This window comes from Anomaloglossus baeobatrachus, chromosome 9 (genome assembly GCF_048569485.1).
Source record: "Anomaloglossus baeobatrachus isolate aAnoBae1 chromosome 9, aAnoBae1.hap1, whole genome shotgun sequence".
Lineage (NCBI taxonomy): Eukaryota > Metazoa > Chordata > Amphibia > Anura > Aromobatidae > Anomaloglossus > Anomaloglossus baeobatrachus.
The window spans coordinates 225,859,996-225,932,084 of NC_134361.1; the positions used below are offsets into that span (position 1 = coordinate 225,859,996).

The 72,089-nt window shown below is 52.9% G+C and overlaps 1 protein-coding gene across 1 annotated transcript; it reads right to left on the reverse strand.

Moving 5' to 3' along the window:
• Positions 1–238: 238 nt before the first annotated feature.
• On the reverse strand, positions 239–40,168 carry DBH (dopamine beta-hydroxylase). The gene is made up of 12 exons (XM_075323005.1): positions 39,811–40,168; positions 39,229–39,375; positions 38,203–38,460; positions 28,637–28,813; positions 28,462–28,564; positions 21,419–21,585; positions 14,197–14,340; positions 13,885–13,923; positions 9,479–9,538; positions 6,965–7,092; positions 6,329–6,488; positions 239–808 (listed from the first exon to the last, which is right to left on the reverse strand). Exons 1-12 carry the CDS (start codon positions 40,144–40,146, stop codon positions 677–679), a joined length of 1,851 nt encoding a protein of 616 aa, XP_075179120.1. The 5' UTR covers positions 40,147–40,168; the 3' UTR covers positions 239–676.
• Between the last annotated feature and the right edge of the window lie 31,921 nt (positions 40,169–72,089).

The window sequence follows — 72,089 nt, forward strand, 5'->3', positions numbered from 1 at the left end:
GGGGGTAACAGATTAGATTCGTTCAGGAGAATAGTAAAGCACAGGACTCTGGTGTCTCCACCTTCAGGGGTAATCCAGAGGTCAGGACCGCCCACTGTCCTCAAGTGTAATGAAGCCAGGGGTTAACATAATTTGCTACTTCTACGAAATCTTTTTCCAAAAATCTGCTTTCCTCTTCTTGCTCTAATATATATCAGTAGTAATATGAATCTCACACATACACAATTTCTTTTCCCCAGAATTTTATTTTTGCAGATGGTATTACTTGCAGTACCACTGTTCACCACATCTGCCAACAAGTAGTTTTCCATAGGTATTAATGCAACAGCGCCCCCCACCTTTAATTTAGTGTGGACCTAGTTTGCTCCAAATACTAATATTTTAAATACAATAACTTAGGACTGAAGGGACATAAAGAAATGGGAAAAATCTTGCTATAATCATCAAGAAAAGACGTACAACGTAATAAACATTATAAACTTGAGGCTATAGCTCCTTTAAATACCAAAAAAACAGTGTTGTGAATAAAAGAGCTCATCTGTCCAAAAATATTTAATTTTTTATGTGAAAATACTTTTATTTGCCGGCGACTTAATACATGGCACGATCGGGATTGTTAACGGCGAAAGCCCAAGGAAAAGGGATAAATTGGGTTTTCCTCCAAAATTTGCAGCATTTAATGTCTCCAATTCTTTATAGTCACAATGGCGGGTCCGGCAGGCGCGGCGTCCTCTTGGGGTGGGCAGGTTGTGATTTTGGGTGCCAGGTCTTGTTTGATCACTGGTAACGGCTGCGTCTCCCATTCGCCCTAAAAAAAGCGTAAGAGCAGTCAGTACCGGATTTGGCCCTTTGCAATGGGGTGGCGCGTACCTCTATAGGAATTGTCCTGGATGATGGACCCCCCTATAGGAATTGTCCTGGGGTCCTGGATGATGTACCACCAGCCCCCCCTCCCTATAGGAATTCTCCTTGGTTCCTGGATGATGGACCCCCCCCCCAACCCCCCTATAGGGACTGTTGTGGGGTCCTGGATGATGGACCACCCAACCCCCCCTATAGGAATTATCCTAGGTGATGGAACCCCCCTATAAGAATTGTCCTGGGTTTGTGGATGATGGACCCCCCAACCCCCCCTCTCCCTATAGGAGTTTTCCCTTCCGCCCATGACAGCTCCACCTCTCTCTCAGGTGGTGCTGTCGTGGGCTTCTGAAAATCCCATTACCGGTAAGTAATTAAGAATTTTCCTGGGGTCCTGGATGATGGACCCCCCAACCCCCCCCTCTCCCTAAAGGAGTTTTCCCTTCCGCCCATGACAGCTCCACCTCTCTCTCAGGTGGTGCTGTCGTGGGCTTCTGAAAATCCCATTACCGGTAAGTAATTAAGAATTTTCCTGGGGTCCTGGATGAAGGACCCCCCCTAACCTCACCCCTTCCTATAGGAATTGCCCTGGGGTTCTGGATGATGCACCCCTTAACTTCCCGTTTATGAATGTTTCTGGGGTCCTGGATGATGGACCCCCCAACCCCCCCTCTCTATAGGAATTGTCCTGGGGTTCTGGATGATGGACCCCTCAACCTCCCCTATAGGAATTTTCCTGGGGTCCTGTATGATGGACCCCCAAACACTCCCTCCCTTTAGGAATTTTCTTGAGGTCCTGGATGATGGACCCCCCCCTAACCTCACCCCTTCCTATAGGAATAGTCCTGGGGTTCTGGATGATGTACCCCCCAGCCCTCCCCTCTCAATAGGAATTGTCTTGGGTTTCTGGATGATGGACCCCCAAATCCTCCTATAGGAATTTTCCTGGGGTCCTGGATGTTCGACCCCCCAACCCCCCTTCTCCCTATAGGAACTGTCCTGGGGTTCTGAATGATGGAACCCCCCCCCCACCCCCACAACCTCCCCTATAGGAATTTTCCTGGGGTCCTGGATGATGGACCCCCCCCAACCCCCCCCTCCCTATAGGAATTGTCCTGGGGTCCTGGATGATGGACCCCCCAACCCCCCCTCCTGTATAGAAATTTTGCTGGGGTCCTGGATGATGGACCCCCCTAATCTCACCCCTTCCTATAGGAATAGTCCTTGGGTTCTGGATGATGGCCCCCCAGCCCTCCCCTCTCTATAGGAATTGTTCTGGGTTCCTGGATGATGGACCGCCAAACCCCCCTATAGGAATTTTCCTGGGGTCCTGGATGATGGACCCCCCCTAATTTCCCCCCTCCCTATAGGAATTGTCCTAGATGATGGAACCCCCCAACCCTCCCCCCTATAGGAATTTTCCTGGGTTCCTGGATGTTCGACCCCTCAACCCCCCTTCTCCCTATAGGAACTGTCCTGGGGTTATGAATAATGGAAACCCCCCCCCCAACCTCCCCTATAGGAATTTTCCTGGGGTCCTCGATGATGGACCCCCTAACCCCCCTCTCTCTCTATAGGAATTATCCTGGGGTCCTCGATGATGGACCCCCCTAACCCCCTCTTCCTATAGGAATTTTCCTGGGGTCCTCGATGATGGACCCCCTAACCCCCCTCTCCCTATAGGAATTTTCCTGGGGTCCTCGATGATGGACCCCCCCTAACCCCCTCTTCCTATAGGAATTTTCCTGGGGTCCTCGATGATGGACCCCCTAACCCCCCTCTCCCTATAGGAATTTTCCTGGGGTCCTCGATGATGGACCCCCTAACCCCCCTCTCCCTATAGGAATTTTCCTGGGGTCCTCGATGATGGACCCCCTAACCCCCCTCTCCCTATAGGAATTTTCCTGGGGTCCTCGATGATGGACCCCCTAACCCCCTCTTCCTATAGGAATTTTCCTGGGGTCCTCGATGATGGACCCCCCCTAACCCCCTCTTCCAATAGGAATTTTCCTGGGGTCCTCGATGATGGACCCCCTAACCCCCCTCTCCCTATAGGAATTTTCCTGGGGTCCTCGATGATGGACCCCCTAACCCCCTCTTCCTATAGGAATTTTCCTGGGGTCCTCGATGATGGACCCCCCCTAACCCCCTCTTCCTATAGGAATTTTCCTGGGGTCCTCGATGATGGACCCCCTAACCCCCCCTCTCCCTATAGGAATTTTCCTGGGGTCCTCGATGATGGACCCCCCTAACCCCCTCTTCCTATAGGAATTTTCCTGGGGTTCTGGATAATGGACCCCCTAACCCCCCTGGAAATCGAGGTCATCCCCCCAGTAGAATCCCAGCAGGTCCCCGCAGCTCTCTCGATAGCCCTGCTCCCTGCTCCCTGCGCCCTGCTCCCTGCGCCCTGCTCCCTGCGCCCTGCTCCCTGCTCCCTGCGCCCTGCTCCCTGCTCCCTGCGCCCTGCTCCCTGCGTCCTGCTCCCTGCTCCCTGCGTCCTGCGCCCTGCTCCCTGCTCCCTGCTCCCTGCGCCCTGCTCCCTGCGCCCTGCTCCCTGCGCCCTGCGTCCTGCGCCCTGCTCCCTGCTCCCTGCGCCCTGCTCCCTGCTCCCTGCGTCCTGCTCCCTGCTCCCTGCTCCCTGCGTCCTGCTCCCTGCTCCCTGCGCCCTGCTCCCTGCGCCCTGCTCCCTGCGCCCTGCTCCCTGCTCCCTGCGCCCTGCTCCCTGCTCCCTGCGTCCTGCTCCCTGCTCCCTGCGTCCTGCTCCCTGCGTCCTGCTCCCTGCTCCCTGCTCCCTGCTCCCTGCGCCCTGCTCCCTGCTCCCTGCGCCCTGCTCCCTGCGCCCTGCGCCCTGCGCCCTGCGCCCTGCGCCCTGCGCCCTGCGCCCTGCTCCCTGCGCCCTGCTCCCTGCTCCCTGCTCCCTGCGCCCTGCTCCCTGCTCCTTTCTTCTTCAGGAATCTGTCAGTCACTTTCCTACAAACCCTTCCCGCAGAGAAAGAGACGACACAGAAAATACCTTTTATTGTCTATTCTACGGCAAGGAAAAAAAAAAATATATATATATATATATATATATATAATAGCGGTGCGAGATTCCGCCTCCTCCTCCTCTGAGTGGCGGGGGCGGCGGGGCGGGGGCGGGGGGTGCACGTGTTTATTCCGTCTCTCCAGCACCGTGGGTGAGCCGCGCATTAGTAGTGTTTATCCCAAAAAGATTACTTGTTCCTTCCCCGTGGGAAAACAAAGCCGTATTCACAGGCGAAGGGAGAGAAGTGCAGCACAGCACCGCGCCGCACAGCACCGCGCCGCACAGATCAGGGAATTACAGGTTTCTGTGTCTCACACTCTATAAATCGGGGGCGCGTATCCCCTCTACACCTCGCATTTGTATTCTCCAGCGTTCTTTAGGAGAGGCGTGGGACGGAGGTTACATTATCCTGAGGTTCAGAGCAGAGAGAGCTGCGAGTCTGTGCTCCGCGCCACGCTGCGAGTCTGTGCTCCGCGCCACGCTGCGAGTCTGTGCTCCGCGCCACGCTGCGAGTCTGTGCTCTGCGCCACGCTGCGAGTCTGTGCTCCGCGCCACGCTGCGAGTCTGTGCTCCGCGCCACGCTGCGAGTCTGTGCTCCGCGCCACGCTGCGAGTCTGTGCTCCGCGCCACGCTGCGAGTCTGTGCTCCGCGCCACGCTGCGAGTCTGTGCTCCACGCTGCGAGTCTGTGCTCCGCGCCACGCTGCGAGTCTGTGCTCCGCGCCACGCTGCGAGTCTGTGCTCCGCGCGGCCAGCGGCAGCTACACCACTCATGTATATACACCGGGAACCCAAGGGTGGAACCATACAGGGGGCAATGCACATGGGGGGCCGTGACCGCTGCAGCCGGGGGCTTCAGGTGACCCTGATAACCCGGAGCACACCTCTGATGTCTATAGATGCAAGCCATCTGAATATTCAGGTACATTGGCATCCGATTACCACCCTGCTGGGCTCTGCTTATCCACACTGCCACAAGTGTGCCTCCACAACTCTGCTACACTGCTGGGCTCTGCTTATTCACACTACCACAAGTGTGCCTTCTGACCGCCAAATGTCTGCTACACTGCTGGGCTCTGCTTATCTACACTACCACAAGTGTGCTTTCTGACCTCCCCTGCTCTGCTACACTGCTGATCCACACTACTCCTACACTGCTGGGCTCTGCTGATCCACACTACCAAACGTATGCCTTCTCACCTCCCAGCCCTGCTACACTGCTGATCTACACTACCACAAGTGTGCTTTCTGACCTTCTCTACTCTTTTACACTGCTGGACTCTGCTGATCTACACTACCACAAGTGAGTATTCTGACCTCCCCTGCTCTACACTACCCCAAGTTTGTCTCCTGACCTTCCCCAGCCCTGATACATTGCTGGGCTCTGCTGATCTACCTTACCACAAGTGTGTCTCCTGACCTCCACTGCTCTGCTACACTGCTGGGCTCTGCTGATCTACCGTACCACAAGTGTGTCTTCTGACCTCCACTGCTCTGCTACACTGCTGGGCTCTGCTGATCTACCCTACCACAAGTGTGTCTCCTGACCTCCACTGCTCTGCTACACTGCTGGGCTCTGCTGATCTACACTACCACAAGTGTGTCTCCTGCTGACCTCCACTGCTCTGCTACACTGCTGGGCTCTGCTGATCTACCCTACCACAAGTGTGTCTCCTGACCTCCACTGCTCTGCTACACTGCTGGGCTCTGCTGATCTACCCTACCACAAGTGTGTCTTCTGACCTCCACTGCTCTGCTACACTGCTGGGCTCTGCTGATCTACACTACCACAAGTGTGTCTCCTGACCTTCCCCAGCCCTGATACATTGCTGGGCTCTGCTGATCTACCTTACCACAAGTGTGTCTTCTGACCTCCACTGCTCTGCTACACTGCTGGGCTCTGCTGATCTACCCTACCACAAGTGTGTCTCCAGACCTCCACTGCTCTGCTACACTGCTGGGCTCTGCTGATCTACCCTACCACAAGTGTGTCTTCTGACCTCCACTGCTCTGCTACACTGCTGGGCTCTGCTGATCTACACTACCACAAGTGTGTCTCCAGACCTTCCCCAGCCCTGATACATTGCTGGGCTCTGCTGATCTACCTTACCACAAGTGTGTCTTCTGACCTCCACTGCTCTGCTACACTGCTGGGCTCTGCATATCCACACTGCCTATATATATATATTTAGGCATATGTAAGGACTATATAGGGCACGTGGGGCTTGGCATCCTGCGCTTCACATGACTATACGTGTAACGTTACAGTTGCTTGATGTTGTTGTATTGTTCTTTATGCGGCAGATGGACCCTTGTGGCCCCTTCAGCTCCAGGGACCAAGTGCGACGGCTACACTTGGCCCTGAATGACCCCTGATATCAGTGTGGACCCCCCTCCTCTATTCTTCACTGTTGATCTAGTGCAGCCTTCGGATCTGCGATACTCACCGGGAACTTCACAGCTGAGGATTTGTTACAATGCATGGAGATGGGGGAATAACGATACAAGGAATCCAGGACTTCGCTGGTGAAGGAATTCCACGGGACCTCGTTGAACTGCTCGGTGACGGCTGACCGCGGACATGTGCAGACCTCCTCACCGCCGAATCTACGGGAACAACAGCTGTGAATGGGGGGGTCCCGGGCACATGGGATACAATGGGGCAGTGTTCTGTACATGACATGTGACACATAAAAGTGCACGTAGTGGCGCTATTAACATGAAGGGGCCACTGTAGCAGGTCACTTTTTGCAATGTACATATGCACTCATGTTAAACTGAAGCAGACGTTATATTTAATGCTATATTCTCGCCTTCGGGGGGCGCTGAATGACACAGCGGATAATGGTTAGGGTTAGACAGAAGATCCAGGCGCCTGGGGTAAAAACTGGCTTAATCTGCCCCTAAAAGATCAGCACAATCCTCATCAGCTGCTCGGGATCAGCATCAGATCCTCGGGGGCGGGGAGGGAACACCTGGTAGCCAATCAAATCACAGAGGAGATAACAGTATCTCCTCTGTGATTTGATTGGCTACCAGGTGTTCTATCCCCGCCCCCGAGGATCTCTCTCGCTCTTCCTCACCTGTTCACAAGATTAAAGTACTTCCTCAGATACCCGGGATCCACGTGGCTCTTGCACAGTTCCAGGTCCGTGCGGGGGTAATAATGTACGTAGTTCACACACATCTCATCTGTAATGCTGAACCCGCCCTAAGAAAAACCGCACAAGACTAAAAAGTGAGACATCTGTACCTCTATTTAGTTTTATTAATGTGCACAGTTGTGACACTATATGGTAGTATTATGCAGGCACTATATAGAAATTGCTCATAGTATTATGCAAATACTATATAGCGCTATTACTAGATGGGTACTATAAGCTGGTTTAATTTTTTCACATCCTGGCACTATTATGTAAGTACTATATGGCAGTAACAATAATTAGTAATTCTAAATAGTGTCACAATCGGGCACATAAATAAACACTACATGGTACTATTATCTTTTTATAGTATGGCACTATATTTTAAATACTATATGGCAGTATTATGTGTGCACTTAATGGTAATGTTCACAGTGTGGCACTACTAAGTACTATACAGCAGCATTATGTGGGCACATATAGTTTCAGCGTATAGGACTATTTTGTAAGTTCTGTCCATCAGTATTTATATGTGGACATTATATAGTACGGTTATGTTTTCACAGTTTGGCACTATTAGGTACTATATAGTAGTTTTACTATATGAGTACCATATGACACTTTTATTTTCTCAGTCTGACACTATTATGCATGTGCTATATGGCGGTATTAATACATGGTAGTATTAAAGTAGTTTTATATATGTGCACAATTGTGAGACTATATGGTACTATTATGCGGACACAATATGGTACTGTTATCTTTAGTGTACTGTAGTTCTATATAGGCACTATATAGTACTGTAATCTCTATTGTATGGCTGTAAGATGCAAGTATTATATGGTAGTATTAATATGTGTGCACTATATGGTACTATTATGCAGACACAATATGGTACTGTTATCTCTAGTGTACTGTAGTTCTATATAGGCACTATATAGTACTGTAATCTCTATTGTATGGCTGTAAGATGTAAGTATTATATGGTAGTATTAATATGTGTGCACTATATGGTACTATTATGCGGACACAATATGGTACTGTTATCTTTAGTGTACTGTAGTACTACATAGTACTGTAATCTCTATTGTATGGCTGTAAGCTGCACGTACTATATGGTAGTATTAATATATGTGCACTATATGGTACTATTATGCAGACACAATATGGTACTGTTATCTCTAGTGTACTGTAGTACTATATAGGCACTGTACTGTAATCTCTATTGTATGGCTGTAAGAAGCAAGTATTATATGGTAGTATTAATATGTGTGCACTATATGGTACTATTATGCAGACACAATATGGTACTGTTATCTTTAGTGTACTGTAGTACTACATAGTACTGTAATCTCTATTGTATGGCTGTAAGCTGCACGTACTATATGGTAGTATTAATATATGTGCACTATATGGTACTATTATGCAGACACAATATGGTACTGTTATCTCTAGTGTACTGTAGTACTATATAGGCACTGTACTGTAATCTCTATTGTATGGCTGTAAGAAGCAAGTATTATATGGTAGTATTAATATGTGTGCACTATATGGTACTATTATGCGGACACAATATGGTACTGTTATCTTTAGTGTACTGTAGTACTACATAGTACTGTAATCTCTTTTGTATGGCAGTAAGCTGCACGTACTATATGGTAGTATTAATATATGTGCACTATATGGTACTATTATGCGGACACAATATGGTACTGTTATCTCTAGTGTACTGTAGTACTATATAGGCACTATATAGTACTGTAATCTCTATTGTATGGCAGTAAGATGCAAGTATTATATGGTAGTATTAATATGTGTGCACTATATGGTAGTGTTCATAGTATAGAACTATTATGTAGTTTACTATATGGCTTGCTCATCACTAATTGTTATATGGTGCTACTATATTTTCACAGTATGGCTCTAATATGTAATGTAGATATTATATATCCGCATTAATATATGGTTCTTTTTTCCACAGTGTGCACTATTACGTAAGTACCATAGAGCAGTATTAATATGTTATAGAATATTTGTATATGTGCTATATTGTGATATCAATATAACTATATGGGTAGTAAATGGTATATTTTTAGGGGTTGTTATTTTTGGTCAGTGCTGTATAGCAGTATTAATATGTGGACACTATATGGCAGTGTTATGTTTTCACGGTATGGCACTAATGTCTACAAACCATATATTAGCATTATTGGCATGAGCATTACATTGTGATCTTTCTGGTATATGTGCTATAAGACAGTATTATATAGGCACTATATGGTACGGTATTATTTAACAGTTTGGCACCATTACGTAGTTACTATATGGCAAAATTAATAAGAGTGTCTACATAATACTGCCATATAGTGCACAATCTAACAGCATTATTTCTTCACAGATCTTCCCGAGCACCCGAGGGGAATTAGAAGACGCCGACGTGACGCAAACTCTCACCACTGTGACTCTGCTTCTGTCTTCTGTGTTGTAGGAGCATTTTGTAACCAGCAAATCCCCCTGTGAGGCCGAAGATACGACACGATCAGTTACGGCGGCCTCTATTGGAAAGAATACAATACTAAACCTACCTAAGACACACATATCCACTATACAGCGCCCCTCCGGTGCACAGGTTGTATGTGGTATTGCAGCTTAATGAAATTGAATTGCAATACCGCATGTAACCTGTGGGCAGGGGTGGCGCTGTTCTGTTTTTTTGTATTTTGTCATCCATGTAACCTCTGATTTAAAGCCACATTACAATTAATAGTAGCCATGACGGTGCTGCCGGAGGTTTGCTGCTGTCGTGACCTTACTTTTACAGCACCCTCCGGCCGGTGCACGTAGAGACGTCGGAGCGCGCCGCCCGCATAAGTGCTATTGACTTCTGCAGAAGCCGGGAACCATCTGATTAATAGATTAATGAAAAAATAAATAAATAACTTCCCCCGATCCTGCGCCATCGGGCGGCTTTAATTAGGAGATGAAAGCGTCAGGTGGAAGGTTAATGAGAAGAAACATCACAAGGAATTAAGCCTGACGACGAGCGAAGCTTAGCGATAAGACGAGTTATTGACTGGGGGCGCCGCAGCTTTAAGAAAAATGGCTCCGAAAAGAATTGATATAAAAGGGGCCCGGTTTATCGAAAATGATAAATCTGATGGAAACCCAAGGTTCTGGCTGGGCTTTGGTTTAGTGCTATGGTTATATGGTTAGGTTTAGGACTAGGTTTAGGGCTAGAATTAAGTTTAGAGCTAGGGTTAGATTTAGGAATATGGCTCGGGTATGGTTTAGAGATTTAGGTTAAGTTTAAGGCTAGAGTTAGGTTTAGGCCATGGTTTGGTTTAGGGGTAGGACTAGGTTTAGGGCTAGAATTAGGTTTAGAGCTAGCGTTTAAAGATGGTTTAGAGATACGGATAGAGTTCAGTTTAGGGCTAGGGTTTGGTTTAAGACTAAAGTTAGGTTTAGGCCATGGTTTGGTTTAGGGGTAGGACTAGGTTTAGGGCTAGAAGTAGGTTTAGAGCTATGGATAAGTTTAGGAAAATGGCTAGGGTATGGTTTAGAGATACCGTTAGTTAGGTCTAGGGATCAGTTTAGCGGTAGGGTGACATTTAGGGCTACGGTTGGGCTTAGGAATATGGCTAGGCTATGGTTTAGAGATATGGTTAGAGTTAGGTTTAGGGATAAGTTTAGATTTAAGTTTAGGGCTAGGGTCTGGTTTAAGACTAAAGTAAGGTTTAGAGCTAGCGTTAGGTTTAGGTTATGGTTTGGTTTAGGACTAGGTTTAGGGCTACGGTTAGGGATAGAAGTAGGTTTAGGGCTACGGTTAGGTTTAGGAATATGGTTAGGGTATGGTTTAGAGATACCGTTAGTTAAATTTAGGGATAAGTTTAGCGGTAGGATGATATTTAGGGCTACGGTTGGGCTTAGGAATATGGCTAGAGTGTGGTTTAGAGATACGGTTAGAGTTAGGTTTAGGGATAGGTTTAGAGTTAGGGCTACGGTTAGGTTTAGGAATACAGCTATGGTTTGGCTAAGAGATACAGTTAGATTTAGCGATAAGTTTAGAGCTAGGATTAGGTTTAGGGCTACAGTTGGGTTTAGGACTATGGCTAGGGTATGATTTAGCGATATGGTTAGAGTTAGGTTTAGGGATAAGTTTAGAGCTAGAGTTAGGGTTAGGGATACAGTTAGGTTTAGGAATATGACTAGGGTATGGTTTACAGATACAGCTAGTTAAGGCCCCGTTACACGTAACGACATTGCTAACGAGATATCGTTGGGGTCACGGAATTCGTGACGCACATCCGGCGTTGTTAGCGACGTTTTTGCGTGTGACACGTCCGAGCGACCGCTAACGATCCGAAAAACGGCAAAAATCATTGATCGTTGACACGTCGTTCCTTTCCCAAATATCGTTGCTGGTTCAGGACACAGTTGTTGGTCGTTCCTGAGGCAGCACACATCGCTACGTGTGACATCCCAGGAATGACGAACAACACCGTACCTGCCGTCCTCCGGCAACGAGGTGGGCGTGACTTCCATGCGGCTGCTCTCCGCTTCTATTGGACGGCTGCCGTGTGACGTCGCTGTGACGCTGCACGAACCGCCCCCTTAGAAAAGAGGCTCTTCGCCGCTCACAGCGACGTCCTTAGGAAGGTAAATTGGTGTGACGTGTACCGGCGATATTGTGCGCCACAGGCAGCGATTTGCCCGTGACGCACAACGGGGGCGATCGCTAGCGATGTCGCTGCGTGTAAAGCGGCCTTTAGTCTTATGGATACGTTTAAAGCTAGAGTTAGGTTTAGGGCTACGGTTAGGTTTAGGAGTATGGCTAGGGTATGGTTTAAAGATAGTTAGTTAGGTCTAGGGATACGTTTAGAGCTAGGGTGACGTTTAGGGCTTCAGTTGGGTTTAGGAATATGGCTAGGGTATGATTTAGAGATATGGTTAGAGTTAGGTTTAGGGATAAGTTTAGAGTTAAATTTAGGGCTAGGGTTTGGTTTAGGACTAAAGTTAGGTTTAGAGCTACGGTTAGGTTTAGGAACATGGTTAGGGTATGGTTTAGAGATACCGTTAGTTAGGTTTAAGGATAAGTTTAGACCTAGGATGATGTTTAGGGCTACAGTTAGGTTTAGGAATGGTTTAGAGATACGGATAGAGTTATTTTTAGGGATAGGTTTAGAGTTAAGGCTACAGTTAGGTTTAGGAATACAGATATGGTTTCGAGATACAGTTAGGTTTAGAGATACGTTTAGTGCTAGGATTAGGTTTAGGGCTACGGTTGGGTTTAGGACTATGGCTAGGGTATGATTTAGAGATATGGTTAGAGTTAGGTTTAGGGATACGTTTAGACCTAGAGTTTGGTTTCGGGATACAGTTAGGTTTAGTAATATGACTAAGGTTTGATTTACAGATACAGCTAGAGTTAGGCTTATGGATAGGTTTAAAGCTAGAGTTAGGTTTAGGGCTACGGTTTGGTTTAGAGATACGGTAAGTTATGTTTAGGGATAAGTTTAGAGCTAGAGTGACGTTTAGGGCTTCAGTTGGGTTTAGGAATATGGCTAAGGTATGACTTAGAGATACGGTTAGGTTTAGGTATAGGTTTAGAGCTAGAGTTAAGTTTAGGGCTAGGGTTTGGTTTAAGACTAAAGTTAGGTTTAGGTTATGGTTTGGTTTAGGGGTAGGACTAGGTTTAGGGCTATGGTTAGGGCTAGAAGTAGGTTTAGGTCTACGGTTAGGTTTAGGAAAATGGCTAGGGTATGGTTTAGAGATACCGTTAATTAGGTTTAGGGATACGTTTAGAGCTAGGGTGACGTTTAGGGCTTCAGTTAGGTTTAGGAATATGGCTAGGGTATGGTTTAGAGACATGGTTAGAGTTAGGTTTAGGGATAGGTTTAGAGTTAGGGCTACGGTTGGGTTTAGGAATATGGCTAGGGTATGGTTTAGAGATATGGCTAGAGTTAGGTTTAGAGTTAGGGCTACGGTTGGGTTTAGGAATATGGCTATGGTAGGATTTAGAGATACGGCTAGAGTTAGGTTTAGGGATAAGTTTAGAGCTAGAGTTGAGTTTAGGGCTAGGGTTTGGTTTAAGACTAAAGTTAGGTTTAGAGCTAGCGTTAGGTTTAGGTTTTGGTTTGGTTTAGGGCTACGGTTAGAGATACTGTTAGGTTTAGGGATATGTTTAGAGCTAGGGTGACGTTTAGGGTTTCGGTTAGGTTTAGGAATGGTTTAGAGATACGGTTAGAGTTAGATTTAGGGATAGGTTTAGAGTTAGGGCTATGGTTAGGTTTAGGAATACAGCTATGGTTTAGAGATATAGTTAGTTAGGTTTACGGATAAATTTAGAACTAGGAATAGGTTTAGGGCTACAGTTGGGTTTAGTGTTAGGGTTAGGTTTAGGCCATGGGTTTGGTTTAGGGGTAACACTAGGTTCAGAGCTCGGGTTGGGTTTAGGAATATGGCTAGGGTATGGTTTAGAGATACGGTTAGCGTTAGGGATAAGTTTAGCGCTACTGTTAGGGTTAGACTTAGGTTTAGCTTGAGCTTTAGACCTAAGTCTAAACCTAAGTTAATAAAAAAAAAAATTAATAAAGTTTAACTTTTTATTTTTAACATTTTGGGCAGATTTCAGGAACACGGCAGAAAAAAAAAAACAACTAAAGAACCAAAGGGCAAACGATGAGACGTCTAAATATACCGCATCTGTGCTCAGGGGCGCAATGCTGAACTGGTGACAGGGACTGGGGCAGAATGCGATCCTCGCCCCGGGTGCCAGTGACCCGCGCTACCTCACTGACCCCATCCATATTCATGTCTTCTGCACACTCTGAACGGACACTGCAAGGGTTAATTTTACTTACTGGTAACACTTTGACGGGCTTCTTCAGCATCCTGATCTCCTGTGGGTCGAAATAAAAAAAAAATATTGAAAAGTCTGAAAAGTGGGTTATGTGTATACTCCGGACACTATATACACTACATCTCCAACCATGCAACACAGGTGCTGAGCCAGCAGGGGGCGACAGGGAGAAGTAGGGATGTGGAAACTATTGCTGGAGATGTTGCCCGGTATTTTTGGATCTTCCTTGGCTGGTAAGAACATGGACCTGGCCCTTTGGTAAAGACCACCTACTATTTGGACCCCCCCCTCCCCAATTCCAGAAGCCCCTTACCTGAAAGTGTGGGCTGAAGTGTTTATCTTCATTCACGATGGCCACTTCCTTCCCGTCCCGCACCAGCATGGTGGTCACGGCCCGCCCGGTTAAGTGAGTGTGAAGCTGAGAGGCAAAGATGGTGACGCCGCCGGAGGGAAGGGCCTGCGGCACAGAGAACATGGATACAGTATATACAGGGGGCATCTTATGTGGCAGGGGGCCACCAGGGCCCACGTGTGACTGCTCGCTCTGGCCCCCTATATCCGTGCCCCCCCTCCCCATCATGTCACATCGTTCCAAACACCTGAGTGTATTCCAAAAAATAAAAAAAAAGTGAGTTTTTTGTGCACTCCTCAATAATTTATACATCAGGTTTCATGTAAATGTCTCTTCTGCATGAGAGGGCGATGGCGGAGACGGAAAGTAAGATTCAGCCGGGCATGACCCGCCGAGCTAGAGGTCAGCGGATGCCCCAGACCCGCCCACCGGACTATGCAGATAGTCACCCCTGCACTGCTATGTGCCTCCCTAACATTGCTCATTACCAACTCCCTCATACTTATTACCTAAAGGATTGGACATATTGAAATCCAGCATGCCCAATCCTCCTTCCCCTCCGACACCAGTACATTAGAGAATCAGCCGACCCATCAAACACCCGAGGCCCCCGTTAGGCCGGGCGGATATAGGACTAGTCCACATTGGACGGTTTCTTTATATTATATCGGATCAGGGTGTCCTGTCGCTGGTCGGGACCTCCAGTGATCAGCTGCAATCTGGCTCTTCAGCGCCCACCGCAGGGGAACTGAAGCATTACACATGGAAACAACTGGGCTCAAAATCAATAAACCAGGAGCCCTGGTGTCTATAAGGCCCAATTATGGGATTATCTGATTCCAGCCTCTGGTATAGTATTATGGGTGCCACATGTGTGTGCAGTATGGGGGCGTGCATAGTGTGTGTGCAGCATGGGGGCGTGCATAGTGTGTGTGCAGCATGGGGGTGTGCATAGTGTGTGTGCAGCATGGGGGTGTGCATAGTGTGTGTGCAGTATGGGGGCGTGCATAGTGTGTGTGCAGCATGGGGGTGTGCATAGTGTGTGTGCAGCATGGGGGTGTGCATAGTGTGTGTGCAGTATGGGGGTGTGCATAGTGTGTGTGCAGCATGGGGGTGTGCATAGTGTGTGTGCAGTATGGGGGCGTGCATAGTGTGTGTGCAGCATGGGGGTGTGCATAGTGTGTGTAAAGCATGGGGGTGTGCATAGTGTGTGTACAGCATGGGGGTGTGCATAGTGTGTGTGCAGCATGGGGGTGTGCATAGTGTGTGTACAGCATGAGGGTGTGCATAGTGTGTGTGCAGCATGGGGGTGTGCATAGTGTGTGTACAGCATGGGGGTGTGCATAGTGTGTGTACAGCATGGGGGTGTGCACAGTGTGTGTACCATGGGGGTGTGCATAGTGTGTGTGCAGCATGGGGGTGTGCATAGTGTGTGTGCAGTATGGGGGCGTGCATAGTGTGTGTGCAGCATGGGGGTGTGCATAGTGTGTGTAAAGCATGGGGGTGTGCATAGTGTGTGTGCAGTATGGGGGCGTGCATAGTGTGTGTGCAGCATGGGGGTGTGCATAGTGTGTGTACAGCATGGGGGTGTGCATAGTGTGTGTGCAGCATGGGGGTGTGCATAGTGTGTGTACCATGGGGGTGTGCATAGTGTGTGTGCAGCATGGAGGTGTGCATAGTGTGTGCAGCATGGGGGTGTGCAAATTGTGTGTACAGCATGGGGGTGTGCATAGTGTGTGTGCAGCATGGGGGTGTGCATAGTGTGTGTACCATGGGGGTGTGCATAGTGTGTGTGCAGCATGGGGGTGTGCATAGTGTGTGCAGCATGGGGGTGTGCAAATTGTGTGTACAGCATGGGGGTGTGCATAGTGTGTGTGCAGCATGGGGGTGTGCATAGTGTGTGTGCAGCATGGGGGTGTGCATAGTGTGTGTGCAGCATGGGGGTGTGCATAGTGTGTGTGCAGTATGGGGGCGTGCAGTATGGGGGCGTGCATAGTGTGTGCAGCATGGGGGTGTGCATAGTGTGTGTGTACAGCATGGGGGTGTGCATAGTGTGTGTGTACCATGGGGGTGTACATAGTGTGTGTGTGCAGCATGGGGGTGTGCATAGTGTGTGTGCAGCATGGGGGTGTGCATAGTGTGTGTACCATGGGGGTGTGCATAGTGTGTGTGCAGCATAGGGGTGTGCATAGTGTGTGTGCAGCATGGGGGTGTGCATAGTGTGTTTACAGCATGGGGGTGTGCATAGTGTGTGTAACATGGGGGTGTGCATAGTGTGTGTGCAGCATGGAAGTGTGCATAGTGTGTGTGCAGCATGGGGGTGTGCATAGTGTGTGTGTACCATGGGGGTGTGCATAGTGTGTGTACAGCATGGGGGTGCATAGTGTGTGTGCAGCATGGGGGGTGCATAGTGTGTGTGCAGCATGGGGGCGTGCATAGTGTGTGCAGCATGGGGGTGTGCATATTGTGTGTACAGCATGGGGGTGTGCATAGTGTGTGTGCAGCATGGGGGTGTGCATAGTGTGTGCAGCATGGGGGTGTGCATAGTGTGTGTGTAGCATGGGGGTGTGCATAGTGTGTGTGCAGCATGGGGGTGTGCATAGTGTGTGCAGCATGGGGGTGTGCATAGTGTGTGTGTAGCATGGGGGTGTGCATAGTGTGTGTGTACCATGGGGGTGTGCATAGTGTGTGTACAGCATGGGGGTGTGCATAGTGTGTGTGCAGCATGGGGGGTGCATAGTGTGTGTGCAGCATGGGGGTGTGCATAGTGTGTGCAGCATGGGGGTGTGCATATTGTGTGTACAGCATGGGGGTGTGCATAGTGTGTGCAGCATGGGGGTGTGCATAGTGTGTGTGCAGAATGGGGGTGTGCATAGTGTGTGTACAGCATGGGGGTGTGCATAGTGTGTGTGCAGCATGAGGGTGTGTATAGTGTGTGTGTAGCATGGGGGTGTGCGTAGTGTGTGTGCAGCATGAGGGTGTGTATAGTGTGTGTGTGTGTGTAGCATGGGGATGTGTATAGTGTGTGCAGCATGGGGTGTGCATAGTGTGTGTGCAGCATGAGGGTGTGTATAGTGTGTGTGCAGCATGGGGGTGTGTATAGTGTGTGTGCAGCACGGGGGTGTGTATAGTGTGTGTGTAGCACGGGGGTGTGCATAGTGTGTGTGTAGCACGGGGGTGTGCATAGTGTGTGTGTAGCACGGGGGTGTGCATAGTGTGTGTGTAGCACGGGGGTGTGCATAGTGTGTGTGTAGCATGGGGGTGTGCATAGTGTGTGCAGCACGGGGGTGTGCATAGTGTGTGCAGCACGGGGGTGTGTATAGTGTGTGTGTAGCATGGGGGTGTGCATAGTGTGTGTGTAGCACGGGGGTGTGCATAGTGTGTGTGTAGCATGGGGGTGTGCATAGTGTGTGCAGCACGGGGGTGTGCATAGTGTGTGCAGCATGGGGGTGTGTATAGTGTGTGTGCAGCACGGGGGTGTTCATAGTGTGTGTGCAGCACGGGGGTGTGCATAGTGTGTGTGTAGCATGGGGGTGTGCATAATGTGTGCAGCATGGGGGTGTGTATAGTGTGTGTGCAGCACGGGGGTGTGCATAGTGTGTGTACAGCATGGGGGTGTGCATAGTGTGTGTACAGCATGGGGGTGTGCATAGTGTGTGCAGCACGGGGGTGTGCATAGTGTGTGCAGCATGGGGGTGTGTATAGTGTGTGTGTAGCATGGGGGTGTGTATAGTGTGTGTGTAGCACGGGGGTGTGCATAGTGTGTGTGTAGCATGGGGGTGTGCATAGTGTGTGCAGCACGGGGGTGTGCATAGTGTGTGCAGCATGGGGGTGTGTATAGTGTGTGTGCAGCACGGGGGTGTTCATAGTGTGTGTGCAGCACGGGGGTGTGCATAGTGTGTGTGTAGCATGGGGGTGTGCATAATGTGTGCAGCATGGGGGTGTGTATAGTGTGTGTGCAGCACGGGGGTGTGCATAGTGTGTGTACAGCATGGGGGTGTGCATAGTGTGTGTACAGCATGGGGGTGTGCATAGTGTGTGTGCAGCATGAGGGTGTGTATAGTGTGTGTGTAGCATGGGGGTGTGCATAGTGTGTGTGTAGCATGGGGGTGTGCATAGTGTGTGTACAGCATGGGGGTGTGCATAGTGTGTGTGTGTAGCATGGGGGTGTGCATAGTGTGTGTGTAGCATGGGGGTGTGCATAGTGTGTGTGTAGCATGGGGGTGTGCATAGTGTGTGTGCAGTATGGGGGTGTGCATAGTGTGTGTGTAGCAAGGGGGTGTGCATAGTGTGTGTGCAGCATGGGGGTGTGCATAGTGTGTGTGCAGCATGGGGTGTGCATAGTGTGTGTGCAGCATGGGGGTGTGCATAGTGTGTGTGCAGCATGGGGGTGTGCATAGTGTGTGTGCAGCATGGAGTATTAGTGTGGCATGAGGTGTATCTACAGCGTGGAGAGTGTGTGTATAGCCTGGAGTATGTGTACAGCATGAGGGTTGTGTACATTATGGGGAGTGTGTATAGCATGGGGGGTGTATGTGCAGCATAAGGTGGGTGCAGCATGGGGTTTGTGTACATCATAGATTGTGTGTACAGCATAGGATGAGTGCAGTATGAGGCAGGGTGCAGTATGAGGGGGATTCAGTATGAAGGAGGGTGCAGTATGTGGCATGTGCAGTATGTGGGGGTGCAGTATGTGGTGGGTGCAGTATGTGGGGGTGCAGTATGTGGGGGTGCAGTATGTGGGGGGTGCAGTATAGGGGGGGTGCAGTATGGGGGGGTGCAGTATGAAGCATGTACAGTATGAGGTGGGTGCAGTATGGGGGGTGCAGTATGGGGGGGTGCAGTATGTGGGGGTGCAGTATGTGGGGGTGCAGTATGTGGGGGTGCAGTATGTGGGGGGTGCAGTATAGGGGGGGGTGCAGTATGGGGGGGTGCAGTATGGGGGGGTGCAGTATGAAGCATGTACAGTATGAGGTGGGTTCAGTATGGGGGGGTGCAGTATGTGGGGGTGCGGTATAGGGGGGGTGCAGTATGTGGGGGTGCAGTATGAAGCATGTACAGTATGAGGTGGGTGCAGTATGTGGGGGTGCAGTATGTGGGGGGTGCAGTATAGGGGGGGTGCAGTATGTGGGGGTGCAGTATGGGGGTGGTGCAGTATGGGGGGAGTGCAGTATGTGGGGGTGCAGTATAGGGGGGGTGCAGTATGTGGGGGTGCAGTATGGGGGGGGTGCAGTATGTGGGGGTGCAGTATGGGGGGGGTGCAGTATGAAGCATGTACAGTATGAGGTGGGTGCAGAATGAGACAGGTGCAGTATAAGGCAAGTTCACACTTCCCCGACTGTCATGGCGGCTTTAGGTTCTGTTCCAATTCTAACTCTCTGCCTGAGAACTTCTCTGCTGTCTGTGATCAGCGCAGGCAGACTCGGGCATCGACCTGCAGAGTGGCGATTTATAGGCAGGCTAGAAAGAGTTAATCTCTGCTATTCTGCTTGTTAGTCTCCTTTGATCACATGTTGTGGAGGAGCCAATCACCTCTGCTTCTCTCCTATTTATGCTGGCTGGATCCTTCCACCTATGCCAGCTATAGTTTATCTTCGATGGTCTGGTGAGGTGTTGTAATTTAGACTGTCTGGTGGTTGTAGTACTTGTTGCTGAGTGTGGCTGTGGAGTTAACCCTTGTTGCCTTTTTGTTGCTGCCTTCCTGCTCTTGCTTTACTCCTGAGTCTCTCATTGTCTATTCCTGTGTGATTGCAGTGTGGCTTTATCTGTTTTCCATCACACTCCTGCCCCTTCCTTCCCTGGTGGGAGGGGGTATCAGAGAAGTACTGTTCAGGAGTATAGCCAGTAACGTGACTCCGGCATCTCCACCATCAGGAGTAACCCTGAGGTTCGGGATAGACTAGGGCCAGCATAGGAGCCCCTGTACCGCGCGCTCTCATGACAGGTGCATGATGGGATGGGGTGGGGGGGTGAGGCTTCCCCAGATAACTATTTATTCTTACAAGAAATGTTTTTGTTCCTATGAAAGGAAAATGAAAATCTATCAAAGAACAAAGAACAGACGCCCGAAACCGAGGATCAAAGCGTCATCACCGCGCGGCACCGACACCAGGCGCGATCAGCCACAGCAGCTCCGACACCGCGGCCACATCAATATACAGCTCGTTATGAAGAGCGGCGGAAATGGGGGACAGCGGTGACCCTGTATATAGAGGATAGGGGGAGTAGTGCTGTGTATATAGAAGATAGGGGGAGTAGTGCTGTGTATATAGAGGATAGGAGGAGTAGTGCTGTGTATATAGAGGATAGGGGGAGTAGTGCTGTGTATATAGAGGATAGGGGGAGTAGTGCTGTGTATATAGAGGATAGGAGGAGTAGTGCTGTGTATATAGAGGATAGGGGGAGTAGTGCTGTGTATATAGAGGATAGGGGGAGTAGTGCTGTGTATATAGAGGATAGGGGGAGTAGTGATGTGTATATAGAGGATAGGGGGAGCAGTGCTGTGTATATAGAGGATAGGGGGAGTAGTGATGTGTATATAGAGGATAGGGGGAGTAGTGCTGTGTATATAGAAGATAGGGGGAGTAGTGCTGTGTATATAGAGGATAGGAGGAGTAGTGATGTGTATATAGAGGATAGGGGGAGTAGTGCTGTGTATATAGAGGATAGGGGGAGTAGTGCTGTGTATATAGAGGATAGGGGGAGTAGTGATGTGTATATAGAGGATAGGGGGAGCAGTGCTGTGTATATAGAGGATAGGGGGAGTAGTGATGTGTATATAGAGGATAGGGGGAGTAGTGCTGTGTATATAGAGGATAGGGGGAGTAGTGCTGTGTATATAGAGGATAGGGGGAGTAGTGATGTGTATATAGAGGATAGGGGGAGCAGTGCTGTGTATATAGAGGATAGGGGGAGTAGTGATGTGTATATAGAGGATAGGGGGAGTAGTGCTGTATATATAGAGGATAGGGGGAGTAGTGCTGTGTATATAGAGGATAGGGGGAGTAGTGATGTGTATATAGAGGATAGGGGGAGCAGTGCTGTGTATATAGAGGATAGGGGGAGTAGTGATGTGTATATAGAGGATAGGGGGAGTAGTGCTGTGTATATAGAGGATAGGGGGAGTAGTGCTGTGTATATAGAGGATAGGGGGAGTAGTGCTGTGTATATAGAGGACACTCACCAGGTCTGTGCATTTTTCTGTACAGTATCCAGTCAGGGTGAATTCCCTCTGTTGGGGTGGGACGGCCATTATTGGGGTGTACACCAGGCCGAGCTCCATGATCCCTGCATCGTATCTCCTCAGCGATGGGGTGTAATGGAGACGGATCCCCGAGGAGTCCCGGAGACCTAGAAGAAACCGAAAACAGTACTGACTGGTGCCCAATCACCAGTGTTATATCCTGAACCCCAAATCTCAGTTTTATTACCCCGAATCCCAAGTGTCAGCATCATTATCTGCCGCGATGACTATGGGGTAACAAGGAAACGGGGCTCCTGATCTGTCCCTCAAACAAGGAGGGCCTGTGCTGTCCCTAATCTCAGGGATACTCCTGATGGTGGAGAGGCCTGAGTCTTCTCCTTGGCCCTGCTCCTGACCAGTCCTGATGTGAAACCCCCTCCCCCCAGGGAGGGACGGGACCTGAGTGTAATGAAACCCACAGATAAAGACAGAGAAGGGAAAACCAAAACTCTTATCACACAGTATACATAGGATAACACAATAAGAGATTCAGGAGGAAAACAAGAGCAGGAAGGAAGCTACAAAACAACAGGAGTAAACATGTAGTTGTGTAAACCACACTAAGCAAAAAGCAAAACTTTCAGCAAAAAGTCTGGGACACCACACCTTACAGACCAACATAGATAAACTATAGCTGGCATGGGTAGAAGGATTCCACCAGCATAAATAGGAGGGGAGCAGATGTGATTGGCCTCCCCACAACATGTGACCAAAGGAGCAAGCAGAGATTAACCCTTGCTAGTCTGCCTATTAATCAGCACACGGCAGGTAGAAACCTGAGTCTGCCTGTGCTGATCCCAGACACCAGAGAAGCCATCGGGTGGAGTGTCAGAATCTGCAGTCTGAACAGAGCTCCACGTCACCATGACAGACGGCGAAGTTTGTGCAAAACTCCGTGTGGCACTGTCAGTATTGTTTTCCTGTGTCCATTAGTGTCGTTCTCCTGTACCCTCACTTTGCTGCGGTGCCCGGGCAGTGTCGTTCTCCTGTACCCTCACTTTGCTGCGGTGCCCGGGCAGTGTCGTTCTCCTGTGCCCTCACTTTGCTGCGGTGCCCGGGCAGTGTCATTCTCCTGTGCCCTCACTTTGCTGCGGTGCCAGGGCAGTGTCATTCTCCTGTGCCCTCACTTTGCTGCGGTGCCCGGGCAGTGTCGTTCTCCTGTGCCCTCACTTTGCTGCGGTGCCCGGGCAGTGTCGTTCTCCTGTACCCTCACTTTGCTGCGGTGCCCGGGCAGTGTCGTTCTCCTGTGCCCTCACTTTGCTGCGGTGCCCGGGCAGTGTCGTTCTCCTGTGCCCTCACTTTGCTGCGGTGCCAGGGCAGTGTCGTTCTCCTGTACCCTCACTTTGCTGCGGTGCCCGGGCAGTGTCGTTCTCCTGTACCCTCACTTTGCTGCAGTGCCCGGGCAGTGTCGTTCTCCTGTACCCTCAATTTGCTGCGGTGCCCGGGCAGTGTCGTTCTCCTGTACCCTCACTTTGCTGCGGTGCCCGGGCAGTGTCGTTCTCTTGTGCCCTCACTTTGCTGCGGTTCCCAGGCAGTGTCGTTCACCTGTACCCTCACTTTGCTGCGGTGCCCGGGCAGTGTCGTTCTCTTGTGCCCTCACTTTGCTGCGGTGCCCGGGCAGTGTCGTTCTCCTGTGCCCTCACTTTGCTGCGGTGCCCGGGCAGTGTCGTTCTCCTGTACCCTCACTTTGCTGCGGTGCCCGGGCAGTGTCGTTCTCCTGTACCCTCACTTTGCTGCGGTGCCCGGGCAGTGTCGTTCTCTTGTGCCCTCACTTTGCTGCGGTGCCCGGGCAGTGTCGTTCTATTGTGCCCTCAATTTGCTGCGGTGCCCGGGCAGTGTCATTCTCCTGTGCCCTCACTTTGCTGCGGTGCCCGGGCAGTGTCGTTCTCCTGTGCCCTCACTTTGCTGCGGTGCCAGGGCAGTGTCGTTCTCCTGTACCCTCACTTTGCTGCGGTGCCAGGGCAGTGTCGTTCTCCTGTACCCTCACTTTGCTGCGGTGCCCGGGCAGTGTCATTCTCCTGTGCCCTCACTTTGCTGCGGTGCCAGGGCAGTGTCATTCTCCTGTGCCCTCACTTTGCTGCGGTGCCCGGGCAGTGTCGTTCTCCTGTGCCCTCACTTTGCTGCGGTGCCCGGGCAGTGTCGTTCTCCTGTGCCCTCACTTTGCTGCGGTGCCAGGGCAGTGTCGTTCTCCTGTACCCTCACTTTGCTGCGGTGCCCGGGCAGTGTCGTTCTCCTGTACCCTCAATTTGCTGCGGTGCCCGGGCAGTGTCGTTCTCTTGTGCCCTCACTTTGCTGCGGTTCCCAGGCAGTGTCGTTCACCTGTACCCTCACTTTGCTGCGGTGCCCGGGCAGTGTCGTTCTCTTGTGCCCTCACTTTGCTGCGGTGCCCGGGCAGTGTCGTTCTCCTGTGCCCTCACTTTGCTGCGGTGCCCGGGCAGTGTCGTTCTATTGTGCCCTCAATTTGCTGCGGTGCCCGGGCAGTGTCATTCTCCTGTGCCCTCACTTTGCTGCGGTGCCCGGGCAGTGTCGTTCTCCTGTGCCCTCACTTTGCTGCGGTGCCAGGGCAGTGTCGTTCTCCTGTACCCTCACTTTGCTGCGGTGCCCGGGCAGTGTCATTCTCCTGTACCCTCACTTTGCTGCAGTGCCCGGGCAGTGTCGTTCTCTTGTGCCCTCACTTTGCTGCGGTGCCCGGGCAGTGTCGTTCTCTTGTGCCCTCACTTTGCTGCGGTGCCCGGGCAGTGTCGTTCTCCTGTGCCCTCACTTTGCTGCGGTGCCCGGGCAGTGTCGTTCTCTTGTGCCCTCACTTTGCTGCGGTGCGCGGGCAGTGTCGTTCTCCTGTGCCCTCACTTTGCTGCGGTGCCCGTGCAGTGTCGTTGTCCTGTGCCCTCACTTTGCTGCGGTGCCCGGGCAGTGTCGTTCTCCTGTGCCCTCACTTTGCTGCGGTGCCCGGGCAGTGTCGTTGTCCTGTGCCCTCACTTTGCTGCGGTGCCCGGGCAGTGTCGTTCTCTTCTGCCCTCACTTTGCTGCGGTGCCCGGGCAGTGTCGTCCTGTGCCCTCACTTTGCTGCAGTGCCCGGGCAGTGTCGTTCTCTTGTGCCCTCACTTTGCTGCGGTGCCCGGGCAGTGTCATTGTCCTGTGCCCTCACTTTGCTGCGGTGCCCGGGCAGTGTCGTTCTCTTGTGCCCTCACTTTGCTGCGGTGCCCGGGCAGTGTCGTTCTCTTGTGCCCTCACTTTGCTGCGGTGCCCGGGCAGTGTCGTTCTCTTGTGCCCTCACTTTGCTGCGGTGCCGCCATCGCCAGGAGCAGCGCGCGTCCTCCACTGCTGGCCCCGTGCAGCGCGGGCAGGACCGGGCACACAGCGTCCCACACGGCACACACTGTCCTGACTCCATGACGATTGCCAGATATTGGCGCCGGCACCAGAAGCCGCCACGTAATGATGGTGGTGTGATGCTCTGCAGGCTGTGTGTGACTGGCAGGTTAGAGGTGCGATGCTCTGCAGGCTGTATGTGACTGGCAGGTTAGAGGTACGATGCTCTGCTGGGTGTGTGTGACTGGCAGGTTAGAGGTGCGATGCTCTGCAGGCTGTATGTGACTGGCAGGATGGAGGTGCGATGCTCTGCAGGCTGTGTGTGACCGGCAGGTAAGAGGTGCGATGCTCTGCAGGCTGTGTGTGACCGGCAGGTAAGAGGTGCGATGCTCTGCAGGCTGTGTGTGACCGGCAGGTAAGAGGTGTGATGCTCTGCAGGCTGTGTGTCACCGGCAGGTTAGAGATGCGATGCTCTGCAAGCTGTGTGTGACCGGCAGGTTAGAGATGCGATGCTCTGCAGTCTGTATATGACTGGCAGGATGGAGGTGTGATGCTCTGCTGGGTGTGTGTGACTGGCAGGTTAGAGGTGAGATGCTCTGCAGGCTGTATGTGACTGGCAGGATGGAGGTGCGATGCTCTGCAGGCTGTATGTGACCGGCAGGTAAGAGGTGCGATGCTCTGCAGGCTGTGTGTGACCGGCAGGTAAGAGGTGCGATGCTCTGCAGGCTGTGTGTGACCGGCAGGTAAGAGGTGCGATGCTCTGCAGGCTGTGTGTGACCGGCAGGTTAGAGGTGCGATGCTCTGCAGTCTGTATGTGACCGGCAGGTTAGAGATGCGATGCTCTGCAAGCTGTGTGTGACCGGCAGGTTAGAGGTGCGATGCTCTGCAGTCTGTATGTGACCGGCAGGTTAGAGGTGCGATGCTCTGCAGACTGTATGTGACTGGCAGGATGGAGGTGCGATGCTCTGCAGGCTGTATGTGACCGGCAGGTAAGAGGTGCGATGCTCTGCAGGCTGTATGTGACTGGCAGGATGGAGGTGCGATGCTCTGCAGGCTGTATGTGACCGGCAGGTAAGAGGTGCGATGCTCTGCAGGCTGTATGTGACTGGCAGGATGGAGGTGCGATGCTCTGCAGGCTGTGTGTGACTGGCAGGTTAGAGGTGCGATGCTCTGCTGGGTGTGTGTGACTGGCAGGTTAGAGGTGCGATGCTCTGCAGGCTGTCTGTGACTGGCAGGTTAGAGGTGCAATGCTCTGCAGGCTGTGTGTGACTGGCAGGTTAGAGGTGCGATGCTCTGCTGGGTGTGTGTGACTGGCAGGTTAGAGGTGCGATGCTCTGCTGGGTGTGTGTGACTGGCAGGTTAGAGGTGCGATGCTCTGCTGGGTGTGTGTGACTGGCAGGTTAGAGGTGCGATGCTCTGCAGGCTGTGTGTGACTGGCAGGTTAGAGGTGCGATGCTCTGCTGGGTGTGTGTGACTGGCAGGTTAGAGGTGCGATGCTCTGCAGGCTGTCTGTGACTGGCAGGTTAGAGGTGCAATGCTCTGCAGGCTGTGTGTGACTGGCAGGTTAGAGGTGCAATGCTCTGCAGGCTGTGTGTGACTGGCAGGTTAGAGGTGCGATGCTCTGCAGGAGGCTGTGTGGTGCGATGCTCTGCAGGCTGTGTGTGACCGGCAGGTTAGTGGTGTGATGCTCTGCAGGTTAGAGGTGCGATGCTCTGCAGGCTGTGAGGTGCGATGCTCTGCAGGCTGTGAGGTGCGATGCTCTGCAGGCTGTGTGTGACCGGCAGGTTAGTGGTGTGATGCTCTGCAGGATGGAGGTGCGATGCTCTGCAGGGTGTGAGGTGCGATGCTCTGCAGGCTGTGTGAGACCGGCAGGTTAGTGGTGTGATGCTCTGCAGGATGGAGGTGCGATGCTCTGCAGGTTAGTGGTGTGATGCTCTGCAGGCTGTGAGGTGCGATGCTCTGCAGGCTGTGTGTGACCGACAGGTTAGAGGTGCGATGCTCTGCAGTCTGTATGTGACCGACAGGTTAGAGGTGCGATGCTCTGCAGGCTGTATGTGACTGGCAGGATGGAGGTGTGATGCTCTGCAGGCTGTGTGTGACTGGCAGGTTAGAGGTGCGATGCTCTGCAGGCTGTATGTGACTGGCAGGTTAGAGGTACGATGCTCTGCTGGGTGTGTGTGACTGGCAGGTTAGAGGTGCGATGCTCTGCAGGCTGTATGTGACTGGCAGGATGGAGGTGCGATGCTCTGCAGGCTGTGTGTGACCGGCAGGTAAGAGGTGTGATGCTCTGCAGGCTGTGTGTGACCGGCAGGTAAGAGGTGTGATGCTCTGCAGGCTGTGTGTCACCGGCAGGTTAGAGATGCGATGCTCTGCAAGCTGTGTGTGACCGGCAGGTTAGAGATGCGATGCTCTGCAGTCTGTATATGACTGGCAGGATGGAGGTGTGATGCTCTGCTGGGTGTGTGTGACTGGCAGGATGGAGGTGCGATGCTCTGCAGGCTGTATGTGACCGGCAGGTAAGAGGTGCGATGCTCTGCAGGCTGTGTGTGACCGGCAGGTAAGAGGTGCGATGCTCTGCAGGCTGTGTGTGACCGGCAGGTAAGAGGTGCGATGCTCTGCAGGCTGTGTGTGACCGGCAGGTTAGAGGTGCGATGCTCTGCAGTCTGTATGTGACCGGCAGGTTAGAGATGCGATGCTCTGCAAGCTGTGTGTGACCGGCAGGTTAGAGGTGCGATGCTCTGCAGTCTGTATGTGACCGGCAGGTTAGAGGTGCGATGCTCTGCAGACTGTATGTGACTGGCAGGATGGAGGTGCGATGCTCTGCAGGCTGTATGTGACCGGCAGGTAAGAGGTGCGATGCTCTGCAGGCTGTATGTGACTGGCAGGATGGAGGTGCGATGCTCTGCAGGCTGTGTGTGACTGGCAGGTTAGAGGTGCGATGCTCTGCTGGGTGTGTGTGACTGGCAGGTTAGAGGTGCGATGCTCTGCAGGCTGTCTGTGACTGGCAGGTTAGAGGTGCAATGCTCTGCAGGCTGTGTGTGACTGGCAGGTTAGAGGTGCGATGCTCTGCTGGGTGTGTGTGACTGGCAGGTTAGAGGTGCGATGCTCTGCTGGGTGTGTGTGACTGGCAGGTTAGAGGTGCGATGCTCTGCAGGCTGTGTGTGACTGGCAGGTTAGAGGTGCGATGCTCTGCTGGGTGTGTGTGACTGGCAGGTTAGAGGTGCGATGCTCTGCAGGCTGTCTGTGACTGGCAGGTTAGAGGTGCAATGCTCTGCAGGCTGTGTGTGACTGGCAGGTTAGAGGTGCAATGCTCTGCAGGCTGTGTGTGACTGGCAGGTTAGAGGTGCGATGCTCTGCAGGAGGCTGTGTGGTGCGATGCTCTGCAGGCTGTGTGTGACCGGCAGGTTAGTGGTGTGATGCTCTGCAGGTTAGAGGTGCGATGCTCTGCAGGCTGTGAGGTGCGATGCTCTGCAGGCTGTGAGGTGCGATGCTCTGCAGGCTGTGTGAGACCGGCAGGTTAGTGGTGTGATGCTCTGCAGGATGGAGGTGCGATGCTCTGCAGGTTAGTGGTGTGATGCTCTGCAGGCTGTGAGGTGCGATGCTCTGCAGGCTGTGAGGTGCGATGCTCTGCAGGCTGTGAGGTGCGATGCTCTGCAGGCTGTGTTGGTTCTTACCTTTCAGTTCCAGTGGATTGTGATAATGAACTTCTAGTCGAAGGAATCGGGAAGATCCGTCTCCTCCGAAGGCCAAACCGACGTCCTCCGGATAGTAGAACGCCTGCGGAGAGGAGGGCGCCATTATACCTGGGGGTCCTGAAGCCCACCCCGTGCCTCGCGGCTCTGCACCCACCTTGGCTCCCATCGCCCAGGCGGCCAGGACGTGGCGGCAGTAGTCCAGCCTCTGCGGCTTCATCTTGGAGTCGCAGGGTCCGCTGTAGTGGGGGAAGGTATCATAGTCCTCCGAGCACTGGAAGACCTCGATGTGATGGACCACCGCCTCGTGCCCCCGCGTGATGACCGGCTCATACTGCAGACCGAAAGAGCAGACGAGATACCTCCTGTATTATCCTCCAGAGCTGCACTCACTATTCTGCTGGTGCAGTCACTGTGTACATACATTACATTACTGATCCCGAGTTATCTCCAGAGCTGCGCTCACTATTCTGCTGGTCCAGTCACTGTGTACATACATTACATTACTGATCCTGAGTTATCTCCAGAGCTGCACTCACTATTTATCCCATCTATTTACACTAGTTTTGGCATGTGTGATGTGGGGGGTCTTCTTTTGCCGGTGGGTTTGGGGAATCCTGCCCCGCAGGTTGTTAATTCTGCTCCTTGATGGGGGGGCGCAGTTACTTTTGCATTCTTATTTGCGCTCTCCTTGCTCTGAAGTGTCAGTCACCTCGCAGGGTGCAATTTTCCAATCTGGAGATGCCTCCGGAGTGTCTCGTCATTATGGGGGGCTCTTCTTCTCCCCCCCCCCCCCCGATCTTTTCCTCGCCTCTTCGGGCGTTCTGCTGTGCGGCGCGCACTGACAGGACTCACGATTCTGCCATCTTCCATCCGGCGTGTATAATTACCAGAGTAATTACCATCCAGTGTCACCCGGGAGAGGAGCGAGGAGAGGAGCGAGGAGAGGAGCGAGGAGAGGAGCGAGGAGAGGAGCGAGGAGAGGAGCGAGGAGAGGAGCGGCTCCGGCTGCAGCTTCTGTCACATTTATCCTGTGGCAAAACCTAATTTTATATCACATTTGGAGGATTTTTCTCGAGAAGCCGCAACGATTAGACACGGTGACGAAACGTAATCTTCATTTCCAAGACACCGAAAAAATGCAAGCCCCAATCACAAGAGCGGGGAGCGAGACTATCCCCCCAACCTCCTGCCATGTTACATAAGAGGGGCCGCAGCCTCAGGACGATATCATTGAAAATCGAGTTCTGACTTTACTGGCAGCAGATTGACATTGAGCTCTCGGCCTGGAACTTCCACCATGTCCTACTGGTTTCTGTTAGACATCCACAGCTTTGTGTGACAGGTGACTTCTCAACGAGAGGAGTTGGGTTAACCCATACATACTTGATAACTCTCTCGAGAAGATTCAGGAAAAAGGGGAGACATACCAGACGGGTGGAGAGGAAAGGAAGACCTACCCGACGGGTGGAAAAGAAGGGAAGACCTACCCAACAGGTGGAAAGGAAGGGAAGACCTACCTGACAGGTGGAAAGGAAGGGGAAACCTCTCAGACAGGTGGAGAGGAAGGGGAGACCTATCCGACGGGTGGAGAGGAAGGGGAGACCTCCCAGAATGGTGGAGAGGAAGGGAAGACCTCCCAGATGGGTGGAGAGAAAGGAGAGACCTCCCAGATGGGTGGAGAGGAAGGGGAGACCTCCCAGAATGGTGAAGAGGAAGGGGAGACCTCCCAGATGGGTGGAGAGAAAGGAGAGACCTCCCAGATGAGTGGAGAGGAAGGGGAGACCTCCCAGAATGGTGAAGAGGAAGAGAAGACCTCCCAGATGGGTGGAGAGAAAGGAGAGACCTCCCAGAAGGGTGGAGAGGAAGGGGAAACCTACCCGACGGGTGGAGAGGAACGGGAGACCTACCAGATGAGTGGAGAGGAAGGGGAGACCTCTCAGAATGGTGGAGAGGAAGGCAAGACCTCCAAGACTGGTGGAGAGGAAGAGGAGACCTACCAGACAGGTGGAGAGGAAGGGGAGACCTCACAGACAGGTGGAGAGGAAGGGGAGACCTACCCGACAGGTGGAGAGGAAGAAGAGACCTCCCAGACGGGTGGGGAGCAAGGGAAGACCTCCCAGATGGGTGGAGAGGAAGAGGAGACATCCCAGATGAGTGGAGAGGAAAGGGACAACTACCAGATGGGTGGAGAGGAAGGGGAGACCTCCCAGACGGGTGGAGAGGAAGGGGAGACCTCCCAGATGGGTGGAGAGGAAGGGTAGACCTCCCAGATGGGTGAAGAGGAAGGGAAGACTTACCCGATAGGTGGAGAGGAAGGGGAGACCTCCCAGACGGGTGGAGAGGAAAGGAAGACCTTCCAGATGGGTGGAGAGGAAGGGGAGACCTTCCAGATGGGTGGAGAGGAAGAGGAGACATCCCAGATGAGTGGAGAGGAAGGGGACAACTACCAGATGGGTGGAGAGGAAGGGGAGACCTCCCAGACGGGTGGAGAGGAAGGGGAGACCTCCCAGATGGGTGGAGAGGAAGGGAAGACCTCCCAGATGGGTGAAGAGGAAGGGAAGACTTACCCGATAGGTGGAGAGGAAGGGGAGACCTCCCAGACGGGTGGAGAGGAAAGGAAGACCTTCCAGATGGGTGGAGAGGAAGGGGAGACCTTCCAGATGGGTGGAGAGGAAGGGGAGACCTACCCGACGGGTGGAGAGGATGGGGACAACTACCAAATGGGTGGAGAGGAAGGGGAGACCTCCCAGATGGGTGGAGAGGAAGGGGAGACCTCCCAGATGGGTGGAGAGGAAGAAGACACCTACCAGACAGGTGGAGAGGAAGGGGAGACCTCACAGACAGGTGGAGAGGAAGGGGAGACCTCACAGACAGGTGGAGAGGAAGGGGAGACCTACCCGACAAATGGAGAGGAAGAGGAGACCTCCCAGACGGGTGGGGAGCAAGGGAAGACCTACCCGATGGGTGGAGAGGAAGAGGAGACATCCCAGACGAGTGGAGAGGAAGGGGACAACTACCAGATGGGTGGAGAGGAAGGGGAGACCTTCCAGACGGGTGGAGAGGAAGGGGAGACCTCCCAGATGGGTGGAGAGGAAGGGAAGACCTCCCAGATGGGTGGAGAGGAAGGGGAGACCTTCCAGATGGGTGGAGAGGAAGGGGAGACCTTCCAGATGGGTGGAGAGGAAGGGGAGACCTACCCAACGGGTGGAGAGGATGGGGACATCTACCAAATGGGTGGAGAGGAAGGGGAGACCTCCCAGATGGGTGGAGAGGAAGGGGAGACTTCCCAGATGGGTGGAGAGGAGGGGGAAGCCTCCCAGAATGGTGGAGAGGAAAGGAAGACCTCCCAGACGGGTGGAGATGTAGGGGAGACCTCCCAGATGGGTGGAGAGGAAGGGAAAACCTACCCGACGGGTGGAGAGGAAGGGGAGACCTCCCAGATGGGTGAAGTGAAAGAGGAGACCTACTAGACCGATGGAGAGGAAGGGAGACCTCCCAGACGAGTGGAGAGGAAGGGGAGACCTCCCAGAGTGGTGGAGAGGAAGGGAAGACTTCCCAGACGGGTGGAGATGTAGGGGAGATCTTCCAGACAGATGGAGAGGAAGGGAAGACCTACCCGACGGGTGTAGAGGAAGGGGAGACCTCCCAGATGGGTGAAGTGGAAGAGGAGACCTACTAGACAGATGGAGAGGAAGGGAGACCTCCAAGACAGGTGGAGAGGAAGGGGAGACCTATCCAACGAGTGGAGAGGAAGGGAAGACTTCCCAGATGGGTGGAGAGGAGGGGGAAGCCTCCCAGAATGGTGGAGAGGAAAGGAAGACCTCCCAGACGGGTGGAGATGTAGGGGAGACCTCCCAGATGGGTGGAGAGGAAGGGAAAACCTACCCGACGGGTGGAGAGGAAGGGGCGACGTCCCAGACGGGTGAAGAGGAAGAGGAGATCTACCAGAGAGGTGGAGAGGAAGGGGAGACCTCCCAGACGAGTGGAGAGGAAGGGGAGACCTCCCAGAGTGGTGGAGAGGAAGGGAAGACTTCCCAGACGGGTGGAGATGTAGGGGAGATCTTCCAGACAGATGGAGAGGAAGGGAAGACCTACCCGACGGGTGTAGAGGAAGGGGAGACCTCCCAGATGGGTGAAGAGGAAGAGGAGACCTACTAGACAGATGGAGAGGAAGGGAGACCTCCAAGACAGGTGGAGAGGAAGGGGAAACCTATCCAACGAGTGGAGAGGAAGGGGAGACTTCCCAGATGGGTGGAGAGGAGGGGGAAGCCTCCCAGAATGGTGGAGAGGAAAGGAAGACCTACCCGACGGGTGGAAAAGAAGGGAAGACCTACCAAACAGGTGGAAAGGAAGGGAAGACCTACCTGACAGGTGGAAAGGAAGGGGAAACCTCTCAGACAGGTGGAGAGGAAGGGGAGACCTACCCGACGGGTGGAGAGGAAGGGGAGACCTCCCAGAATGGTGGAGAGGAAGGGAAGACCTCCCAGATGGGTGGAGAGAAAGGAGAGACCTCCCAGATGGGTGGAAAGGAAGGGGAGACCTACCAGATGAGTGAAGAGGAAGGGGAGACCTCCCAGAATGGTTGAGGGGAAGGGAAGACCTCCCAGACTGGTGGAGATGTAGGGGAGACCTTCCAGACGGGTGGAGAGGAAGGGAAGACCTCCCAGATGGGTGGAGAGGATGAGGAGACCTACCATACAGGTGGAGAGGAAGGGGAGAACTCCCAGACGGGTGGAGAGGAAGGGGAGACCTACCCGACGGGTGAAGAGGAACGGGAGACCTACCAGATGAGTGGAGAGGAAGGGGAGACCTCCCAGAATGGTGGAGAGGAAGAGAAGACCTCCCAGATGGGTGGAGAGAAAGGAGAGACCTCCCAGAAGGGTGGAGAGGAAGGGGAAACCTACCCGACGGGTGGAGAGGAACGGGAGACCTACCAGATGAGTGGAGAGGAAGGGGAGACCTCTCAGAATGGTGGAGAGGAAGAGGAGACCTACCAGACAGGTGGAGAGGAAGGGGAGACCTCACAGACAGGTGGAGAGGAAGGGGAGACCTACCCGACAGGTGGAGAGGAAGAAGAGACCTCCCAGACGGGTGGGGGGCAAGGGAAGACCTCCCAGATGGGTGGAGAGGAAGGGAAAACCTACCCGACGGGTGGAGAGGAAGGGGCAACGTCCCAGACGGGTGGAGAGGAAGAGGAGATCTACCAGAGAGGTGGAGAGGAAGGGGAGACCTCCCAGACGAGTGGAGAGGAAGGGGAGACCTCCCAGAGTGGTGGAGAGGAAGGGAAGACTTCCCAGACGGGTGGAGATGTAGGGGAGATCTTCCAGACAGATGGAGAGGAAGGGAAGACCTACCCGACGGGTGTAGAGGAAGGGGAGACCTCCCAGATGGGTGAAGTGGAAGAGGAGACCTACTAGACAGATGGAGAGGAAGGGAGACCTCCAAGGCAGGTGGAGAGGAAGGGGAGACCTATCCAACGAGTGGAGAGGAAGGGGAGACTTCCCAGATGGGTGGAGAGGAGGGGGAAGCCTCCCAGAATGGTGGAGAGGAAAGGAAGACCTCCCAGACAGGTGGAGATGTAGGGGAGACCTCCCAGATGGGTGGAGAGGAAGGGAAAACCTACCCGACGGGTGGAGAGGAAGGGGCGACGTCCCAGACGGGTGGAGAGGAAGAGGAGATCTACCAGAGAGGTGGAGAGGAAGGGGAGACCTCCCAGACGAGTGGAGAGGAAGGGGAGACCTCCCAGAGTGGTGGAGAGGAAGGGAAGACTTCCCAGACGGGTGGAGATGTAGGGGAGATCTTCCAGACAGATGGAGAGGAAGGGAAGACCTACCCGACGGGTGTAGAGGAAGGGGAGACCTCCCAGATGGGTGAAGAGGAAGAGGAGACCTACTAGACAGATGGAGAGGAAGGGAGACCTCCAAGACAGGTGGAGAGGAAGGGGAAACCTATCCAACGAGTGGAGAGGAAGGGGAGACTTCCCAGATGGGTGGAGAGGAGGGGGAAGCCTCCCAGAATGGTGGAGAGGAAAGGAAGACCTACCCGACGGGTGGAAAAGAAGGGAAGACCTACCAAACAGGTGGAAAGGAAGGGAAGACCTACCTGACAGGTGGAAAGGAAGGGGAAACCTCTCAGACAGGTGGAGAGGAAGGGGAGACCTACCCGACGGGTGGAGAGGAAGGGGAGACCTCCCAGAATGGTGGAGAGGAAGGGAAGACCTCCCAGATGGGTGGAGAGAAAGGAGAGACCTCCCAGATGGGTGGAAAGGAAGGGGAGACCTACCAGATGAGTGGAGAGGAAGGGGAGACCTCCCAGAATGGTTGAGGGGAAGGGAAGACCTCCCAGACTGGTGGAGATGTAGGGGAGACCTTCCAGACGGGTGGAGAGGAAGGGAAGACCTCCCAGATGGGTGGAGAGGATGAGGAGACCTACCATACAGGTGGAGAGGAAGGGGAGAACTCCCAGACGGGTGGAGAGGAAGGGGAGACCTACCCGACGGGTGAAGAGGAACGGGAGACCTACCAGATGAGTGGAGAGGAAGGGGAGACCTCCCAGAATGGTGGAGAGGAAGAGAAGACCTCCCAGATGGGTGGAGAGAAAGGAGAGACCTCCCAGAAGGGTGGAGAGGAAGGGGAAACCTACCCGACGGGTGGAGAAGAACGGGAGACCTACCAGATGAGTGGAGAGGAAGGGGAGACCTCTCAGAATGGTGGAGAGGAAGGGAAGACCTCCAAGACTGGTGGAGAGGAAGAGGAGACCTACCAGACAGGTGGAGAGGAAGGGGAGACCTCACAGACAGGTGGAGAGGAAGGGGAGACCTACCCGACAGGTGGAGAGGAAGAAGAGACCTCCCAGACGGGTGGGGAGCAAGGGAAGACCTCCCAGATGGGTGGAGAGGAAGGGAAAACCTACCCGACGGGTGGAGAGGAAGGGGCAACGTCCCAGACGGGTGGAGAGGAAGAGGAGATCTGCCAGAGAGGTGGAGAGGAAGGGGAGACCTCCCAGACGAGTGGAGAGGAAGGGGAGACTTCCCAGATGGGTGGAGAGGAGGGGGAAGCCTCCCAGAATGGTGGAGAGGAAAGGAAGACCTACCCGACGGGTGGAAAAGAAGGGAAGACCTACCAAACAGGTGGAAAGGAAGGGAAGACCTACCTGACAGGTGGAAAGGAAGGGGAAACCTCTCAGACAGGTGGAGAGGAAGGGGAGACCTACCCGAAGGGTGGAGAGGAAGGGGAGACCTCCCAGAATGGTGGAGAGGAAGGGAAGACCTCCCAGATGGGTGGAGAGAAAGGAGAGACCTCCCAGATGGGTGGAAAGGAAGGGGAGACCTACCAGATGAGTGGAGAGGAAGGGGAGACCTCCCAGAATGGTTGAGGGGAAGGGAAGACCTCCCAGACTGGTGGAGATGTAGGGGAGACCTTCCAGACGGGTGGAGAGGAAGGGAAGACCTCCCAGATGGGTGGAGAGGATGAGGAGACCTACCATACAGGTGGAGAGGAAGGGGAGAACTCCCAGACGGGTGGAGAGGAAGGGGAGACCTACCCGACGGGTGAAGAGGAACGGGAGACCTACCAGATGAGTGGAGAGGAAGGGGAGACCTCCCAGAATGGTGGAGAGGAAGAGAAGACCTCCCAGATGGGTGGAGAGAAAGGAGAGACCTCCCAGAAGGGTGGAGAGGAAGGGGAAACCTACCCGACGGGTGGAGAGGAACGGGAGACCTACCAGATGAGTGGAGAGGAAGGGGAGACCTCTCAGAATGGTGGAGAGGAAGGGAAGACCTCCAAGACTGGTGGAGAGGAAGAGGAGACCTACCAGACAGGTGGAGAGGAAGGGGAGACCTCACAGACAGGTGGAGAGGAAGGGGAGACCTACCCGACAGGTGGAGAGGAAGAAGAGACCTCCCAGACGGGTGGGGAGCAAGGGAAGACCTCCCAGATGGGTGGAGAGGAAGGGAAAACCTACCCGACGGGTGGAGAGGAAGGGGCAACGTCCCAGACGGGTGGAGAGGAAGAGGAGATCTACCAGAGAGGTGGAGAGGAAGGGGAGACCTCCCAGACGAGTGGAGAGGAAGGGGAGACCTCCCAGAGTGGTGGAGAGGAAGGGAAGACTTCCCAGACGGGTGGAGATGTAGGGGAGATCTTCCAGACAGATGGAGAGGAAGGGAAGACCTACCCGACGGGTGTAGAGGAAGGGGAGACCTCCCAGATGGGTGAAGTGGAAGAGGAGACCTACTAGACAGATGGAGAGGAAGGGAGATCTCCAAGACAGGTGGAGAGGAAGGGGAGACCTATCCAACGAGTGGAGAGGAAGGGGAGACTTCCCAGATGGGTGGAGAGGAGGGGGAAGCCTCCCAGAATGGTGGAGAGGAAAGGAAGACCTCCCAGACGGGTGGAGATGTAGGGGAGACCTCCCAGATGGGTGGAGAGGAAGGGAAAACCTACCCGACGGGTGGAGAGGAAGGGGCGACGTCCCAGACGGGTGGAGAGGAAGAGGAGATCTACCAGAGAGGTGGAGAGGAAGGGGAGACCTCCAAGACGAGTGGAGAGGAAGGGGAGACCTCCCAGAGTGGTGAAGAGGAAGGGAAGACTTCCCAGACGGGTGGAGATGTAGGGGAGATCTTCCAGACAGATGGAGAGGAAGGGAAGACCTACCCGACGGGTGTAGAGGAAGGGGAGACCTCCCAGATGGGTGAAGAGGAAGAGGAGACCTACTAGACAGATGGAGAGAAAGGGAGACCTCCAAGACAGGTGGAGAGGAAGGGGAGACCTATCCAACGAGTGGAGAGGAAGGGGAGACTTCCCAGATGGGTGGAGATGTAGGGGAGACCTCCCAGATGGGTGGAGAGGAAGGGAAAACCTACCCGACGGGTGGAGAGGAAGGGGCGACCTCCCAGACGGGTGGAGAGGAAGAGGAGATCTACCAGAGAGGTGGAGAGGAAGGGGAGACCTCCCAGACGAGTGGAGAGGAAGGGGAGACCTCCCAGAGTGGTGGAGAGGAAGTGGAGACCTCCCAGATGGGTGGAGAGGAAGGGCAGATCTCCCAGACGGGTGGAGAGTAAGGTGAGACCTCCCAGACGGGTGGAGAGGAAGGGGAGACCTACCCGACAGGTGGAGAGGAAGGGAGGACCTACCCGATGGGTGGTGAGACAGGGGAGACCCCCCAGATGGGTGGAGAGGTCACAACCTTCAGAAGGCTTCTTGGTGTGCTCTGTCATCAGACGTAGCCCCAGAATCCAAATGTACACATAGTGGGTTTCAGTGGCGTAACTAGAGTTTGATGGGCCATGCTGCAAAATTTGGACCTGGGCCCACATCCATCCCCGCATGTTGGTAAGAAGTAGATATATATATACATATGTTTACATTTAGCATTCTAAATCCTATAAAGACATACAAGTTTACCTCCCCCCATTATGTACTAATGTCCCCCATCCTGTTTTAATGACCCTGATCCTAGGCTCCTTTTGGTATAAATGTCCTTATCCTGGTCCCCATCCTGGTACATAAAGCCCCATCCTGGTTTACATGTCCCCATCCATTTCAGCACAAATGGAGCCAAAACTGGAAGTTTACTTGAAAACAGGTACAATTTGGGTCTTGGAGGTTTCAGCAGGTGATTTTAGAAAGAGTATCTCTTATGTTGTACTTTACAGTATGAGGTTTGGTGGTCCATATGATGGTCACCTCAATCTAATCAATGGCCATATCTAGAAGAACTTACCATGACTATGTGGTGTTTGGAGAAGTCCTCCGGCAGCTCGGTGATGTAACACCAGTAAGTCGTCTCTTTATCTGGAATAACCACATTTGGTGCCCGGACATCCATAGTGACTACATCCTTCGGGAGTTGGGGCGTTAGGATCTCTGGCTTTAAAAGTTGCACCCTCTGAAGTCCTCGGTGGAGTAAGGAGATATTGATAGCAGAAATGGACTGGAACGGCTTCTCCAGCAGGGCATAGACTAAGTGCACAGTTCCATCCTGGAGAAGAAGGTGAAGGTATGGGAAAATTTGGACGTCCAATGAATTTTCCAACCAGTGAATCAATCATTACCACCTTGGACCCACCATGGACAGGGCATACCCTCTGCTCTGCCAACTTTGTAACATATTGGGCATATGTAGAAGACATATAGCTACAAAGGATAGAAGAATCTGGTCCACACCCTTTTCATAAGCCTTGTGCCAATTTGCCACTCTCCATAATGGCTAACGTTGAGGTTTTTTTGTAGCATACTTGACAACTGGCTCCTGGAAATAGAAGGAGACCTACTGGACTCCCGGAGAAGATGGGAAATCTCACGGATGCTGCCAAAGCCTCCTAATATTCCCAACCATGTGAAATTTCTAGTAGGTTTCTTGGGAATAATTCTAATATCAAACACCGAGGTTGTGGGCAAAAATAAATTGGGTAAAGTCATGACCTTTAAGGGGAAGCAGTTAAAAATTATTCATGTAACCACCACCCCTGAAGAGCATGGCCAGAATTGGTCAAGTTTGACTTCTAGAGAACATGCCTGCTCCCAAACTGGAAAGGGGTTACGACCAACCAAAACTGGGTTCCCTATCTCTAATGGCCACAAAATTGGTCAAGTTTGACTTCTAGACAACATGCCTGCTCCCAAGGTGGAAAGGGGTTACGCCCAACCAAAACTGGGTTTCCTATCCCTAATCGCCCCATAGCTGCCCCATGACCTACCCCAATGCCACAAATACCCTTAGCTTGGGTATTAAAATGAAGAAACGTACCTCTATGAAGTAGTCATTGGGATCGCAGGTAGTGAAGGGTCTCCTGAAGACAAGATAGAGGCCCTCGGGAGTCTGTTGTGCCGACAGCAGCTGGTAGTCTTGGTGGGAATCGATATGAAGATGTCCTTCTTCATCGCTCCAGGCATCCTGAAAATGAAATATGACAAGGAGGTAGCAGTGATGGATGCAACAGAGCCGAGTTTGCCATTAGGCATTGACTTTGATCCCTCGCCGATCAGGAGAATTGGACTCCCGAAGACCTCTGTGTGGATGGAGCAGTAGGAGCATTGACTATCCACTAGTAGTGGTGGTCATCCATTGCTTGTAACCCACCTTTCAGCTTTCGGAGTGGCACATCAGCCTCTGTTATCATGAATATTCACATTCACTGACAGCAATCAGGTTAGGAATTGAAATACAAGGCGTATTCAGACCACCAAACTGCACAAATCCCTCATGAAAAGATCAAAAAAAGCTTGACTTTGCGCATGGTCTCAGACAACAGATCAATGGACCTTGACTTTAGGGGAAAATTAAACCCTCCAAGTCATAACTACTTATATAAAGTGAAAAGAAACTTACCCCGAAATAAGAGCTGAATCCATCGCTCCACAGGACCGCCAGATCCGCACCCTCAAACTCTCCTCTGTCTGACATGCCAAAAATCATCCCGTATTTTAGGTTCTTGATGAGGATCTGGAAGTTCACCACTTTCTCGGTGTAGCTGATGTTCCAGAAGAGCTGGAGAGAGCCCTCGGGGTCCAGGGGGACGGTGTATGGGAAGGAGCTGGACACTTGGGTTGTGTCGTGTAGAGTCACAAGAGACAGCACCAAAACCAGACCAATCATGGTGAAGTAGATGGGGACGACGGTGGTGATCTTCAGCTGGGAGAAGGAGCAGGGTCTCCTCTGAGCCATCTCGGTGTATGATCAGGAGACGGTCGCCCGGCTGGTGACTTTTATACCTCTGCTCGTCTCGGCAGGTTGGGTCAGCAAAGGTCTATAATCACATTTAGCTGCTTACAAATCTCATTGAGCTCTGCGCCCTCGGGTCATGTCGTCTTCATTGGCTGCCACACGCTAATGGGCCCTAATTGGAGTTGTCCATGCAGCTTTTAACTGACTTTCAATACCTGCTCTGTCTCTGAATGACAACGGCTGCCAGGTTCAATGTCCATCCTAGATACCTCAGCCTCGAACGTCCAACCATGGATAATCCCTTTGTGATACAAAAGTCTTCGTAGAGTGTCCTGCAATCACCGGTGGTGATCCATGGTGGAATCCGGTAGCAGTGCCACCAGAGGAGACATTGAGCATTACACCGTGTCCATTAAAACCAATTGGCCCTGCCTATATTTGAGTCCTCCACAACAAGTCCACCCTGGCTAATAGACGAGGACCATTACTGGCAATCGCCCAAGCTGGGTCCATGGATCGGATCTAGAACACATATTAACATTTGGTTCAATGGCTTTAGCAGCTGCAGCCTGGCATTGATTGCTCAAGTTAAATTTGCCGTCTACTAAATCGCTGCCTCCACAAGCATGCATGATCATTTGAGAAGAGCATGCATGTGTTTTCAAATGGGGAGAAGGGAGTCAGCGTGGAATTGGCTTTACTCTACTGTGTAGGTGCAATAAGTCCTCATATTTTTATTTATGAAAGGGGTTGTCCAGTATTTTGACATAGATGGCCTATCCTTAGAACAGGTAGGTCATCAACGTCTGATCGGCTGGGGTCCAACACCCCGCACCCTCACCGATCAGCTGTTTTTGGTACCGGCGGTGGCAGCATGCAGCTGGAAATGCCCAGTTCCAGTGCTGCTCCGTCTTCTGAGAGTGGCTGCTGATTCTTTTTGTGAGGTAAATCATTTCCCCTCCTGTTTTTTAAAAAATGTTTTACCTCACAGAAAGAATTATTTGCACTCTTGTGCTTTAATATCTTTAAACTCTTACGCATCCTCCACTGTATAGGAACATGGTGGGATCATACCACATCTCCTGGGCCAGGGAGGACGTAAAAAAGGATACAGGCATTACGCCACGGGCCCACAGATAATTCTTTCTTTGAGGTAAAACATTTTTTTAAAAACAGACGGGAAAATGTTATACCTCACAAAAAAAAGAATCAGCTATAATCCTGTGCTGTAATGTCTGTATACTCTTTTGTGTCTTCCCGCACCCAGGAGATGTGGCATGATCAGACCATGTCCCTGTACGGTCAGACACAGCCATTACACAGTACACAGCAGGGACACATATATAAGATTATCTCAGGTATTCTTCATATGTAACCATTATGTAGTATGTTAGGACTCATCCATAGGAAGTAGACTTTTGGGCAGTGTCTACCCTCCCATTTCAGCTGGAGCTCCAGGTACGGGCGGTGGTACTTGCCATCATCAATCCCTCCTCCACAATCGAGGACCAAGCACTTTTTATCTTCTCAACATGGTTCCTTCACCCAATCCAGAGTGGGGCTTCATCAGTCAGTAGAGGCACACTCCTCTAAAAATAAAGGACCAAGCACTTTTTATCTTCTCCACCTTCTTCTCCACATGGTTCCTTCACCCAATCCAGAGTGGGGTTCCTTCAGTCAGTAGTGGCACATTCCTCTAGATATAAAGGACCAAGCCCTTGTTCTCCTATCTACTCTTCCACCTTCTTCTCTACATGTGTCTTTTTGGATACAGACGATCTCTTTACCCCATCTGGGACAGGACTCCATCTGCTAATGGCGGCAGACACCGCTAGAAACAGAGGACGTGCACTTGTTCTCCGATCCATCTTTTCTAAATTTGAAGACATCTTTAAGCAATATCTTCCAACCAATCTGAGATGAAAGTTGGTACCTATCATCAATGAACTGGTCCTCAAAATTGAGGATCAATTAAAGTTGGAACCTATCATCACTAACCTGTTCCTCAAAACTGAGGATTGATTAAAGTTGGAACCTATGATCACTGACCTGTTCCTCAAAACTGAGGATCGATTAAAGTTGGAACCTATCATCACTGACCTGTTCCTCAAAGTTGAAGATCAATTAAAGTTGGAACCTATCATCACTGACCTGTTCCTCAAAACTGAGGATCGATTAAAGTTGGAACCTATCATCACTGACCTGTTCCTCAAAACTGAGGATCGATTAAAGTTGGAACCTATCATCACTGACCTGTTCCTCAAAGTTGAGGATCAATTACAGTTGGAACCTATCATCACTGGCATGTTCCTCAAAATTGAGGATCAATTAAAGTTGGAACCTATCATCACTGACCTGTTCCTCAAAACTGAGGATTGATTAAAGTTGGAACCTATCATCACTGACCTGTTCCTCAAAGTTGAAGATCAATTAAAGTTGGAACCTATCATCACTGACCTGTTCCTCAAAGTTGAAGATCAATTAAAGTTGGAACCTATCATCACTGACCTGTTCCTCAAAATTGAGGATCGATTAAAGTTGGAACCTATCATCACTGACCTGTTCCTCAAAACTGAGTCTCGATTAAAGTTGGAACCGATCATCACTGACCTGTTCCTCAAAGTTGAAGATCAATTAAAGTTGGAACCTATCATCACTGACCTGTTCCTCAAAACTGAGTCTCGATTAAAGTTGGTACCTATCAACACTGACCTGTTCCTCAAAGTTGAGGATCAATTACAGTTGGAACCTATCATCACTGACCTGTTCCTCAAAACTGAGGATCGATTAAAGTTGGAACCTATCATCACTGACCTGTTCCTCAAAACTGAGGATCGATTAAAGTTGGAACCTATCATCACTGACCTGTTCCTCAAAACTGAGGATTGATTAAAGTTGGAACCTATCATCACTGACCTGTTTCTCAAAGTTGAAGATCAATTAAAGTTGGAACCTATCATCACTAACCTGTTCCTCAAAGTTGAGGATCAATTAAAGTTGGAACCTATCATCACTAACCTGTTCCTCAAAATTGAGGATCAATGACTTAGTTTTCTTTTTACCTAAGTAGTGTGAGACCCTCCAAGTTGTCTCCTCTCTGCAATCTTACATGTGATTCCATCGTAGTTTCCTTCCACAAAATGGAGAGCCAAGCACTTATTCTCCTCTTCACCTTCTTCTTGAGATGGTGTAGAATTGAAAGGTTGAACAAAGGGGACTACCGGGACACGTGACCCTGGATGTTGTCACAATAGGTACGGGGAAGCACCAAGCGCATGGCGAAAGGGAAGGGAAACCCTGTTTCTAGAGAGAGGGAAGATGGTGACCTCTGACTGAACCTACTGCTGGTCCCTCACCACCCGTTTGTCACCTATGCGCCAAGCCGGATACCTGACCCCAGGTATCCCTAGTGCTGGGCCCTAAATAGGGAATAGATGGGATGAGCTGTTTGTCAACCCCACTCACCACTATAGAAGACACAAGGAGGACACAACGGGGAACTACTTATCCACAGATGACTCAGGGGGAGGTTCAGCAGAGTTTTCAGCAATGATACCACCTGCTTTCAACCAAGGCTTGAAGGATCTGAAAAATATCACCAGCACCAGTCCAAAGAAAGAAGGGATAAATAAGCATAAGCACCAAGAGAATGCTGATGATCAGCAGCTGGGTGGAAGGCAAGCTCGTGCTGGGTCCAAGAAGGTAAGAGATGAATCCAGCAGGAAAGCTTCCTATACCAATGAATACTGACAGCAGGAACAATGGAAAGTCAGGGAGCATTCTGTGCAGCCAAACGCTGTGACCTTCTATGGTTAGAAACCACAGGGCTGCCACTCATGACAGGTGTTAAGTGATGAAGATTCCAACAAGAGGTCACAAAATTGAACCATTGGCATGCAGAATGGCCGAACTATGGCTCTAGTAGGACCTCTAGCACCGGCTGAAGAACCTCAATTCTCAAAGGAATATGGGTTGGGTCCGAGAGTAGCTCTTGGCCGGTCTTTCTATGTCTGTGCTTAGCTTTACTGCATACATATACAAAACTCTTGCAATAGATTCTATAAAAAAAAAATCCTTTTACAGCCCACTAGACACAGACAATAAAAGCAAGGCTCGGTAAATGCTTGCTCCGTGTTTCTTGCATTCTCCTGGAGACTCAGCGATATTTACATAGCATTCATCCAGCTTTCTTCTGCCGCCTCGCAGATTGGATTGAGGACAATCAAGGGTTTAGCACATTTTCAGAATCTACGAACACCGCAGTTAATCTTGTTTTTTTGCAAATCATGGCAAGCGTTTACAAGGATCGGTGGTCTCCAACTGCGAACAGCACGTTTAGGCCATGTTACGGGATGTAGTTGTGAAACAGCTGGAGGGCAACAGGCTCGTCTATTGCATATTCGCATTTACAGATGTAGCTATTGCTGGGGGTGCAGACTGTAGAATGAAAAGATGACATAGGAGATAGCAATGACTGTCAAGGTGGAGAGAAACATTGTGTGGCCCAGTGTGCCAGAAGGAGATGGCATCGTATTTCCGTCTAGCAGCGCTCAGAGAAACGTGAAAGAACCTGAAGTATGGAGACCACCTGAAGTCTCTTCCAAGGCAGCGAAACCAAAGGGTCATTGGCGAAACCTACAGTATGAGAACTACGGAGATAACATGGAAGCCACCAGGCACCAGGAACATGTACTTGTAGTTAAGAGAAGGCACGACACAAGAGCGCCTGGTGCCCCAGGTTCTGGTACCTAAGCAAGTTGTCATCCATGCTGCTTATTCTGACTTGATCAAGTGATCCAGTTGTACTGGACTAAAAATACTTTTACACCTCAAACTTCTCTTCATCTGGCACTGAGCCCATACTTGATGGCCACGAGGACTTGGCTTGTATGATCACAATGGAGACACCAGGTACCCCATGGCACTGATCAATATTTTTTGCTGGTAGAAAGTGGCTCATCCATGACCCGGTGTACATAGGAGTCTAAACATGGCACACTCAAGAAGGGGTTCCAATAATGGTCAAGATCAATAGAAGATGGCTCATCCATTACCCGTTATATGTAGGTGCCTTGACACGGTAGACTCCAGTAGAATGTCCAATGATGGTCAAGCTCAATAGAAAGCGGATCATACATTACCCGGCATATGTAGTTGTCTGGACTCAGCAGACTTAAGAAGGACTTCCAATGATGGTCAAGATCAATAGAAGACGTCTCATCAATTACTCGATTTATGTAGGTGTCTAGACATGGCAGACTCAAGAAGAACTTCCAACGATGGTCAATATCAATAGAGGACGGCTCATCTATTACCCAGTATACGTAGGTGTCTTGACACGGTAGACTCAAGAAGAATGTTCAATGATGGTCAAGATCAATAGAAGGCGGATCATCCATTACCTGGCATATGTAGTTGTCTGGACACAGCAGACTCAAGAAGGACTTCCAATGATGGTCAAAATCAATAGAAGACGTCTCATCCATTACTCGATTTATGTAGATGTCTAGACATGGCACACTCAAGAAGAACTTCCATCGATGGTCAATATCAATAGAAGACGGCTCATCCATTACCCGGTATACGTAGGTGTCTTGACACGGTAGACTCAAGAAGAATGTCCAATGATGGTCAAGATCAATACAAGGCGGATCATACATTACCGGGCATATGTAGTTGTCTGGACACAGCAGACTCAAGAAGGACTCCCAATGATGGCCAAGATCAATAGAAGACGTCTCATCCATTACTCGATTTATGTAGATGTCTAGACATGGCACACTCAAGAAGAACTTCCAACGATGGTCAATATAAATAGAAGACAGCTCATCCATTACCCGGCATACGTAGGTGTCTTGACACGGTAGACTCAAGAAGAATGTCCAATGATGGTCAAGATCAATATAAGGCGGATCATCCATTACCTGGCATATGTAGTTGTCTGGACACAGCAGACTCAAGAAGAACTTCCAATGATGGTCAAGATCAATAGAAGATGTCTCATCCATTACTCGATTTATGTAGGTGTCTAGACATGGCAGACTCAAGAAGAACTTCCAACGATGGTCAATATCAATAGAAGACGGCTCATCCATTACCCGGTGTTTGTAGGTGTCTAGACATGAAATACTCAAGAAGAACGTCCAACCATGGTCAAGATCAATAGAAAGATTCTTAGGCGTTGCTCACGAAAGCATCAGACACATTAAGTCCGATTCTATGAGTTTTCATACTCAAAACGGAGAACCAAGCACTTGATGTCCTCTTCACCATCTTCTTGACATGGTGTAGAGTTGAAGGGTCCAGCTAAGGGGGCCTTTGAGTGGCTCCTTTGATACTTACAGTACATGCATGATACCTGTCAACAGTGCACGTTCCGTGGCCGGACTCAACCTCATGAGCACCATTCACCGGGAGAACGCTGTCGTAAAAGGAAAAAAGTAAGAGTAGAGCATCGCACAGCCCTCCCGCTATGCGGCATCATGGCCCTGTATTTTTTTAGCGGCTACAAATTCTACACGTCTATGTATATATATGTCACGGGACGAAATGCCCTTTAAGAATCTCATTTCCCGGGACTATTACATTAATCTGGCGTGTCATTGCGGGAGACAGTGGCGCATCATGTCCTTGGTTATACATAGGCGAATGCCCCCTGGCCATTCCTAGGACCCGTCTCGTCCATGGTCCAGGAGCATTTACGACCAGTTTTCCGGGAAGTGATCCACTTGAAGTCTCATTGATCTGAGCACTGTCTCTTCAGCTGCAAATCAAAGGCTGCGCTCTCCTGCCTATCAGATAATTGGATTATGCACAGGAGAACGGCACCTGCTCCTCGGAGACTGGATGATGGCTGCGAACAGACCCCGTCGCCCCGGGGCACATGACATTCTCACTTTGCCCATATTTGCTTCTATCGAATCAAGGATGGTGTGATGCAACACCAAAAATGCAGCCGCGGGGGAAGGGGAGGACGACTTATGCATGTGACGAGTGATCGGACACACGTAGTCAACCTAATGGGAAAAAAAGCGATTGACTCATAGGTAAATGCAATTAATTGATTAAAGGGGAAGGGACACAATGTTAGTGAGCAACACTAAACGCCAGAAATTGATTTAGCTCGTGAAACGGCGCCACCTTTGTGCACAGGCAGAGACTGGTACTGCAGCATTCAATAGAATGGGGCAAAACTGCACAGGGGATGTCCAGGATGACTATCCCTAAAGGGGCTGTCCAGGATGACTATCCTTAAAGGGGCTGTCCTGGATGACTATCTTAAAGGGGTTGTCCTGGATGACTATACTTAAAGGGGCTGTCCAGGATGAGTATCCTTAAAGGGGCTGTCCAGGATGACTATCTTTAAAGGGGCTGTCCAGGATGACTATCCTTAAAGGGGCTGTCCAGGATGACTATCTTAAAGGGGTTGTCCTGGATGACTATCCATAAAGGAGTTGTCCTGGATGACTATCCATAAAGGGGCTGTCCAGGATGACTATCCTTAAAGGGGGTGTCCAGGATAACTATCCTTAAAGGGGCTGTCCAGGATGACTATCTTTAAAGGGGCTGTCCAGGATGACTATCCTTTAAGGGGCTGTCCAGGATGACTATCTTAAAGGGGTTGTCCTGGATGACTATCCATAAAGGAGTTGTCCTGGATGACTATCCATAAAGGAGCTGTCCAGGATCACTATCCTTAAAGGGGGTGTCCAGGATAACTATCCTTAAAGGGGCTATCCTGGGTGACTATCCTTAAATCTTAAAGCAGCTGTCCTGGATGACTATCCTTAAAGGGGCTGTCCTGGATGACTATCCTTAAACCTTAAAGGGGCTAACCTGGACGACTATCCTTAAAGGGGCTGTCCTGGATGACTATCCTTAAAGGGGCTATCCTGGATAACTAACCTTAAACCTTAAAGGGGCTGTCCTGAATGACTATCCTTAAAGGGGCTGTCCTGGATGACTATCCTTAAAGGGGCTGTCCATTATGACTATCCTTAAAAGGGGTGTCTATGATGACTATGCTTAAAGGGGCTCTCCAGGTCAGCCCCTTTAAGAATAGTCACCCTTGACACCCCATTTAGGATAGTCATACTGGACAGCCCCTTTATATATTTATATAGATGCTCCGTGAACTCATAGTCAGAAGTTACAAATACATCCAAGTTCTCATAGATTGGAGAAAATAGGGGATTATTAGAAAATCAGATGAGTAGATGAGTTTACCCAATAATATCGGGAAGGAAAAAGGATTGGGCATGTTGAATTTATTCTACCCAATCCTTTTATTAAGTAGTTCATGATATCAGGGAAGGGAAGGATTGGGCATGTTGACTTTAATCTACCCAATCCTTTTATTGGGTAGATTGGGTAGTTCATGATATAAGGGAAGGGAAGGATGGGGCATGTTGAATTTAATCTCCCCAATCCTTTTATTAAGTAGTTCATGATATCAGGGAAGGGAAGAATCAGGCATGTTGAATTTATTCTACCCAATTCTTTTATTGGGTAGTTCATGATATCAGAGAAGGGGAGGATTGGGCATGTTGAATTCAATCTACCCAATCCTTTTATTAGATAAATTGGATAGTTTATGATATAAGGCAAGGAAAGGATAGGGCATATTGACTTTAATCTACCCAATCCCTTTATTGGGTAGATTGGGTAGTTCATGATATCAGAGAAGGAAAGGATCAGGCATGTTGAATTTAATCTCCCCCATCCTTTTATTAGGTAGATTGGATAGTTCATAATATCAGGGAAGGATGGGGCATGTTGAATTTATTCTACCCAATCCTTTTATTAGATAAATTGGATAGTTCATGATATCAGGGAAGGGAAGGATTGGGCATGTTGACTTTAATCTACCCAATCCTTTTATTAAGTAGTTCATGATATCAGGGAAGGGAAGAATCAGGCAAGTTGAATTTATTCTACCCAATCCTTTTCTTGGGTAGTTCATAATATCAGAGAAGGGAAGGATCAGGCATGTTGAATTCAATCTACCCAATCCTTTTATTAGATAAATTGGATAGTTTATGATATAAGGCAAGGAAAGGATAGGGCATATTGACTTTAATCTACCCAATCCCTTTATTGGGTAGATTGGGTAGTTCATGATATCAGAGAAGGAAAGGATCAGGCATGTTGAATTTAATCTACCTGATCCTTTTATTGGGTAGATTGGGTAGTTCATGATATAAGGGAAGGGAAGGATCTGGCATGTTGAATTTAATCTACCTGATCCTTTTATTGGGTAGATTGGGTAGTTCATGATATAAGGGAAGGGAAGGATTGGGCATGTTGAATTTAATCTACCCAATCCTTTTATTAAGTAGTTCATGATATCAGGGAAGGGAAGGATTGGACATGTTGAATTTACCGTAATCTACCCCATCCTTTTATTAGGTAGATTGGGTAGTTCATAAGATAAGGAAAGGATCGGGCATGTTTAATTTAATCTACCCCATCCTTTTATTTGTAAACCAGATCAGCAGCTCATCCTGTGTCCGCTGTACGAGCCGGGAGCCTATTTTCTTGGGACCTTCTCTAATTCTTTTTTTCAGCCACCGCGGAGTTAAAACTGAGGATATTTGCAAGTCAAGCAAAATAAAATGATCCGTCCAGTCCCGTGGAGACAGATAATGGTGTGTGCTGTTTTGCCCTATTAATTCGGATAGTCGTAGCCTCCCAGCCAATCCGAGCTGCGGCAGGAGGACTATGGAGGAGAGGATGGAGGCGGCGGCGGGGGGACGGCATCGACCTCCAGTACAAGACGCAGGTCCCACTCCTCCTCCTGCAGATGATACGTGAATGTTTTGGCTTTCGGTAATTAGCGTACGCAGCCCTCCTGCAAAAAAATACAAACGGTTTTGCTTTCCATGTTTGGCGGCTCGGCTTGTGTCCATGGAGCCAGAATTTCACTGTGCGCTTCACTAATGGGAAGCTGGAAAGAAATCCTTCCTATGATAGGCACTGACATTTCCCCCATTAATGATGAACGGGAGCACTGGGGATTTAAAGGGCATCTCCCGTCACTGCAGAAATCATCACAAAATGTATGATCATCATCCCCAGATTACAATGCAATAGGTTTTATACAAGAGCGGCGGACAAAATGCCTAATTTTTAGTATTTAATTCGCTCTGAAATTTCCCTTTCTAACTGGGCGGAGTTTCTATCTGTCGCCCCCTGGTGGCAGGAGAAGTGGGAAAAATACCATCTATTAGAATATCATTATTGATGATGGCTGCTGCCCCCTATGGGCAAGAAAACAGAGAAATAACTGCATACAGGTGTCTAACTTGTGGGTCCCGGCAGAGTGGGCAGCAGTTTACTAGGGCACAAGAGTACAATGAATACTTCACGGCAGCCAGGACCCAGCACACCCTACATCATACTTAGTAAGTAGTGAATGGAGGAGTAGTCAAACAAGCCGGAGGTCAGGAGCCAGAAGATCACGTATGGAACACAGGGAGAAAGCGGAGCCAAGGTCAGGGTACAAGCTGGAGGTCAGGAGCCAGGAGGTAACATCAGAACACAGGGAGAAAGTGGAGCTGAGGTCAGGGTACGAGCCGGAGGTCAGGAGCCAGGAGGTAACATCAGAACACAGGGAGAAAACAGAGCCGAGGTCAGGGTACAAACCGGAGGTCAGGAGCCAGGAGGTAACGTCATAACACAGGGAGAAAGTGGAGCCGAGGTCAGGGTAGCAGTCGCAGGTCAGGAGCCAGGAGGTAACACCAGAACACAGATAGAAAATGGAGCCGAGGTCAGGGTACGAGCTGGAGGTCAGGAGCCAGTAGGTAACATGAGAACACAGGGAGAAAGCGGAGTCAAGGTCAGGGTACGAGCCAGAGGTCAGGAGCCAGGAGATCACGTATGGAACACAGGGAGAAAGCGGAGCCAAGGTCAGGGTACAAGCCGGAGTTCAGGAGCCAGGAGGTAATGTCAGAACACAGGGAGAAAGTTGAGCCGAGGTCAGAGTATGAGCCGGAGGTCAGGAGCCAGGAGGTAACGTCATAACACAGGGAGAAAGTGGAGCCGAAGTCAGGGTAGGAGCCGGAGGTCAGGAGCCAGGAGGTAACATGAGAACACAGGGAGAAAGTGGAGACGAGATCAGGGTACGAGCTGGAGGTCAGGAGCCAGTAGGTAACATGAGAACACAAGGAGAAAGTGGAGTCAAGGTCAGGGTACGAGCCAGAGGTTAGGAACCAGAAGGTAACGTCAGAACACAGGGAGAAAGTGGAGCCGAGGTCAGGGTACAAGCCGGAGGTCAGGAGCCAGTAAGTAACATCAGGACACAGGGAGAAAGTGGAGCAGAGGTCAGAGTACGAGCTGGAGGTCAGGAGCCAGGAGGTAACATCAGAACATAGAAAGAAAGTGGAGCCAAGGTCAGGGTACGAGCCAGAGATCAGGAGCCAGGAGGTAACGTCATAACACAGGGAGAAAGCATAGCCCAGGTCAGGGTACAAGCGGGAGGTCAGGAGCCAGGAGGTAACGTCAGAACACAGGGAGAAAGTGAAGCTGAGGTCAGGGTAGGAGCCGGAGGTCAGGTGCCAGGAGGTAATGTCAGAACACAGGGAGAAAGCAGAGCCAAGGTCAGGGTACGAGCTGGATGTCAGGAGTCAGGATGTAATGTCAGAACACTGGGAGAAAGTGGATTCGAGGTCAAAGTATGAGCCAGAGGTCAGGAGCCAGGCAGTAATGTCAGAACACAGGGAGAAAGTGGAGTTGAGGTCAGGGTATGAGCCAGAGGTCAGGAGCCAGGAGGTAAGATCAGAACACAGGGAGAAAGTGGAGCCGAGGTCAGGGTACAAGCCGGAGATCAGGAGCTAGGCAGTAACGTCAGAACACAGGGAGAAAGTGGAGCCGAGGTCAGGGCATGAGCCAGAGGTCAGGAGCCAGGAGGTAACATCAGAACACAGGGAGAAAGTAGAGCCGAGGTCAGGGTACGAGCCGGAGATCAGGAGGCAGGAGGTAACGTCATAACACAGTGAGAAAGCAGAGCCCAGGTCAGAGTACGAGTGGGAGGTCAGGAGCCAGGAGGTAACGTCATAACACAATGAGAAAGCAGAGCCCAGGTCAGGGTACGAGTGGGAGGTCAGGAGCTAGGAGGTAATGTCAGAGTCAGGGGAACAGGCGGAGAAGAGTAACTAAGGTCTGGGGTCAAGAGAAAAGATCTGAACCGTACACTTACGGGAGCAAGAAGCACTAACTGCAGAACAGGAACTATGACTGGTGGCGTTCCAGGGGAGGTTGCTCCCTAATGAAGCAGAGCAATCCCCTGGACTGAGGCTCCAGTGAACAGGCCCCTCCCAGCACCAACGCAGGACTCGAGGCTGGAAAACAACCCGACCACCAGAGCTCACTACGACAACAGAACACAGCCTCTGCCGGAGAGCAAAGCATCGCAAATCAGAAACATGACACCACCCCACCCATACCTGCTACTCAACATTTTCCATACCCCTCCCAAATGTGGAGGTGCTGTGATTTTCTATTATGTCTTTTATCATCCAAAGTTCGATCTGTGAGCAACATGGTATAGACCAGGAAGAGCTGAGCGGATTGATATATAACATTGTGGGAAAAAATTCAGATGAATTTGTAATTAATTAATTTATGCTTAGGAGTCCAGTAGGCGGTCCTACCTCAATAGGACCGCCCACTGGACTCTGAAAAAGATCAGGAATTTAAATGAATAAATTACAAGTTCAACTGAATTTTTATCCATGAACCTATATATCAATCCGCTCCACTCCTCCTGCTCTATACCCTGGTGTACACAGATCGGACTTCACGTGTAACATGATAGGTGTCATGGTAGGTACGGGGAAGTACCAAGCGAATGGCGAAAGGGAAGGGAGAGATGGTGACCCCTGACCAAACCTACCGCTGAGTCCTGGCTTTCCTCACCATCCTAGATAGCATCCGCACCTATGCGCCGAGCAGGATACCTGACCCTGGCTGACCTGGAAATAAGCCCTAGGTAGGGAACGGATGGGATGAGCGCTCAGTCAACCCCACTAAGCTCTAAAGAAGACACAGGGATAAGAAACGGGGGAGGTTAATGAATAACTTATCTCCAGATGACTCAGGGAAAGGAACCACAACCACAACAACCAAGTCTCTCCAAATGAGTTCAAGTTGACTGCTCGCACTGAAGACTTGTAAGGGTATTAGTCCTATCATCAGCACAAAGTAAAGGGGGAATGAGGGTATATAAAGACACAAAGGGAAGTGCTGAAGGGTGAGGAACTCTGCAGGGTCCTAAAGAGAAAGGGATAAACCCCAAGCAGAGAAAAAGGGAAAGTCAGAGAGCAGCTTGTGTAACCAAACACTGCGAACTTCTACAGCCGGACACCACAGGACTGTCAGTTAAGTGTGACACACCCGTGACAATATGTGGTATTTCTGTGATTTGGTCAGCATGGACTACACCTCTAAGCCCCAGGGGTCTTATAGCGCCACTATTGAGTCCCAGTCATAAAAGAGCATACGAGGGTACCTGGCTCCATCCTAAAAGTGGAACCCCCCTTTAAGAACCCTTATAAAAGGCAGTTATGGTATATTGAGGAATTATGGTATTCCACAATTCGAGGTATGGAAAGTTCTGATACATTGTTACGGCACACAATAAGGTCAGTCACCTCTAATCCAGCCGAGCAGATTGTTGGGAACCCTCGTGGATGGAGAGCGGTGCGTCGCTGGAGCGGTGCAGATTGGTAGCAGCAGATTACGGTCCCTGGGGGAATCTAGCGCGAGGCAGGAGATGGGTATTGAGCCATTTCACCGTCCTCTCCTCCGCACACCTGTCCTGCGCTCTCTGGAGGAAGAGTCATTACTGTGGCTGTCGCCTTATTGCTGCGAGGAGAAAATAGCATCCACGTATAATTTACAATATTATTACTGCGCCGTGTGCGGCATCACCACACGCCACCGCCGCAACCGCCACCGCCACACAATCAGGGGAATAATGCCGGGACGAGACGGAAAAGGAGCAAGTGATCATATAATATATACATACAGTGCTTTCTCCAGACTCCTCTGTCCTCCTCCTCCACCATCCTCCATCCTCCTCCTCTAGACTGATCTGTGATCCTCTTCCACCATCTTCTGTCCTCTCTACTCCAGACTCCTCTGTACTCTCCCTTAAAGCTCCTCTGTCCTCTCTACTCCAGACTCCTCTGTCCTCTCCCTTTAGACTCCTCTGTCCTCTCCCTTTAGACTCCTCTGTCCTCTCCCTTTAGACTCCTCTGTCCTCTCCCTTTAGACTCCTCTGTCCTCTCCCTTTAGACTCCTCTGTCCTCTCCCTTTATGCTTCTCTGTCCTCTCCCTTTAGACTCCTCTGTCCTCTCCCTTTAGACTCCTCTGTCCTCTTCCTTTAGACTCCTCTGTCCTCTTCCTTTAGACTCCTCTGTCCTCTTCCTTTAGACTCTTCTGTCCTCTCCCTTTAGACTCCTCTGTCCTCTCTCTTTAGACTCCTCTGTCCCCTCTCTTTAGACTACTCTGTCCTCTTCCTTTAAACTCCTCTGTCCTCTTCATTTAGACTCCTCTGTCCTCTCCCTTTAGACTTCTCTATCTTCCTCCTTCAGACTCCTCTTTCTTCTCCAGAGTCCTCTGTGCTCCTTTTCCAGGCTCCTCTGTCCTCCTCCTCCACCGTCCTCTGTTCTCCTCCACCATCCTCTGCCCTCCTCCTCCAGACAGAATTCTGTGTGATCCTCGCCCTCTTCCACCATCCTTTATCCTCCCTCCTCCAGACTCCTCAGTCCTCCTCCTCCAGACTCCTAAGTCCTCCTCCTCCAGACTCCTCAGTCCTCCACCTCCAGACTCCTCAGTCCTCCACCTCCAGACTCCTCAGTCCTCCTCCTCCAGACTCCTCAGTCCTCTTCCTCCAGACTCCTCAGTCCTCCACCTCCAGACTCCTCAGTCCTCCACCTCCAGACTCCTCAGTCCTCCACCCCCAGACTCCTCAGTCCTCCTCTATCACTATTCTCTGTTCTCCTCCTCCAGATTCCTCAGTCCCCCACCTCCAGACTCCTCAGACCTCCTCCTCCAGACTCCTCAGTCCTCCACCTCCAGACTCCTCAGTCCTCCACCTCCAGACTCCTCAGTCCTCCTCCTCCAGACTCCTCAGTCCTCCTCCTCCAGACTCCTCAGTCCTCCACCTCCAGACTCCTCAGTCCTCCTTCACCATTCTCTGTCCTCCTCCTCCAGACTCCTCAGTCCTCCTCCTCCAGACTCCTCAGTCCTCCTCCTCCATACTCCTCAGTCCTCCTCCTCCAGACTCCTCAGTCCTCCTCCTCCAGACTCCTCAGTCCTCCTCCTCCAGACTCCTCAGTCCTCCTCCTCCAGACTCCTCAGTCCTCCTCCTCCAGACTCCTCAGTCCTCCTCCTCCAGACTCCTCAGTCCTCCTCCGTCACATTCTCTGTCCTCCTCCCTCCAGTCTCCTCTGTTGGCAGCTTATCTACCAGAGAACAATAGGAGCATGTATTGGAAATCGGACATACCGATCCATCCGCCCCTCATACTATCTGTTGGGTGAGAGTTGGGGACCTCCACACACGGGGGTTTTCCTGACATTGGTCTGATGTGTATGGGGATCTCTAGGCTTAGCCTTCCAGATACAGCGCCACTCCTCTCCGTGGTTGTGACCGGTATTACACCTCAGCTCCAGACGACTAAATGATAAAAATTATAGTACATTAATTAGAGGGAGTTTATAAAAGTCACGTTGTGCCCCCCACCCTGCGACGGTGCGAGCACAACAGTAAATTATTGATATCCCCTCCTAATTGTCTGCTCCTGTAGCGTTTAATGGGTGATTTGACAGCTTTAATTATTGAGCTCACATAATTCATTTCATACGTATCCCCGGCATGTTCCGCTCATTACCAGCGCGGTGTCAATGTAAAGTCACACAAACACCGGAGGACTCAATGAGAAGTAAAACTGCGACTTAAAGGGACAATCCAGAAATACTCGATGGCGGCTCGGGGGGCATCGGGGGGCAAACAGTAACAAGTGGGTGCAAAGAACCTAATACACCGCCCAACCTTTACTTAGGAGGGGTCCCACACAATAAAGAGTACAAATACCCCAATATACAATGTCTGGGGTACACTTAATATAGAGCCAAAATGTCACATATGTCATACAAGTGCAGCCAAAAATGTACATGTAGTGCACGCAACGCCAAAATACCGCCATACAGTGCTCAAATAGCAGCATCATATATAAAATAATCAGTGTCATGGGCTCCAGCTATATGTGCCAGGTATACCAGGGAGACCCCTTCATTAGGACTGACTTATAAGGGGGCGCCTCTACTTTTCATACAGCACAGATAGGGCATGTCAGGAATTGCACCAGTCCCTCTATAGGGCACGTCAGGAATTGCACCAGTCCTTCTATAGGGCACGTCAGGAATTGCACCAGTCCTTCTATAGGGCACGTCAGGAATTGCACCAGTCCCTCTATAGGGCACGTCAGGAATTGCACCAGTCCTTCTATAGGGCACGTCAGGAATTGCACCAGTCCCTCTATAGGGCATGTCAGGAATTGCACCAGTCCCTCTATAGGGCACGTCAGGAATTGCACCAGTCCCTCTATAGGGCATGTCAGGAATTGCACCAGTCCCTCTATAGGGCATGTCAGGAATTGAACCAGTCCCTCTATAGGGCATGTCAGGAATTGAACCAGTCCCTCTATAGGGCATGTCAGGGATTGCACCAGTCCTTCTATAGGGCATGTCAGGGATTGCACCAGTCCCTCTATATGGCATGTCAGGAATTGCACCAGTCACTCTATAGGGCATGTCTGGAATTGCACCAGTCCCTTCTATAGGGCATGTCTGGAATTGCACCAGTCCTTCTATAGGGCATGTCTGGAATTGCACCAGTCCCTCTATAGGGCATGTCAGGAATTGCACCAGTCCTTCTATAGGGCATGTCAGGAATTGCACCAGTCCCTTCTATAGGGCATGTCAGGAATTGCACCAGTCCCTCTATAGGGCATGTCAGGAATTGCACCAGTCCCTTCTATAGGGCATGTCAGGAATTGCACCAGTCCCTTCTATAGGGCATGTCAGGAATTGCACCAGTCCCTCTATAGGGCATGTCTGGAATTGCACCAGTCCCTTCTATAGGGCATGTCAGGGATTGCACCAGTCCCTCTATAGGGCATGTCAGGAATTGCACCAGTCCCTCTATAGGGCATGTCAGGGATTGCACCAGTCCTTCTATAGGGCATGTCTGGAATTGCACCATTCCCTTCTATAGGGCATGTCAGGAATTGCACCAGTCCCTCTATAGGGCATGTCTGGAATTGCACCAGTCCTTCTATAGGGCATGTCAGGAATTGCACCAGTCCCTTCTATAGGGCATGTCAGGAATTGCACCAGTCCCTCTATAGGGCATGTCTGGAATTGCACCAGTCCCTCTATAGGGCATGTCAGGGATTGCACCATTCCCTTCTATAGGGCATGTCAGGGATTGCACCAGTCCCTCTATAGGGCATGTCAGGAATTGCACCAGTCCCTCTATAGGGCATGTCAGGGATTGCACCAGTCCTTCTATAGGGCATGTCAGGGATTGCACCAGTCCCTCTATAGGGCATGTCAGGGATTGCACCAGTCCCTCTATAGGGCATGTCAGGAATTGCACCAGTCCCTTCTATAGGGCATGTCTGGAATTGCACCAGTCCTTCTATAGGGCATGTCAGGAATTGAACCAGTCCCTCTATAGGGCATGTCTGGTATTGCACCAGTCCTTCTATAGGGCATGTCTGGGATTGCACCAGTCCTTCTATAGGGCATGTCAGGAATTGCACCAGTCCCTTCTATAGGGCATGTCAGGAATTGCACCAGTCCCTCTATAGGGCATGTCTGGAATTGCACCAGTCCCTTTTATAGGGCATGTCTGGAATTGCACCAGTCCTTCTATAGGGCATGTCTGGAATTGCACCAGTCCCTCTATAGGGCATGTCAGGAATTGCACCAGTCCTTCTATAGGGCATGTCTGGAATTGCACCAGTCCCTCTATAGGGCATGTCAGGAATTGCACCAGTCCTTCTATAGGGCATGTCTGGAATTGCACCATTCCCTTCTATAGGGCATGTCTGGAATTGCACCAGTCCATTCTATAGGGCATGTCTGGAATTGCACCAGTCCCTTCTATAGGGCATGTCAGGGATTGCACCAGTCCCTCTATAGGGCATGTCAGGAATTGCACCAGTCCCTCTATAGGGCATGTCAGGAATTGAACCAGTCACTCTATAGGGCATGTCAGGAATTGCACCAGTCCCTCTATAGGGCATGTCTGGGATTGCACCAGTCCTTCTATAGGGCATGTCTGGGATTGCACCAGTCCTTCTATAGGGCATGTCAGGCATTGCACCAGTCCTTCTATAGGGCATGTCAGGAATTGCACCAGTACCTCTATAGGGCATGTCAGGGATTGCACCATTCCCTTCTATAGGGCATGTCAGGGATTGCACCAGTCCCTCTATAGGGCATGTCTGGAATTGCACCATTCCCTTCTATAGGGCATGTCTGGGATTGCACCAGTCCTTCTATAGGGCATGTCTGGGATTGCACCAGTCCTTCTATAGGTCATGTCAGGAATTGCACCAGTCCCTCTATAGGGCATGTCAGGGATTGCACCATTCCCTTCTATAGGGCATGTCTGGGATTGCACCAGTCCTTCTATAGGGCATGTCTGGGATTGCACAGGTCCTTCTATAGGGCATGTCAGGAATTGCACCAGTCCCTCTATAGGGCATGTCAGGGATTGCACCAGTCCCTCTATAGGGCATGTCTGGAATTGCACCATTCCCTTCTATAGGGCATGTCTGGGATTGCACCAGTCCTTCTATAGGGCATGTCAGGAATTGCACCAGTCCCTCAATAGGGCATGTCAGGGATTGCACCATTCCCTTCTATAGGGCATGTCTGGGATTGCACCAGTCCTTCTATAGGGCATGTCTGGGATTGCACCAGTCCTTCTATAGGGCATGTCAGGGATTGCACCAGTCCCTCTATAGGGCATGTCTGGAATTGCACCAGTCCCTCTATAGGGCATGTCAGGGATTGCACCAGTCCTTCTATAGGGCATGTCAGGGATTGCACCAGTCCCTCTATAGGGCATGTCTGGAATTGCACCATTCCCTTCTATAGGGCATGTCTGGGATTGCACCAGTCCTTCTATAGGGCATGTCTGGGATTGCACCAGTCCTTCTATAGGGCATGTCAGGAATTGCACCAGTCCCTCTATAGGGCATGTCAGGAATTGCACCATTGCCTTTTATAGGGCATGTCTGGGATTGCACCAGTCCATCTATAGGGCATGTCAGGGATTGCACCAGTCCTTCTATAGGGCATGTCAGGAATTGCACCAGTCCTTCTATAGGGCATGTCTGGAATTGCACCAGTCCCTCTATAGGGCATGTCTGGAATTGCACCAGTCACTTAGCATGGTCATTGCTCTCCATGGACAGGCGTCTCCTCTTCCTAAATTAAGGTCAGAGGTCTTTCCATAGGTATCTCGCAAAATGAGGTTTCCCCAAAAAGACTGCCCACCATCTCCGCCCCACAATGACTGGCCGCAATCTCCACCCCACAATGACTGGCCGCCATCTTCACCCCACAATGACTGGCCGCAATCTCCACCCCACAATGACTGCCCACCATCTCCGCCCCACAATGACTGGCCGCAATCTCCGCCCCACAATGACTGCCCACCATCTCCGCCCCACAATGACTGGCCGCAATCTCCGCCCCACAATGACTGGCCGCCATCTCCACCCCACAATGACTGGCCGCAATCTCCACCCCACAATGACTGGCCGCCATCTTCACCCCACAATGACTGGCCGCAATCTCCACCCCACAATGACTGCCCACCATCTCCGCCCCACAATGACTGGCCGCAATCTCCGCCCCACAATGACTGGCCGCCATCTCCACCCCACAATGACTGGATGCCATCTCCACCCCACAATGACTGGCTGCCATCTCCACCCCACAATGACTGACCGCAATCTCCACCCCACAATGACTGGCCACCATCTCCGCCCCACAATGACTGGCCGCCATCTCCACCCCACAATGACTGGCCGCCATCTCCACCCCACAATGACTGGCCACCATCTCCGCCCCACAATGACTGGCCGCCATCTCCACCCCACAATGACTGGCCGCCATCTCCACCCCACAATGACTGGCCGCCATCTCCGCCCCACAATGACTGGCCGCCATCTCCGCCCCACAATGACTGGCCGCAATCTCCACCCCACAATGACTGGCCGCCATCTCCACCCCACAATGACTGGCTGTCATCTCCACCCCACAATGACTGGCTACCATCTCCACCCCACAATGACTGGCCGCCATCTCCGCCTCACAATGACTGGTCGCCATCTCCACCTCACGACTGGCCGCCATCTCCACCCCACAATGACTGGCCGCCATCTCCACCCCACAATGACTGGCCGCCATCTCCACCCCACAATGACTGACCGCCATCTCCACCCCACAATGACTGACCGCCATCTCCACCCCACAATGACTGGCCGCCATCTCCGCCCCACAATGACTGGCCGCCATCTCCGCCTCACAATGACTGACCGCCATCTCCGCCTCACAATGACTGGCCGCCATCTCCACCCCACAATGACTGACCGCCATCTCCACCCCAAAATGACTGGCTGCCATCTCCACCCCACAATGACTGACCGCAATCTCCACCCCACAATGACTGGCTGCCATCTCCACCCCACAATGACTGGCCGCCATCTCCGCCCCACAATGACTGGCCGCCATCTCCGCCTCACAATGACTGACCGCCATCTCCGCCTCACAATGACTGGCCGCCATCTCCACCCCACAATGACTGACCGCCATCTCCACCCCAAAATGACTGGCTGCCATCTCCACCCCACAATGACTGACCATCTCCGCCTCACAATGACTGGCCGCCATCTCCACCCCACAATGACTGGCCGCCATCTCCGCCCCACAATGACTGGCCGCCATCTCCGCCTCACAATGACTGACCGCCATCTCCGCCTCACAATGACTGGCCGCCATCTCCACCCCACAATGACTGACCGCCATCCCACCCCAAAATGACTGGCTGCCATCTCCACCCCACAATGACTGACCGCAATCTCCACCCCACAATGACTGGCTGCCATCTCCACCCCACAATGACTGGCCGCCATCTCCGCCCCACAATGACTGGCCGCCATCTCCGCCCCACAATGACTGGCCGCAATCTCCACCCCACAATGACTGGCCGCCATCTCCACCCCACAATGACTGGCCGCCATCTCCACCCCACAATGACTGGCTGACATCTCCGCCCCACAATGACTGTCCGCCATCTCCACCCCACAATGACTGGCCGCCATCTCCACCCCACAATGACTGGCCGCCATCTCCGCCCCACAATGACTGGCCGCCATCTCCACCCCACAATGACTGGCCGCAATCTCCACCCCACAATGACTGGCCGCCATCTCCACCCCACAATGACTGGCTGTCATCTCCACCCCACAATGACTGGCTACCATCTCCACCCCACAATGACTGGCTACCATCTCCGCCCCACAATGACTGGCCGCCATCTCCACCCCACAATGACTGGCCGCCATCTCCGCCCCACAATGACTGGCCGCCATCTCCACCCCACAATGACTGGCCGCCATCTCCACCCCACAATGACTGGCCGCCATCTCCACCCCACAATGACTGACCGCCATCTCCACCCCACAATGACTGACCGCCATCTCCGCCTCACAATGACTGGCCGCCATCTCCACCCCACAATGACTGGCCGCCATCTCCGCCCCACAATGACTGGCCGCCATCTCCGCCTCACAATGACTGACCGCCATCTCCGCCTCACAATGACTGGCCGCCATCTCCACCCCACAATGACTGACCGCCATCTCCACCCCACAATGACTGGCCGCCATCTCCACCCCACAATGACTGGCCGCCATCTCCACCCCACAATGACTGGCCGCCATCTCCACCCCACAATGACTGGCCGCCATCTCCGCCCCACAATGACTGGCAGCCATCTCCACCCCACAATGACTGGCCGCCAACTCCGCCTCACAATGACTGGCCGCCATCTCCACCCCACAATGACTGGCCGCCATCTCCGCCTCACAATGACTGGCCGCCATCTCCACCCCACAATGACTGGCCGCCATCTCCGCCTCACAATGACTGGCCGCCATCTCCACCCCACAATGACTGGCCGCCATCTCCGCCTCACAATGACTGGCCGCCATCTCCACCCCACAATGACTGACCGCCATCTCCACCCCACAATGACTGGCCGCCATCTCCACCCCACAATGACTGACCGCCATCTCCACCCCACAATGACTGACCGCCATCTCCACCCCACAATGACTGGCCGCCATCTCCACCCCACAATGACTGGCCGCCATCTCCACCCCACAATGACTGGCCGCCATCTCCACCCCACAATGACTGGCCGCCATCTCCACCCCACAATGACTGGCCGCCATCTCCACCCCACAATGACTGGCCGCCATCTCCACCCCACAATGACTGGCCGCCATCTCCACCCCACAATGACTGGCCGCCATCTCCACCCCACAATGACTGGCCGCCATCTCCGCCCCACAATGACTGGCCGCCATCTCCACCCCACAATGACTGGCCGCCATCTCCACCCCACAATGACTGGCTGCCATCTCCGCCCCACAATGACTGGCCGCCATCTCCACCCCACAATGACTGGCCGCCATCTCCACCCCACAATGACTGGCCGCCATCTCCGCCCCACAATGACTGGCCGCCATCTCCACCCCACAATGACTGGCCGCCATCTCCGCCCCACAATGACTGACCGCCATCTCCACCCCACAATGACTGACCGCCATCTCCGCCTCACAATGACTGGCCGCCATCTCCACCCCACAATGACTGGCCGCCATCTCCGCCTCACAATGACTGACCGCCATCTCCGCCTCACAATGACTGGCCGCCATCTCCACCCCACAATGACTGACCGCCATCTCCACCCCACAATGACTGGCCGCCATCTCCGCCCCACAATGACTGGCCGCCATCTCCACCCCACAATGACTGGCCGCCATCTCCGCCTCACAATGACTGGCCGCCATCTCCACCCCACAATGACTGGCCGCCATCTCCGCCTCACAATGACTGGCCGCCATCTCCACCCCACAATGACTGGCCGCCATCTCCGCCTCACAATGACTGACCGCCATCTCCGCCTCACAATGACTGGCCGCCATCTCCACCCCACAATGACTGACCGCCATCTCCACCCCACAATGACTGGCCGCCATCTCCACCCCACAATGACTGACCGCCATCTCCACCCCACAATGATTGACCGCCATCTCCACCCCTGGCCGCCATCTCCACCCCACAATGACTGGCCGCCATCTCCGCCCCACAATGACTGGCCATCATCTCCACCTCACAATGACTGGCTGCCATTTTCGACCCACAATGACTGGCCGCCATCTCCACCTCACAATGACTGGCCGCCATCTCCGCCCCACAATGACTGGCCGCCATCTCCACCCCACAATGACTGGCCGCCATCTCCACCCCACAATGACTGGCCGCCATCTCCGCCTCACAATGACTGGCCGCCATCTCCGCCCCACAATGACTGGCCGCCATCTCCACCCCACAATGACTGGCCGCCATCTTCACCCCACAATGACTGGCCGCCATCTCCACCCCACAATGACTGGCCGCCATCTCCGCCCCACAATGACTGGCCGCCATCTCCACCCCACAATGACTGGCCGCCATCTCCACCCCACAAAGACTGGCCGCCATCTCCACCCCACAATGACTGGCCGCCATCTCCACCCCACAATGACTGGCCGCCATCTCCACCCCACAAAGACTGGCCGCCATCTCCACCCCACAATGACTGGCCGCCATCTCCACCCCACAATGACTGGCCGCCATCTCCACCCTACAATGACTGACCGCCATCTCCACCCCACAATGACTGACCGCCATCTCCGCCTCACAATGACTGGCCGCCATCTCCACCCCACAATGACTGGCCGCCATCTCCGCCCCACAATGACTGGCCGCCATCTCCGCCTCACAATGACTGACCGCCATCTCCGCCTCACAATGACTGGCCGCCATCTCCACCCCACAATGACTGACCGCCATCTCCACCCCACAATGACTGGCTGCCATCTCCACCCCACAATGACTGACCGCAATCTCCACCCCACAATGACTGGCTGCCATCTCCACCCCACAATGACTGGCCGCCATCTCCGCCCCACAATGACTGGCCGCCATCTCCGCCCCACAATGACTGGCCGCAATCTCCACCCCACAATGACTGGCCGCCATCTCCACCCCACAATGACTGGCCGCCATCTCCACCCCACAATGACTGGCTGACATCTCCGCCCCACAATGACTGTCCGCCATCTCCACCCCAAAATGACTGGCCGCCATCTCCACCCCACAATGACTGGCCGCCATCTCTGCCCCACAATGACTGGCCGCCATCTCCACCCCACAATGACTGGCCGCAATCTCCACCCCACAATGACTGGCCGCCATCTCCACCCCACAATGACTGGCTGTCATCTCCACCCCACAATGACTGGCTACCATCTCCACCCCACAATGACTGGCTACCATCTCCGCCCCACAAAGACTGGCCGCCATCTCAACCCCACAATGACTGGCCGCCATCTCCGCCCCACAATGACTGGCCGCCATCTCCACCCCACAATGACTGGCCGCCATCTCCACCCCACAATGACTGGCCGCCATCTCCACCCCACAATGACTGGCCGCCATCTCCACCCCACAATGACTGACCGCCATCTCCACCCCACAATGACTGACCGCCATCTCCGCCTCACAATGACTGGCCGCCATCTCCACCCCACAATGACTGGCCGCCATCTCCGCCCCACAATGACTGGCCGCCATCTCCGCCTCACAATGACTGACCGCCATCTCCGCCTCACAATGACTGGCCGCCATCTCCACCCCACAATGACTGACCGCCATCTCCACCCCACAATGACTGGCCGCCATCTCCACCCCACAATGACTGGCCGCCATCTCCACCCCACAATGACTGGCCGCCATCTCCACCCCACAATGACTGGCCGCCATCTCCACCCCACAATGACTGACCGCCATCTCCACCCCACAATGACTGACCGCCATCTCCGCCTCACAATGACTGGCCGCCATCTCCACCCCACAATGACTGGCCGCCATCTCCGCCCCACAATGACTGGCCGCCATCTCCGCCTCACAATGACTGACCGCCATCTCCGCCTCACAATGACTGGCCGCCATCTCCACCCCACAATGACTGACCGCCATCTCCACCCCACAATGACTGGCCGCCATCTCCACCCCACAATGACTGGCCGCCATCTCCACCCCACAATGACTGGCCGCCATCTCCACCCCACAATGACTGGCCGCCATCTCCGCCCCACAATGACTGGCAGCCATCTCCACCCCACAATGACTGGCCGCCAACTCCGCCTCACAATGACTGGCCGCCATCTCCACCCCACAATGACTGGCCGCCATCTCCGCCTCACAATGACTGGCCGCCATCTCCACCCCACAATGACTGGCCGCCATCTCCGCCTCACAATGACTGGCCGCCATCTCCACCCCACAATGACTGGCCGCCATCTCCGCCTCACAATGACTGGCCGCCATCTCCACCCCACAATGACTGACCGCCATCTCCACCCCACAATGACTGGCCGCCATCTCCACCCCACAATGACTGACCGCCATCTCCACCCCACAATGACTGACCGCCATCTCCACCCCACAATGACTGGCCGCCATCTCCACCCCACAATGACTGGCCGCCATCTCCACCCCACAATGACTGGCCGCCATCTCCACCCCACAATGACTGGCCGCCATCTCCACCCCACAATGACTGGCCGCCATCTCCACCCCACAATGACTGGCCGCCATCTCCACCCCACAATGACTGGCCGCCATCTCCACCCCACAATGACTGGCCGCCATCTCCGCCCCACAATGACTGGCCGCCATCTCCACCCCACAATGACTGGCCGCCATCTCCACCCCACAATGACTGGCTGCCATCTCCGCCCCACAATGACTGGCCGCCATCTCCACCCCACAATGACTGGCCGCCATCTCCACCCCACAATGACTGGCCGCCATCTCCGCCCCACAATGACTGGCCGCCATCTCCACCCCACAATGACTGGCCGCCATCTCCGCCCCACAATGACTGACCGCCATCTCCACCCCACAATGACTGACCGCCATCTCCGCCTCACAATGACTGGCCGCCATCTCCACCCCACAATGACTGGCCGCCATCTCCGCCTCACAATGACTGACCGCCATCTCCGCCTCACAATGACTGGCCGCCATCTCCACCCCACAATGACTGACCGCCATCTCCACCCCACAATGACTGGCCGCCATCTCCGCCCCACAATGACTGGCCGCCATCTCCACCCCACAATGACTGGCCGCCATCTCCGCCTCACAATGACTGGCCGCCATCTCCACCCCACAATGACTGGCCGCCATCTCCGCCTCACAATGACTGGCCGCCATCTCCACCCCACAATGACTGGCCGCCATCTCCGCCTCACAATGACTGACCGCCATCTCCGCCTCACAATGACTGGCCGCCATCTCCACCCCACAATGACTGACCGCCATCTCCACCCCACAATGACTGGCCGCCATCTCCACCCCACAATGACTGACCGCCATCTCCACCCCACAATGATTGACCGCCATCTCCACCCCTGGCCGCCATCTCCACCCCACAATGACTGGCCGCCATCTCCGCCCCACAATGACTGGCCATCATCTCCACCTCACAATGACTGGCTGCCATTTTCGACCCACAATGCCTGGCCGCCATCTCCACCTCACAATGACTGGCCGCCATCTCCGCCCCACAATGACTGGCCGCCATCTCCACCCCACAATGACTGGCCGCCATCTCCACCCCACAATGACTGGCCGCCATCTCCGCCTCACAATGACTGGCCGCCATCTCCGCCCCACAATGACTGGCCGCCATCTCCACCCCACAATGACTGGCCGCCATCTTCACCCCACAATGACTGGCCGCCATCTCCACCCCACAATGACTGGCCGCCATCTCCGCCCCACAATGACTGGCCGCCATCTCCACCCCACAATGACTGGCCGCCATCTCCACCCCACAAAGACTGGCCGCCATCTCCACCCCACAATGACTGGCCGCCATCTCCACCCCACAATGACTGGCCGCCATCTCCACCCCACAATGACTGGCCGCCATCTCCACCCCACAATGACTGGCCGCCATCTCCACCCCACAATGACTGGCCGCCATCTCCACCCTACAATGACTGACCGCCATCTCCACCCCACAATGACTGACCGCCATCTCCGCCTCACAATGACTGGCCGCCATCTCCACCCCACAATGACTGGCCGCCATCTCCGCCCCACAATGACTGGCCGCCATCTCCGCCTCACAATGACTGACCGCCATCTCCGCCTCACAATGACTGGCCGCCATCTCCACCCCACAATGACTGACCGCCATCTCCACCCCACAATGACTGGCTGCCATCTCCACCCCACAATGACTGACCGCAATCTCCACCCCACAATGACTGGCTGCCATCTCCACCCCACAATGACTGGCCGCCATCTCCGCCCCACAATGACTGGCCGCCATCTCCGCCCCACAATGACTGGCCGCAATCTCCACCCCACAATGACTGGCCGCCATCTCCACCCCACAATGACTGGCCGCCATCTCCACCCCACAATGACTGGCTGACATCTCCGCCCCACAATGACTGTCCGCCATCTCCACCCCACAATGACTGGCCGCCATCTCCACCCCACAATGACTGGCCGCCATCTCTGCCCCACAATGACTGGCCGCCATCTCCACCCCACAATGACTGGCCGCAATCTCCACCCCACAATGACTGGCCGCCATCTCCACCCCACAATGACTGGCTGTCATCTCCACCCCACAATGACTGGCTACCATCTCCACCCCACAATGACTGGCTACCATCTCCGCCCCACAAAGACTGGCCGCCATCTCCACCCCACAATGACTGGCCGCCATCTCCGCCCCACAATGACTGGCCGCCATCTCCACCCCACAATGACTGGCCGCCATCTCCACCCCACAATGACTGGCCGCCATCTCCACCCCACAATGACTGGCCGCCATCTCCACCCCACAATGACTGACCGCCATCTCCACCCCACAATGACTGACCGCCATCTCCGCCTCACAATGACTGGCCGCCATCTCCACCCCACAATGACTGGCCGCCATCTCCGCCCCACAATGACTGGCCGCCATCTCCGCCTCACAATGACTGACCGCCATCTCCGCCTCACAATGACTGGCCGCCATCTCCACCCCACAATGACTGACCGCCATCTCCACCCCACAATGACTGGCCGCCATCTCCACCCCACAATGACTGGCCGCCATCTCCACCCCACAATGACTGGCCGCCATCTCCACCCCACAATGACTGGCCGCCATCTCCGCCCCACAATGACTGGCAGCCATCTCCACCCCACAATGACTGGCCGCCAACTCCGCCTCACAATGACTGGCCGCCATCTCCACCCCACAATGACTGGCCGCCATCTCCGCCTCACAATGACTGGCCGCCATCTCCACCCCACAATGACTGGCCGCCATCTCCGCCTCACAATGACTGGCCGCCATCTCCACCCCACAATGACTGGCCGCCATCTCCGCCTCACAATGACTGGCCGCCATCTCCACCCCACAATGACTGACCGCCATCTCCACCCCACAATGACTGGCCGCCATCTCCACCCCACAATGACTGACCGCCATCTCCACCCCACAATGACTGACCGCCATCTCCACCCCACAATGACTGGCCGCCATCTCCACCCCACAATGACTGGCCGCCATCTCCGCCCCACAATGACTGGCCGCCATCTCCACCCCACAATGACTGGCCGCCATCTCCGCCCCACAATGACTGACCGCCATCTCCACCCCACAATGACTGACCGCCATCTCCGCCTCACAATGACTGGCCGCCATCTCCACCCCACAATGACTGGCCGCCATCTCCGCCTCACAATGACTGACCGCCATCTCCGCCTCACAATGACTGGCCGCCATCTCCACCCCACAATGACTGACCGCCATCTCCACCCCACAATGACTGGCCGCCATCTCCGCCCCACAATGACTGGCCGCCATCTCCACCCCACAATGACTGGCCGCCATCTCCGCCTCACAATGACTGGCCGCCATCTCCACCCCACAATGACTGGCCGCCATCTCCGCCTCACAATGACTGGCCGCCATCTCCACCCCACAATGACTGGCCGCCATCTCCGCCTCACAATGACTGACCGCCATCTCCGCCTCACAATGACTGGCCGCCATCTCCACCCCACAATGACTGACCGCCATCTCCACCCCACAATGACTGGCCGCCATCTCCACCCCACAATGACTGACCGCCATCTCCACCCCACAATGATTGACCGCCATCTCCACCCCTGGCCGCCATCTCCACCCCACAATGACTGGCCGCCATCTCCGCCCCACAATGACTGGCCATCATCTCCACCTCACAATGACTGGCTGCCATTTTCGACCCACAATGACTGGCCGCCATCTCCACCTCACAATGACTGGCCGCCATCTCCGCCCCACAATGACTGGCCGCCATCTCCACCCCACAATGACTGGCCGCCATCTCCACCCCACAATGACTGGCCGCCATCTCCGCCTCACAATGACTGGCCGCCATCTCCGCCCCACAATGACTGGCCGCCATCTCCACCCCACAATGACTGGCCGCCATCTTCACCCCACAATGACTGGCCGCCATCTCCACCCCACAATGACTGGCCGCCATCTCCGCCCCACAATGACTGGCCGCCATCTCCACCCCACAATGACTGGCCGCCATCTCCACCCCACAAAGACTGGCCGCCATCTCCACCCCACAATGACTGGCCGCCATCTCCACCCCACAATGACTGGCCGCCATCTCCACCCCACAAAGACTGGCCGCCATCTCCACCCCACAATGACTGGCCGCCATCTCCACCCCACAATGACTGGCCGCCATCTCCACCCTACAATGACTGACCGCCATCTCCACCCCACAATGACTGACCGCCATCTCCGCCTCACAATGACTGGCCGCCATCTCCACCCCACAATGACTGGCCGCCATCTCCGCCCCACAATGACTGGCCGCCATCTCCGCCTCACAATGACTGACCGCCATCTCCGCCTCACAATGACTGGCCGCCATCTCCACCCCACAATGACTGACCGCCATCTCCACCCCACAATGACTGGCTGCCATCTCCACCCCACAATGACTGACCGCAATCTCCACCCCACAATGACTGGCTGCCATCTCCACCCCACAATGACTGGCCGCCATCTCCGCCCCACAATGACTGGCCGCCATCTCCGCCCCACAATGACTGGCCGCAATCTCCACCCCACAATGACTGGCCGCCATCTCCACCCCACAATGACTGGCCGCCATCTCCACCCCACAATGACTGGCTGACATCTCCGCCCCACAATGACTGTCCGCCATCTCCACCCCAAAATGACTGGCCGCCATCTCCACCCCACAATGACTGGCCGCCATCTCTGCCCCACAATGACTGGCCGCCATCTCCACCCCACAATGACTGGCCGCAATCTCCACCCCACAATGACTGGCCGCCATCTCCACCCCACAATGACTGGCTGTCATCTCCACCCCACAATGACTGGCTACCATCTCCACCCCACAATGACTGGCTACCATCTCCGCCCCACAAAGACTGGCCGCCATCTCAACCCCACAATGACTGGCCGCCATCTCCGCCCCACAATGACTGGCCGCCATCTCCACCCCACAATGACTGGCCGCCATCTCCACCCCACAATGACTGGCCGCCATCTCCACCCCACAATGACTGGCCGCCATCTCCACCCCACAATGACTGGCCGCCATCTCCACCCCACAATGACTGGCCGCCATCTCCGCCCCACAATGACTGGCCGCCATCTCCACCCCACAATGACTGGCCGCCATCTCCACCCCACAATGACTGGCTGCCATCTCCGCCCCACAATGACTGGCCGCCATCTCCACCCCACAATGACTGGCCGCCATCTCCACCCCACAATGACTGGCCGCCATCTCCGCCCCACAATGACTGGCCGCCATCTCCACCCCACAATGACTGGCCGCCATCTCCGCCCCACAATGACTGACCGCCATCTCCACCCCACAATGACTGACCGCCATCTCCGCCTCACAATGACTGGCCGCCATCTCCACCCCACAATGACTGGCCGCCATCTCCGCCTCACAATGACTGACCGCCATCTCCGCCTCACAATGACTGGCCGCCATCTCCACCCCACAATGACTGACCGCCATCTCCACCCCACAATGACTGGCCGCCATCTCCGCCCCACAATGACTGGCCGCCATCTCCACCCCACAATGACTGGCCGCCATCTCCGCCTCACAATGACTGGCCGCCATCTCCACCCCACAATGACTGGCCGCCATCTCCGCCTCACAATGACTGGCCGCCATCTCCACCCCACAATGACTGGCCGCCATCTCCGCCTCACAATGACTGACCGCCATCTCCGCCTCACAATGACTGGCCGCCATCTCCACCCCACAATGACTGACCGCCATCTCCACCCCACAATGACTGGCCGCCATCTCCACCCCACAATGACTGACCGCCATCTCCACCCCACAATGATTGACCGCCATCTCCACCCCTGGCCGCCATCTCCACCCCACAATGACTGGCCGCCATCTCCGCCCCACAATGACTGGCCATCATCTCCACCTC

Coding starts and splice junctions, on each gene's coding strand:
- DBH (XM_075323005.1), bottom strand. CDS start 40,146: ATGGCTCAGAGGAGACCCTGCTCCTTCTCCCAGCTGAAGATCACCACC. Junction 38,461..39,228: donor CCAATGACTACTTCATAGAG/GTACGTTTCTTC, acceptor CTTCTTCTCCAG/GATGGAACTGTGCACTTAGT. Junction 9,539..13,884: donor AGCCCGTCAAAGTGTTACCA/GTAAGTAAAATT, acceptor TCGGCCTCACAG/GGGGATTTGCTGGTTACAAA.